This window comes from Scardinius erythrophthalmus (assembly GCF_964197995.2).
Source record: "Scardinius erythrophthalmus genome assembly, chromosome: 7".
Taxonomy (NCBI): Eukaryota; Metazoa; Chordata; class Actinopteri; order Cypriniformes; family Leuciscidae; genus Scardinius; species Scardinius erythrophthalmus.
In genome coordinates this window covers 34,286,847-34,358,935 of record NC_138227.1, presented here as the reverse complement: position 1 = coordinate 34,358,935, position 72,089 = coordinate 34,286,847, and the positions used below count along the sequence as shown (strand labels likewise).

The 72,089-nt window shown below is 40.6% G+C and overlaps 1 protein-coding gene and 1 pseudogene across 2 annotated transcripts; one reads left to right on the top strand and one right to left on the bottom strand.

Moving 5' to 3' along the window:
• Positions 1–41,673: 41,673 nt before the first annotated feature.
• Positions 41,674–42,462, bottom strand: LOC308693821 (annotated as a pseudogene). The gene is made up of 2 exons: positions 42,364–42,462; positions 41,674–42,274 (listed from the first exon to the last, which is right to left on the bottom strand). The product of its transcript is annotated as an uncharacterized misc_RNA (transcript).
• Positions 42,463–50,714: 8,252 nt separating this feature from the next.
• Positions 50,715–51,662, top strand: LOC308693820 (olfactory receptor 6N1-like; the record flags this gene model as incomplete). The annotated part of the gene is made up of 1 exon (XM_081370915.1): positions 50,715–51,662. The coding sequence occupies one exon, from the start codon at positions 50,715–50,717 to the stop codon at positions 51,660–51,662; it is 948 nt and encodes a 315-aa protein (XP_081227041.1).
• Positions 51,663–72,089: the final 20,427 nt, after the last annotated feature.

The window sequence follows — 72,089 nt, the reverse complement described above, 5'->3', positions numbered from 1 at the left end:
GGATATGTTCCTAAATCCCTCAATACACCGTTTAGGGCACAGGTGATCTCCCTGTCGGCCCTGCCCGTGTCCGAAGAGGAAGGGGACACAGGCTTCCTTTGCCCGGTCAGGGCGTTAAGAGCCTATGTGTCCTGCTCATCCGTTTTCAGACAGACGGAGCAGCTCTTTGTTTTGTTCAGCGGACGTTCTAAGGAACTAGTCGCATCAAAACAGAGTTTATCCAGATGGATAGTTGATGCTATAGCGCTAGCTTATACATCTAAGGGCCTGCAATGCCCGTTAGGTGTCAAAGCGCACTCCACGAGAGGCATGGCTTCGTCGTGGGCTTGGTCTAGTGGGATTGCCTTGCAAGATATCTGTATGGCGGCAGGCTGGGCCTCCCCGTCTACATTTATAATGTTTTATAACCTCGAGGTTCCCGCTTTACAAGCTAAGTTGCTCTCGGTCTAAATTTTCAGTATGGCCTGCCCGATGCTATCGGCCCAGGATGCTGAAATTACTAGAGCGTCGATCACTGATCGTCTGTATACTTCTGTGGGCAGTGTGTTGTCCCCCATGTTTATCAGTCCAGGCCGAGTTCGCCCTGGCTGTGTGGAACACTTGATATAATCTGCTCTTATTAGAGCTCTATATTACAGGAATGATGCTATTCTAGCCCCTCTTCCCGGATTCTCTGTGAGTCCCGTGTGATTAGGCACTGTATGAGCCCCGGGCACCTGACCTTGGGACTTTAGTGTTGTATCTCAAGCACGCACGGCGTTTTACACTGTGTTCCCCTAGCGTAAGATATTACGCAAGTACGAGAGAAACTCTCGTAAGAGAACGTACTCGGTTACTAACGTAACCTCGGTTCTCTCTAGAGAGGGAACGAGTACTTGCGTATCTTGCCGTGCATGCATCACACATCGGTTCGCATCGGCGATAAAAAACTGGTCAAACCAGCCCTTCGAGGCTATATTTATAGCTGAGCCCCACCCTCTTTTGGCGGGACATGACGTATTGGGCGCGAAGCGCCCTCATTGGTTCTGACGTCATGAGGGGCCTCTCTCGATAGGCTGGTGCAGTTGCCGCAGAGCAGCCAATGGGCGCGCGAGCTGTCTCGCCCATGTCTGCATGCTGCTGCAATGCGTTTTACATTATTGCAAAATTAAGGATAATTTTTTGGCTTCAGTATCTCGAGGAAAAGAGGTTTTCCCTTAGCGTAAGATATTACGCAAGTACTCGTTCCCTCTTTAGAGAGAACCGAGGTTACGTTAGTAACCGAGTACGATTCCCTCAAAACATTTTTTTTTTAATATTCACAGCTTAAAAGTTTTATGTCTTCCAGGTCTACAGATATTATGTACATTCCCAAACTGTCATTAATTGAGGAAATAATTGGAAAAAGAGGTGAAAAGGGCCAATTGTCAAAATATTATAATTTAATAATGTCTAACTCAAAAGAGTCTGCTGTGGACAAATTAAACGCATGGAGGAAAGACATTCAAGAAGAAATAGAGGAATTTGAATGGACTGAAGCATGTTTAAAGGCGCAAAAACAAACCATAAACACGCGGCTTAAATTATTACAGTATAAATGGTTGACAAGGGTTTATATAACACCTGAAAAACTCAATCATATGTCTAGCAATATTCCTGATATATGTACAAAATGCCAAAATTATAAAGGAACTCTAATTCACTGTCTATGGCAATGTTCTGATATACAGAAGTTCTGGAAGGATGTCATAAACTGTTTGTCAGAACTGTTTAATCTTAAAATACCACTTTGTGCCAAACTTTGTGTACTGGGAATATATCCTACAGGTTTCTCACAAACAAAGAAACACACTAGACTATTGGACTTTGGATTGTTACATGCCAGAAGAGCCATTGCTTTGAACTGTAAGCAGAGTACTCACACATCCTGTCAGCAATTTGGTCCCACTTTGCAGGATCAGATGGGTAGTTTGTTAATACCCTTTCTGGGTCTAGAGAGGCTCCTGCTGCAAAACGATACTGGGCTCACTTCTGGCTGGCTGCTGTTCTTCCATCAGTTTGTTCTTCTGTGACGGCGCTGATGTTGACGGCGCCACAGCGTCTTCCGCCGCATTTCCCGCCGCATCTTCCACCGCGTCTTCGGGCCGTGTCTCCGGGCCTGGCTCGGCCTCTGGCTCTGCTGACTCGAGCAGGTTCACAGCTGTCGGACGGCTGCCCGACAGAAACTTCTGTAAAGCCCCCCGCTGTCTCTTCTTTTGTTCCTCTTCATTTTTTTTATTTTTACGTTTTGCCGCACCCGAAAGCATCTTGAATGTTAGCCTACTCAAAAAACACCTGCCTGCTAGCTTTGTTGTCCCGCTCTGACCTCTGACCGCCGCTGACGTCCCCTCAGACTTAACTGGCTGGCGCCTCTATATATATACAGTCATGGGCTGGCGTTAATGTGACGTAATGTAACAGTCTATGGTTAAGATAAACATCGTCACTATTTTTAGTTAATTAATGAATATTGAAATAAATTGTAGATAGGACATTTGTACTTTTTTTTTTTTTTTTTTTGTCCCTCTGTCTGGGCCCCATCCCGCCAATCGGGCCCTAGGCACGTGCCTAGTTTGCCTTTGCGTTAATCTGGCTCTGTGCATATTACCGGTAACTTGCATTGTTCAGCCCATGGCTGTCACATCGTTTAAAAAAAAAAAAATATGCTGCCAATAATCTAAAGGGGGTCTCACACGTCTGTACAAGAAGCGCAGTGCCGCGTCGCGTCTATGACAACTCGAGGTATCGCACACCGGACGCACACTTTGTCAGTTTATGGCCAGTAATATTGTTATATTTAAGGATATTATGGAATTAAGATCATGTATGTAGTACTATGTTATGATTGTACTGTACAGTTAAATACAATTGTTGCTTAATCTGCAGCCTGAATTCACTTTACGTCAGAGCGTCCGTTAACTGAATGAATTATGAATATCACCTGAAAATCCGATAACATCAGCAATTTTCATTTAAGCACCTGATTTCTGTAAAAGAAAGTAAAACTGAATGTATATTGCAGCACAGGGTGAAGTCACTATATACATTAACGATGATTTGAGACAATGTACACTCACTTACATGCAGACAATTGCTCAGGACAAAGTAAAAACAATGCACTGGTTCAGTACCTTCTTTGGCGCGTTATAACAGGTAAGCATCAGAGGATCACTCTTTCATTCATGGTGATTGGTCATAGAAAGTTTGCTCCCGACTCCATGTTTGGTCTGTTAAAGCGCAAGTAAATGAATTCAAAGGTGTACTACTTGGCTGATATTGAGAATGTTGTGCGCCAGGCTTCTCCAAGTGGTGTGCTGATTTCCCAACTTTGTGGTGATGAGATGGGCAATGCTATTGTCCCCATGTATGGCTGGGATTCCTACATGTTACAGTTTTTCAGAAAGCTGCCATCAATCAAGCCACTCCATCACATTGAATGGAGACTGGATGGAAGTGTAATGTGCAAGATCCTTTCACAGTCAGAGCCAGTCACATACAAGCTGCTGAAGTGTGACCCAGATGATGTGCCTTGTGAGAAACCATCCAGTATGATACCAGAAGGACTTAGCAATGAGAGGAAAATGTACTTCTTCAATGAGATTCGGGAATTTGTGGCAGAAAGATGCAGAAAGATGTAGAAATCTGGTATGCCCTTATCCAACAATGCAGAACAAGGTTCAGAGTGATGAAAATAACAATGTTGTCCATGCAGAGGTGCTGACTCCTGCTCCACCCCACACCCGTGGTGTTGGAAGACCAAATAATATCCCACATGGTCTTGTCAAAAAGATTAAACTGGCTTAGCTTAATTGACTGTGTAGTCTGCTTGTACATATTAGGAGTGTAACGATATGCGTATTCGTATTGAACCGTTCGGTTCGTTGGACCATTTTTCCTGCCGACCAAAATTTTGTTATTTCAAATGTAGGCGCGTTGCGCGTGGCAAGCGCGATCATAATGTAAGAGACGCTGGCGCGACCACAACATTGCCCAACATCAAATGGCAAACGTAATGCAAGCAGAAACTGCTCGTTATTGTGTGGTTGAAGGACCATTTATCAGTTTGGACCAGTGCAGCGCGAGCCGATCGTGATCATACAACACTGTTACTACACAGCGCTAATAAGAGATCCAGTAAAGAAAGCATTTGAATTCGCCACACAAGTAATAACATTGCTGCGAGATCTAGTGAGAAACATTCACATTTCTCCGTTATTAACGGATCAAACAGCACGTGGAAACCTGGAAGAAACATTGTGCCATGAATGAACATTTACCATGGATTTACTGTAGTAACACTAACTGCAACCATGGAAGTTTGGCAGGAATAGTAGGCTATAATGCCTTCAAGTAACATTACGTCGGTTTTATTTTGACATTATGAATACAATTGCTGCCCTCAAATGTTAATCTGAACTAAAATAAACCTTTGTGTATAACTACTACAATATTACATTTCATTTTTTCCAAGGAGCTATTTTGTTTTATATGCTCCTAAGAAGAGTCAACTATAGCTCTAGACTTGCTCAAAGTAAAAAAAAAATTCTATAAGTACATGTCCTACAATGTGACAGACTGCTCAATTATAGTAAATATATAAACATATAGGCATGAGGAAAAGTGAAATAAACAAAAATTAATGAATAAAGTTACTTTGTTAATACAAAGTACTACTATATACATGCTTATATATAATTGTACATATATACACATATATTAAATAAAATATATATACTTACATAATTATGCATCAGTGAGCATAACCTACATTTACACACCCCGCATACATTACCTACTCCAACACATTAATACTTAAATATACCTGAATGGCATCACATATTACATACATTCAGTAACCTCAGATACCTTGCATATATATATATATATATATATATATATATATATACTGTATATATATGTGTGTGAATGGGAGAAATTGCAAATGACACCTAAATTCAAACTCTAAAGATGATTCTTGTTCCCTGAAACTTTAACACTAACCAGAACAAAAATAAATAATTAAACATAAAGGAAAGGACGGTAACCAATTTTATTCAACTGATTGTCGGAAGCACTATAGTTCCTTAATTGCTGAACGTATTATCTAAGACTAGTCGAAGCATGTAGAGCGCACACGTTCCTTGACCATAAAGCCCATATGAAGCTAAGAATTAAGATTAAGTAAAGATTTTATTGGGGTCCATATCTTTACAAATGTCTTGGGTCTATTTACTAATTTATATCTCAGCTCTTCGAGGGGTAACACATTACTCAAGTCTCTAAGCCAAGTCTCAAATATGGGTACCGACTCAGATTTCCACTTCTGTAAAATTGCTTTTTTTGCTAAGATCATGCATAATGAAACAGCCTGAGATACGTATTTATTTCCTATTCTTGAAGTATCTCCAAAGATGCACACTTTTGGCTCAGGTACCAAATCAATTGTATATGCTTCTGAGAGAAATTCAAATATATGCTGCCAAAAAGGCCAGATTTTCTGACATGACCAGAAAGCATGAGACAACGTACCCTCTGCGATTTTACATTTGTTACATGTAGAGGATACGTTTGAATAAATCTTATGCAACTTGGTCCTCGAATAGTGAGGGCCTGTGGACAACTTTAAATTGGATCACAGCATGTCTAGCATTAATAGAACATTCATGAATTTTATTAAGAAAACCCTCCCATGGATCACTAGACAATTCTATAGCAAGTTCCTTCTCCCATTCTTGCTTAATATGATTAGTGTTTGTGTTTACCCTATCTAGTAATATAGCATAAAAAAAAGAAACAGCACCTTGTTCCATTGGACTACGATTACTTACAATTTCAAGAATTTGGTGTATTGATATGTTTACAAAACCTATAAAATGTTTCCTTGTAAAATCTCTGATTTGTAAATATCGGAAAAATCTGTAGGTAACATTTTACTTTAAGTTGAGAAAATGAAGCAAATTTATTGTCAATATACAAGTCCCTTATGGCAATTAAACCTTTTTGCTTCCATTTGGAGAACACTTTATCATGTAAACCTGGAGTGAAGGCATGGTTATTACAAATTGGGCTGTCCAAATATATATGTGGAAGATCCAAAAATGATTTAATCCGTTTCCATATTTTAAGGGAATTGTTTATTATTTAATTTTCATTATAAGACCTTGATTCATCTTTTACTGGACTATTCAATAAAGCTTCTAAAGATGTCTTCCTACATGAAGTTCTTTCTAGCCAGACCCATTCTGGTATCTCCCCAATATTTTCTGGAGTTTGTCTCCACCAGGAAAGGAACTGTAAATTAGCGGCCCAATAGTAACATCTAAAGTCAGGAAGACTAAATCCTCCTTTTGCTTTTGGTTTACACAGATGTGTCTTGGATATTCTGACAGCTTTATAATTCCATAAATGAAATAATAAAAGACTCTAATTTTGAAAATAGTTTGACGGGTATCAGAATTGGAATGGAAGTAAATAAATATAAAAATCGAGGGAGAGTCACCATTTTGATTGCGTTGATCTTTCCTGCCATGGACATAGGTAAGGTCCTCCAAAATTTTATATTTTCTTTTAGCTGATTCATTTTTATATGCCAATTCACCTTGAGCAATGCATCCGCCCTCTTTGTAATCGTGATTCCCAAATGTTTAAATGAATTGTGAGCAATTTTAAATGGGATAGAGTTTAAAAAAAAGTTGTCGATATCTGAAGTTAAAGGCATTAATTCACTTTTATCCCAATTTATTGTGAAACCTGATAATTTATTAAATGAATTTAAAAGATTCAAGAGAGGAGGAATGGACACTTCAGGCTTTGATATATACAAAAGCACGTCATCTGCATATAAAGATATATATTGGGGTCTATCATTTATTAAAATGGGGGCGATTTCAACATTCCGTCTAACACTTTCTGCCAAGGGCTCCATCGCTATTGCAAATAAATACGGGAAAAGGGGACAGCCTTGACGTGTTCCTCTGTATAGCGAAAACGAGGCTGACAGTGTCAAATTTGTTAGTACCGAAGCTTCTGGTTTAGCATATAGAATTCCGATCCATTGAATAAATTTAGCCCCAAATCCAAATCTTTTTAGAGTAGTTAACATATAAGGCCATTCAATTTGGTCAAATGCTCTTTGTGCGTCTAAGGAGATCAAGCATGCTTTTGTCATATGCTTCGTATATATTATATTATAAAGGCGTCTCAGATTTGATTGTATGTGACGATTTGGCATAAATCCAGTCTGATCTTGATTTATGATTGAACATATATATCGTTTCAATCTGTTAGCTAATATCTTACTAATAATTTTTGCCTCTATTGGAATAAGAGAAACTGGGCGATATGAGGACATCTTCATTTTATCCCATCCGTGTTTAGGTATCAAAACTATGTTAGCCTTGTACAATGTGGGGGGGAGTTTCAACTGGGAGAGCGAATGGTTAATCATACGGAAAAATACCGGGGCAAGAATCCCCCAAAACTTTTTATAATATTCTGCACTAAACCCATCTGGGCCTGCACATTTATTATTAGAGAGATTATTAACCACTTCGCTGATTTCTTTTAAAGTAATTTCCTCATCTAACCTTTTAACAGCTTCTTCACTTAATCGGGGAAGATTAATCTTAGATAAGAAATGGTTGATATCATTAATATCCATATTTCCTTTGGATGTATATACTTCTTTATAAAACTCTGCAAAGTGTTCATTTATCCGCTTGGGATCGGTTAATATTTCTCCGCTCTCTGCTCGAATCTTATGAATGGTTCTTGATGCTTGGGATTGTTTAAGCTGTCGAGCTAGCTGTTTATGAGGTTTTTCACCTAGCTCAAAATGGCGTTGTTTAATCTGATTTAGTTGTTTAGAGATTTTTTTAGCAAGAATAGAGTTATATTCACTCCTTAATGCTACAATTCTTTTTAAAGTAGTAGAACACTTACTCTTATTTCTAATTAATGTTTTAATATTTATAAAAAATTTAATTAATATTCATTTTAGAGTTTTTAATGACAAAATTGAATACCTTTGTGAATAGAATCCATGAGATTATCAAGAATTTTGCATCTAGACAATTTTAGTATATGGACATTTTTTGAGACTGACCTGTTAAAGGGATAGTTCACCCAAAAATGCTTTACTCATACTCACCCTCATGTTATTCTAAACCTATATAAGTTCCATTCTTCTTTTTAACACAAAATAAGATATTTTAAAGAATGTTGGTTACCAGACAGTTGGCGGCACCCATTGATCCATTGTTACACTGTGGCCCAGTAAGAGAATGAGATTTTCTACTGATATGTTATATGTCCATGCCTGTTATGTACCACTAATAATAATAATAAATCCATAAATTGTGATCTAATAGTTTTAATATTTCAGCAAAATATAACAAAATGTTTGTAAAAAAAAAAAAAAAGATAAAGAACCCTTATTAAACTCACCAACTTGTATTTTTGCAGTATCTCTGAAGACGTTTATTTGCTTGCTCAGGTGTCTTTGATTAGAGATGTAACAAAACTATTTTGCAGTGGGCAGTGACCCTCCAGGGGCGGATTTGAGGAACCTTGGCCTTGATGCTCTGGCTCCCTGGTACAACAGGGCATTGTACAGTGGGTGGTGATGGGACAGACTGTCAAATGCAGAGGTCTTCAAACCACTGTCTTGCAATATTTAGCTACAACTTTAATCAAACAAACCTGAACCAGCTAATCAAGCTCTAAAGGGTCCCTTAAAATGTGTGCAGAAGCAGGTTGGATATAAACTTTGCAGGTCAGTGGGTCTCCAGGAGGTCCTAGGGCCTCATTTATAAACATTGCGTACGCACAAAAGAAGGTGTACGCCGCTCTCTACGCAATAATTGGTATTTATAAAAAGCAAACTTGACGGGAAAATGTGCAAGCTCTGACCCGGGCGTACGCACAAAAATGGGTGAAATGAGAAATGGCGACACCGTCAGCAGATGGAAGAAACACGTGAAAGTGTGTGAAACTGTAGACCGTTGTGTAAAAGAAATGGCAATACTGCCTCTCATAAATAACATCACAAACTTCACAAAGCAAGTCTTACAATTAACAGCCTACACGAACACCCGTTTGATCGATCTGCAGTGTAAAACAGACAAAATCAAACGAAAATTACAACAGAAATGCAAATTAACACATATTTGCAATAAGAAAAGTTCTGTAATAATATTGACATGTTATGCAATTCATTCTCATAAATAATATGGTAAACAGAACGAAATAATGTACAAAACTGATATTCTTGTCAATGTGTCCGTCTAAGAATCTCGAAGGCGAACCCAAGCGCAGACAGGAATGCTTGACAAACAATTTATTGAGACACAAAAACAGGAAAATAAACGCCCTCGTGGGGGCAAAACAGAGACAATACAAGGTATCCCACAAACTATACAAAATACTAGACGGGTAACTTAACGGGAAAACAAAACAGAGAAACAAAAACTCTTAACTAGATCTAGACAAAACTCACGACAGGAAACTCACTAGTACAAAACAAGGAATAGCCATGAAAAGCTGCTTCCAGCAATCAATAGTCATGCAGTGCAACAGTCTAACATAGAAAGTCACAACGTATAGTAATGAACCGCGCAGGACAGAAAGCCCAAGGGCATGATATAGGGAGACATAGATGATAACAACAGGTGACAAGGATGAGATAATTACCACAAACAAGGAAAACAAGAGAGACGCTGATGAACAAGACAGGTGACAAGGAAAATACAATAATCACTAACGAGGAGAACAAGAGGGAGAGGTGAGGTAACGAGGACAACACAAGCACATGGCCCGAAAAGCCACGCGCTTGCACACTTAACAAGAGTCTGTTATGATCCTACCCTAAGACAAGAGAAGTATTAAAGACACAAGGGCAGAATCATAACAGAACCCCCACCTTAAGGAGCGGCTACCAGACGCTCCTAAAAGGGAAACTAAGCACAAGACAAGACAGACTGAGACATGGCGAACATACATGAATAAACTATAACGGGGTTAGGATGAAACATCAAAAACAACATACAAGGCAGAGGGGGTGGAGGAAACACAGAGTTCGTAGGAGGTGTACCACAGTTCGTGAGGGAAGGTTCAGGGTGGGTCGACGTGCAAGGGATCCTTGGTCCATGGGATGAGGACTGGGGACGAGGACTCTGGGCAGGCTTGAAGGGAGACAGACGAGGAGAAGACCTAGAAGAAGTCCGGGGTCTTGCGGAGACAGGGACGAACGGGGAAACAGTCTGGGGACTAGTGGTGACAAGGGAGACCGGGAAAACAGACTGGAATACTGCATTAGTGGCAGCAGCAACAGACTCAGACACAGAGGAAACAGAGGAAGATGAAACAGGATAGTGTTGTCAAAAATATCGATATTTCGATAAATATCGATACTGAAATATCTGAACGGTACCAATACTAATGTCCCGAAGTATCGATACTCCCATACAAGCCGAGCTGTCCTTTCACTTCTCTCCAAAGGCGCGTTGACTAACACCACACGTGACCGCACTCGTCTCATTCGCTCTGGTTAAATAGCAAAAGCGAAGTGTATGGAAAGATGGCGAGTGCGCGGCTTTCGCGACCGGCTTTGGTTGATAAAGAACACCGCGAGCGGGCATGTCGGAGAATAGCGCGGATACGCGTTAAAAACACACCGCGAGTGGGCATGTCGGAGAATAGCGCGGACACGCGTTAAAAACACACCGCGAGTGGGCATGTCGGAGAATAGCGCGGACACGCGATAAAAACACACCGCGAGCGGGCATGTCGGAGAATAGCGCGGACACGCGTTAAAAACACCGCGAGTGGGCATGTCGGAGAATAGTGCGGACACGGAGACACGCGTTAAAAACACACCGCGAGCGGGCATGTCGGAGAATAGCGCGGACACACGCTTCACACTGCAAGCGGGCTGCGGGCACCCAAAAGATTGTTTGGCTATCAATATCCCATCACTCATTTTTTTAAATTCTGAAAACAGACTTAACGAACAAGCTCCAGGGGGACCATTTAGCAGCATGTAGCCTAACTGTATGCTACTCAGCATCAATGGGTCACCTCTTTCTGAATTCCCCTATAACTGTAACTGTAACTCCCCTGTAACTTCTCATTTTAACTTTTCTGAAACATTTACCAAGATGGCCTAGTATTGTTGTTATGAGTGTGTTGTCTTGTTTTTTCACTGTAATTCTTAAAGTTAATATAATCTGACTGAGGAATCTTAGAAGTAAATATTTTAACTGTGGTCAAATGTAAATTAACTTGTGCCTATTTAACTTTATTAAAAAAAATATGATTTTATTCTGCAATTTGCCTTCATTAGCGATTATCAATTTGATTACACAGATATAATTAAACTAAACTGAGCTAGACAATGACATCTCTGAATTCAATAATGAAATGCCTTTAATTGAAAATTGAATGTTTAATCTTATTATTATACATTACTGACTCTCTATCCTCCAATTTGATACTGTTAAGTGCTTTGACACAATCTTGTCAAGCACTATATAAATAAAGGTGACTTGACTTAGGTCATGTCGATCCAGTGAGCATTGTTTTTGCGTGTGATGCACGCATGTTTGTGTTTAAATCGGTTCATCAAATAACGTTAATGTATTAACCAGCATTTATGACCGATAAACAATGCATTTGTTACAGTATATTTTAATCTTTGATAACAGTAGGTAATAAAAATACAACGGCTCATGTTAGCTCTGGTCCAATGAAAAAATATTAACAGATAGAACTCAGGACATTTTTGTAAAATATACCTCATTGTCATGTTCTAGACTTGTTATATTCAGCTTTAAATAAAAAAAAATACCCCCTTAATATTGTGGCAGTTTTTTTCTCCGTGGTATTGAAAATGGTATCGAATATCGATATTTTTTAAGGTATCGTGTCGAAGTTAGAAATTCTAGTATCGTGACAACACTAAAACAGGACTCCTGACGGGGGACAAGGCAGGTGAAGGCGCAGGACGCAAGACAGGGGGTGAAACAGACGATAGTGGAGCTGGAACAGGGACAGAGATCTCGGAAGACGATCCGGAATCGACGCTTCTCACTTCAAATTCAGTTGAGGCGTCGAAGGCAGCAGACTGGGGATGTGAGCCTCTGGCAGCTGGCCTGGGATCAGCACTTACGGCAGCTGGCTTGGGGCCAGAGCTCACTGCAGTTGGACTGCGATCATGACTCTCTGCAGTAGACTTGAGATCGGTGCTCTCTGGAGCATTAGGAACAGGGACTGGGGATAAGACAGGACTGACTGGGACATCAATAATTCTGGCAAGACGGGATAAATATTCAGACAGGGTTCTGGCAGCGATGATGACTGGCATCTCCTGGCGAGCTGATACAGACTCTATCACAACCTTTGCAGCGGAATCGACCGCTGCTTTCTCCTCAGCAGACATGACTGAAGACTCAGAGACGACATTCACGGTACAAGTCTCTGGAATGGATCTCCCCAACGCCGACTGGGAAACAGCGCATTCTGCAGCAGGTTGTAGAACTATGTCTCCTGTTGCTAAGACCGGAACCACGCTTACAGCAGCGGGGCCAGGAACAGCGCTTTTGACTTCAGTGGCGGGTTGGAGAGCCATCGCGGACTCAAGAGGAGGTAGAGATGGAGAACCAGAAGCTCTCCTCCTCCTCTTCTTCTTCCTGGGTCGCGGAGCGGAGACGGTAGCCAGACTGGTGACCGGAGAGGGAGGTGAAGCAGGAACCGTTATAGGAACTGGGGAGCTCAGCGCAGGCGAGGAGGACTCCGGGCAGGAAGACTCCGATGCTGACTCCCACGACGGGTGCCTTCCACGCTTACCATGAAGATTGATGGACGTGGAAGGTGTCTCAGGAGTCGCGGCGGGACTGGGTTGGTCCCCATGTGTAGCGACGGCTAGCAGACGACCCTCAGGGATCACAGGAAGTGAAGCGGGAGAAGACAACCTTGCAGTACTCTGCAGCTCCCTCCGAGACAGACTCTCCACCATACTGTGAAACGGGCGGCTGACCAGCCCTTCTCGTTCGGAGAGAGGGGGAGGGACGTTGAGACCCGCGATGAGGTAGCTATTGACCGGGACGTCCGGCAATAAAAATCTCCTTTCTTCTACGACCTGGGCGTACTTCCTCAGGGTCAGCTTACCCTGAGGAGGGAAAGGAAGTTTGCCCTCCCGGGTGTCGGCAATGACTGACTGCCACCATCGTTCGGGGTCTGATGGCTGCAGAGTAGGGAAAACAGGCAAGTCAGCTGGGTTGCTTGTTCGGTGGTGCTCCGACTGACATGGAAACAGGGAAGACATTCTGTCTGCTGGGCTCCCTGAATGGTGGTTCATTCTGTTAAGAATCTCGAAGGCGAACCCAAGAGCAGACAGGAATGCTTGACAAACGATTTATTGAGACACAAAAACAGGAAAATAAACGCCCTCGTGGGGGCAAAACAGAGACAATACAAGGTATCCAACAAACTATACAAAATACTAGATGGGTAACTTAACGGGAAAACAAAACAGAGAAACAAAAACTCTTAACTAGATCTAGACAAAACTCACGACAGGAAACTCACAAGTACAAAACAAGGAATAGCCATGAAAAGCTGCTTCCAGCAATCAATAGCAGTGCAACAGTCTAACATAGAAAGCCACAACGTATAGTAATGAACCGCGCAGGACAGAAAGCCCAAGGGCATGATATAGGGAGACATAGATGATAACAACAGGTGACAAGGATAAGATAATTACCACAAACAAGGAAAACAAGAGAGACGCTGATGAACAAGACAGGTGACAAGGAAAATACAATAATCACTAACGAGGAGAACAAGAGGGAGGGGTGAGGTAACGAGGACAACACAAGCACATGGCCCGAAAAGCCACGTGCTTGCACACTTAACAAGAGTCTGTTATGATCCTACCCTAAGACAAGAGAAGTATTAAAGACACAAGGGCAGAATCATAACAAGATATAGATGCAATTAGATAGACAGATAGATAGATAATTAGGGAGATAGATAGATAGATAGATAGATAGATAGATAGATAGATAGATAGATAGATAGATAGATAGATAGATAGATGTATTAATTGTCCACTGGGGAAAGTTGTTTTCATAGAAAAAATTTCTTCATCAGCTACGGTATTCATGCAAATGCCTTTAGTTTGTTTTATTTTTGATAAAATAACGTATGACGTATGTCTCAACCATTCAGAAAGCTGCAAGAAATTAAATTTGCGCTGAACTATTTCCAATTTCCACGTAGATTATAACCGACATCTGTAGCTTGTCAGATGCAATTAAATGGATGGAAATAAAATGCCCCATCACAATGCGTAATGACGCACAATGGCTGATCTTGCGCTCTTAGAAGATGTGGCAAATGGAAGGATTCGGAGTGAACGAATCTTCAGACAGCAAGAAGACTTGCTGGCAAACGAGGACGAGTGGCTTATAAGCCGGTTCCGACTTACTTGAGCCGTCCTGTTGGACCTCTGCGGTCTTTTGGGCCCAGCGTTACAGAGGAGCACTCGGAGGAACCACGCCGTGCCAGTCCCACTTCAAGTCCTAACAACACTAGGATTCCTGGCAACTGGCACTTTTCAGAGGGAATTGGCTGACAGGTCAGGTATATCTCAGCCGACCCTTAGTCGGGTAATGCCAGACGTGTTAAAAGGCATAATAGCTTTGTCCCATGATTCCATAAAGTTTCCATACACGGCGGGTGAACAGGCAAACAAGAAAGCTCAATTTGCAGCTATGTACGGTTTCCCAAACGTAATCGGTGCTATTGACTGCACTCATGTTGCCATAAGGGCACCGAATGTTAATGAAAATGCTTTCATTAATCGGAAGCATTTCCATTCAATCAATGTCCAAATTATTTGTGATGCAGACATGTTGCTCACTAATGTAGTAGCTCGGTGGCCTGGGTCAACCCATGACTCATTCATTTTAAGACACAGCAGTGTTGGACGCAGACTCGAGGCTGGTGCTGTGCGTGATGGCTGGCTTCTAGGTACATTTGATTTATAGACATTTCACATTTTACTGTACTTACAATGTCTTAACCCTTTCACTATCCTTGCAGGGGACAGTGGATATCCCCTCAAACAGTGACTGCTTACGCCTTTCCTCAACCCACATAGTGCAGAGGAAAGGCACTACAACATGTGCCACAGCCGAGCTCGTGCTATAGTGGAGCGCACCATCGGCCTGTTTAAGGGCAGATGGCGCTGCCTCGACTGCACTGGAGGGAGGTTATTGTACACTCCTGAAAAGGTGTGCCAAATTGTGCTGGCATGTGCGGTGCTACACAATGTGGCACAGCTTAAAATCGTGCCTCTACCCTCTGACGCCGATTGCTGTGTTGGCCCCGACCCTGACCCCCATCCCCAGGCATTTGAGCCAAACGCTGCTGCTGTGCGCCAGCGTTTGGAAGTGATGCGTCGCTTGTAAAGAACAACAAAAGGTGTGGAAAAATATATATTATTTATTCAAGAATTCCTTCATTGTGCAGTTTATTTCAGTTAGGACAGTCTTGATTTCGCCCAACTCCTTGGCCACCTCTCTGATTGAATTAATGACTTTCCTCTGCATTTCGAGGACTGCATCGGTGAGGACACATCTGCTGCTGGAGGGTTGAGAGCCGCGTGCCGTGGAGACGCTGGGTCCAGACGGCTGCTCAGCTGCAGCATCGTAACCACTGGCCCCGCTGGAACACCCAGCGACTGAAATAAAGATTGTTCTAAATGAATAAACTGTAATCGTGTAGCTTATATACATGTGACTTGACTGCATTCATTTTACTTATTTTACTTACCTGTGTCATCCGGTGCATCTGGCGCGTCAGTGTCCGCCTCAGTCACCACTCCACTTAATAGGGATTCCCCAATAATTGCCGCCAGTCTCTCATCAAGAGGGGTCAGCTCCGGTGTCCCCTTTCCCCCACCCGTGGCAGACACACTCTGGCGATGGAGTGCTAGACGCTTCTTTGCCTCCGACCATTTCTTTTTTATTTCGGCCACGGTCCGAGGTTGTGATGCTACAGCATTTATGGCGTCTGCAACCTTTTGCCACTCAAGTGCCTTTTTGGCATTAGTAATGCCCACACTGTGCCCTCCAAACAACATTTTTCTCCTCTTTTCCACCTCGCCAACGATAACTTCTACTTCACATTGAGTGAAGTTACGTTTTTTTTATTTCCTCTCTGTGTTTGCCATGATTTCGCAATCGATGAATATTAACTTGGGGCAAATATGGGCGTGACATGAAGCCGCAAAAGCTGCGCTACATTTAGAATTGATTGTAATTTATTAAGGGAAAACTGCGTAGGATGTGCGTGCGCACGGTTTTATAAATCCGAATATTTCTGTGCGTACGCACGTCCTGTGTTTCATCCGTACGTCACTTCTGACGCAAATCCTATGCAAAGTTTTATAAATGAGGCCCCTGGTTGGTAGCACAGAAAGGAGGCACAGGCCCCTTCTACCAGGCGCCTTTATGCTCATAAGCGGAAAGTGCAAGAGTGGCGGCTGTGCACTAAAAATGTATGTGGCCGCTATAATGGTTTATGATCGTCAATTCGATAATCGCCTGGTTGGAAGGAATGACCTGGTGATTAAACTCCTGAAAGGTATGGGGTGGCTGAATCCTCCTCACTCTTCCACGTACCGACTTGGTAGTTCTGAGAGCCCTGACAGGTTGATTGCATGCACATAAATAGCAGGTTAAAGGGCATCTTGCAGATTAGACTACTGTAACGACTGCGAGTATGAACCAAACACAGACTAATCTTCTTCCAGAAAATTAATGCAAACTCTCCGCTTCTCGCAAATGAAGGGGGGAAGATTTGTTCAGAACGTCTCATGATCGTCATCAATCTTGCCATCGGGTCCGGCATCACCGGTCTGACTAATTAAAAGAGCCCCCAGCACTAACGAAATAACTGGTCAATGCTAGCTTTGTTGCCAAAACACTGACTGGTTAAGAGAAAGACAGAGACCAAGGTCCCACACAGAGTTCTCACATTCCAGGCTCAAATCACCAAGGCTCCAGAGAGTCTGCAACCAAAGACTTTTATTGGTTAACTTTAAGGAAGAACGTTGTCAACGTTTGATGGTTTTTAAAAGAATGATCGGTTCAGAGAATGGTACTGCTCAGGGCCCTAACCCTCTGAGGTCTGAGCTGTTTTCTGGGCCCTGGAGGTGTTCTGACATGCTCTGACATTTGTGGTTATTTCTGTTACTTGTGACATTTTCATGGCTAAAGTCTAATTACACTGTATTCAGCACAAACTCTGCTACAATAATATATCAGCAGCATGTATGTAAAAGTTTGTAGTTTTGAGATAATGACATTTATGCATGGTTTGTGAAAATACAAAAATAAATTCTCACTGAAATAAGGTCATGAAACCCATACTGATTATTTCTTCACAAGACTTTTGAAAATTGTATCACGTAGCCTAGAATATTTGCTCTAAAACTATGTGAGAATCACCCTGACTGCTCATTCAGAGAAGACAATATATTGATTTAAAAATTTTACGACGTGTTTTGTGTTAGAAAGCAATATGCGAAGGGGCGGATCACCTCATTAATATGAAAGCTTTCCACACCTGAGAAAGACAAAGAACCTCCCTAATGGCCCTATTAGGAGCTTATCAGGGCCCATCATTCTGACCAACCTTGCACAAAGAATGAGGAGATTTAAAAAAGAATGGCTTTTAAAATTGTTTGGATTTATTTACAACACAACATAATCCAAAGATACACAACAAAAAAGCACTTATTGAAGAAAGAGACCTTTGTGCCATTCCTAAAAACATTGTACATACCTTTCATTTTCTAAGGTGTTTGATTTTCACTTTACCATGTTCATGTACAGAGACATGTACTGTGAATGTTGAAGTCAGCAGGACTCAGTGGCATCTGGGCCCTGAAAAAAAAAAAAGTGAACATACTGATATCAAGAGAAAGGCCTGCACGATTTTGGGAATACATTTTAGATTTTTCTTGTTAAAATTGCTTTTTAAAATTCACAGAATACACACACACACTCACACAAATGTTTCCAACAATATATAATGAACACCAGGTTTGTTGTGCCTTGTAGGTATAGGCTATGCGCAGTGCTGCATAAAATAATAACAATATAGCAGCCTATATATATTTTCAAAAAGATTTCAGTAACAACTAAGCTAGAGAAAAATATATTGATTATCATGTTACTTCAAATGTTTCCATTCGTTATGATGATATGAAATGAGATAATAGTAAAAACATGAAGCCGTTTGGAGCGTTTTGCTTTTCCAAAATATGATACATTCAAACGCGATCGCGATCAAAAATATGATACATTAAAACGCGATCGCGATCAAAAATATGATACATTAAAACGCGATTGCGATCAAATATAAAACATTATGGTTAGGCCTACCATATACATAGCCTATCTACGTTTGAGCAGATATCCACAAACACAGTAACAGTAAACACGGGTCTAAATATTATATTCACCATATATCTAGCAACAGTTCAACTGCAATGTGAAATTTATGCAACAATAGGAAACTAATATGTAAGAATTACTTACCTTATCTTTCTTGTCTTCAAATATCGTTCTTCTTCTTCTGATGTAAATCCAATGTAAGCTCAGGCACGTCTTTCAAACTCGACGAAAAGTGAAGTGAAGTGTTTTGTTGTTGAAGTAATGAGGGCGATCGCGTTCCATGTGGAGATTTGCATGTGAATCTCTTTTGCGTGAGTGGGCGTGGCCGAATTAAAAATAATTAGGAAGCGTTTGAGAAGCTGGAAATCTTGTTGGTTTTATACAAATTACTTAAACAGAGAATATTTGTTTTCGTTTTGAATCCGATCATTTAAAAGTACACACTTAAATGTTTATAAAGGTGTATGGCTCATAAATGTGTGACAAGTATTCACTGAGTTTTGTTTCAGTTTATAGACGTGCTCAAGAAAAAAAAGTTCACCGCGACGGAGAGGCAGAACGCACACACTGTTTATTTTCTTTATTTTACAAAAGCACAATGTTTTGATTTGATTGTAAGTGGACACATACAAAAGTAGAAATATCACAGATTCTTTTTTTATATTTATTTTTTCTGTATGACCATAAATGACGGAGAAATTTAAGTTTATAGTGCTACAATGTGGAGAAAATCCAGCAAAACGCGCCGGCGCGTTTGTCGACCTCAGAGGGCTAACAAGAGGTCACATGACCCCTGCGACTAACAGACCCCGTCTTTCTTAAGGACCAAGGAGATGAACAAAACAGACGTCAGCAGGAACTATATATGACCTCAGATTGGAATGTCTAAACTTTCCACACCAAAAAGACTTTACATATCAAAATACATAAAACCATTCAAGAACAATTTTCAATGGACTCATGATCAAACAATCATGCAACTACCTAATCCTGTGTTGTTTCTACCACTTATATGCATATTTTAATAAGATACTATGTTTTGATCCCATATAATTCATGTAATTGTTATAACTATTAGATGCTTGAATGAAATTGTGTCGTGCATCCTGTCAGCATGACCGTATGCTCGTGATTCAAAAGAAGGCTTGATTGAAATCTGTGTAAAATGTTTCGCATTCTTATAATAGTAATGATGTCTAAACTGTGGCCTCTGTACTCTCTGCTAGAGCTTGGAAAGTAAGGAGATCCCAGATAACGCATGATTTACGATGAGACAAATAAAGCCAGTGTCTAATTGGTCCGATCTCTTCAGGAGGTGGGACAAACTTTTGAGTTTAAAATCTTAGACCCGAAACAAAGCTCTCTCTGTGCTGCTCTGTGCTCTCGCTCTCTGGGTTCACCCTCAAGAAACGCTCTGCTATCACTCTCAAGAGAGATGGGCAGAAAAAGATGAAGATCTCAATCAGACTAGCAATTTAGACCGCAGAGACAAAGAACCCAAATTAAGATCAGAAGAACGGGTTCAACAGCTTTATTCAAGCCATCTTACTACTCTCGTCTAAATTTTCTTTTCTTTTCTAAGTTGTCCTTTATTTTCCGTTGTGAGTCTCGGTTCTAAGTTAAGGTTTGCGACAAGATTTCGAGCCACGTTTCTTCTGCAAAGCCAGCTTCAAACAAAGACTTTCATTCCGCCAGCACACCACGTGACTGGCCGCCCCAGACATCAGGCACGAGGAGACCAGTCAACGAACCGACCGGGAAAACCCCCTTTTACGCAACGAAGGGAATTCCCAAAAAGGAACGCAAAGACAAGCAAGTACCTCCAGACTAAAAGCTGAACTGGTGTATTGATATAAATTTAATAACCTGTCTAAGAAACGATAGAAGGGTTAAATTAATGATTGATGGTTCGTTCCAGGTCATGTCTTATAAGTGCATATAGAAACTTGGGATTTCATCATCTCACTCTTAAACTCACTCTTAAAACTTAATCTTTCCTTACTCTTTTTCCTTCTGCAACTCGTATGAATGTGTGTGCGTGTGTTTGTGTTAGATATTAGCTTTATGTGTTAGTATAATCAAAAAAGTATTGTTTGTATTTGAAAAGAGAAGTATTACTTGTTATGTGCTTACGAATTTATTGTCTTGAACTTTGATTTAAGTTACCTATGCTTTTACCCTTGATTTACGTCGTAATTTACTGTTAGCTGGGGATTATCCTTTCTTGGCCAGGAAGATATTATATTTCCTAGAGTTAATAATTGTTTATGCTTTCTGTTCATTGGATGAACTGATAAAATAATCATACTATTGATTCTGCTACAGTAAATTCTGAAAATAATTAAGTTATTAATTATTGATCATAATTCGTTATGAATAATAATTAATGATATTTATACGGGCGTATAAACGCTACACTACCCAGTGAGTCAATGTATAGAAAAATAATGTAGGAACTAGATTTAAATATAAATATATACTTATAAAACGCTATTAAGGCTTCTAGAGTCGTTTTTGTGAGAAAATTTTACTTCCGCATCTGAAAACCGCCGGAAGTGACGTAACAGGATGTAGTGCGGTCAAAGTAAACAATAGGAAAGCAATGGATCGCAATGACAGTTCAGACGCTGAGGAAATTGTAAATGTTTACTCGTAACACGGACCTCAGCCATATAAGTTAATTATGAGCCTGCTATGCAGCCAAGAGAGCAGGACAGGCCAGGATTAGGTAGAACAAGAAATTGAGTTGTGGTGTGAGGAGACCAGGGCAGGTATCTTGATGAGAGACCAGCATTAGCTTATAGATATATTCATGTTAGCCGACGATATGTATAACAACACTATACTCTGATCACAATATTGTACAGATTATTATCATGTATCAGGCAATGGCAAAGTATTGGACCCTTAATATCTGCATGTGTTGTGTCAGCCATTAGGAGAAAGTTTCCAGAGAAAGAGGGACTTTATAAAGGCTTTGAATGGTCCCATTTTGGTGACAATGAATAAAAAAATAATCACAACTGTCTTACTGTATAAAAACTTTATAAGTAGAAACAGCCAACACAAACATATAAGTGGTTTTGTACAGATAGAAAATGAATTATAGAACTATTTATAATAATAATAAGTTTCGGCTGCAGACTAATAACAAACACATAAATGCATTACGTTACAAGTTTATGTAGGATATGTTCATGAATTAAATTAAGACAAGGCACATTTTGTAAAACAAATGTACAATGAGTGATCTCTGACGGATCCGTGAACATGATGTTTCCTACCGGCGCCTGAACCACATTCTGACGACGGACCGGGCGACCCGATGAAGATGCTGTGACAGTGTGCACATATCGCCGCCATCATATAACTCCATCATATCGCAGGGATTATAATCATCCAGTCTATAGTGAACGCTACACACTACCATGTTTTTCAAAGCAGATGCAGAAGTGAAGTCCCGTCTTTTCACCTGCACATAACGCAGCCAGGCATGGAAGATAGCACCATCCTGAATTGCAATCTTCCGGAAACCTGTGGACTCGAAGGCCTGACAGGCCATAATTCACAATAATTTACCACGACAATGATTAATTGAAATACAATAACCACCGAAAACACACTGAATCATGACCGCTCTCACTGAACACCCACCTACTCTGGATTAAGTGAACGCAGAGCCCGGCAAACGACTCCCTCTCATGACGTAATATGACGCGATGATGAAAAAACAGCTTTTTCAACACGGTCAAGGAAACTGTCACGTTTCTACTAAATGTGTGCCCTTATGTCTTGCAAAACTATTTTAAATCCTGCATTAACTTTTCATATGGTATTTTCATACAAGTTTATACTGTATATTAATTTTGAAAGAAAAAAAAAACCTGCAAGATGCCCTTTAATAAAGGCTTAAGTGAATCATTCATTTAAACTTTTACAATAAGCCATTATTCTGTAATAATCTTCCATTTTATGCAAGCTTCCCCTGTATATCCCTTTAGACAACATCATTTCAAAGATGAAGAAAAAACATATATTTAAATAAAAATGTTACAAAGCAGACTATGAGTCTCACAAGACAATAGCATTTTATTTGGAGTGTGGAATCATCACTGCTTAGGCTTCTTTTGCGTGAATTGACTTCCTGTTGACGAATGCGCATGCGTCGCGTCAGAACGCGTTGTTGTCTTTGGAGCTCCATCGATTTGATTTATAATTCTGGATTTTTCTATTTAAACTCACACAAATCAGTGATTAACGTTACTAACCCGCTGACTCCGACGTCGTCTACTCCGTGCGTTTCTCAGCATTGCGCCGAGCGCCGAGGTTGCAATCAGCCATGGTCTCGTTCACTCCGGCTCCAACATGCCACCACGAAGCCTGGATGGTTCCGCAGCGGAAGACGCGAGTCAGGTCTAGACCAAGACTCTCTCTCCGACCCTCCCGGTTTTCGAGATATCCACCCAAAACCGCTTCGCGAAACAGAACGTGATGCTGTGATCATCGGCGATTCCATCGTTCGGCACGTACACGTCACGTTAGGTAAAAGTAAGGTGCACAGTCACTGCTTTCCTGGTGCTCGCGTTTCTGAAATCGCTGCTCGCGTTCCCGAGATTCTGAACGGTGACGAGCAGGTCGGAACTGTGGTCCTGCACGCGGGAGTGAACGACATCAGGCTGCACCAGACGGAGGTTCTGAAGAAAGACTTCAGGAATCTGATCGATACGGTACGCAGCACATCGCCTGAAACAACGATCATTGTGTCAGGACCGCTTCCCACGTACCGACTAGGACATGAAAAGTTTAGTAGGTTATTCGCGCTAAATGAATGGTTAATGTCATGGTGCAATGAGCAGAAACTGCTCTTTGTAAATAATTGGAATCTGTTTTGGGAGCGTCCTAGGCTTTTCCGTGCTGATGGCTTACACCCAAGCAGATTTGGAGTGGATCTTCTGTCGGATAACATCTCCAAAATGTTAAATACCTTTTGACTAGTAACCAAAAGTCCAGATCAAAGTGAGATCAATTTATCAATCTATAGATTGATCAAGATCAGATCAAGATCAGATCAAATAATAAATCTACTGCAGGATCTAGGAAAAATCGAATTGTTATTAAAACAGAAAATGTTGCTAATAGTAAACAAAAACAATTTCTAAAGCTAGGTCTTCTAAACATTAGATCACTCACACCTAAGGCAGTTATTGTAAATGAAATAGTCACAGATAATAGCTTCGATGTACTTTGCCTTACTGAAACCTGGCTTAAACCAAATGATTATTTCGGTCTAAATGAGTCTACTCCATCAGGATACTCCTATAAACATGAGCCCCGTCTGATTGGTCGTGGCGGCGGTGTTGCAACAATCTATAGAGATATTCTCAATGTTACTCAGAAAACGGGTTATAAGTTTATTTACTTTGAAGTACTTGAAATGACATGACTTCATTTTCCAGCAGGATTTGCACCTGCCCACACTGCCAAAATAACCAAAACCTGGTTCAATGACCATGGTATCACTGTGTAATTACTGTGTGATTTCATGTAATATTCTAATTTTCTGGGATTTTGATTTTGTGGGTTTCATAAGATGTAAGCCATAATAATCAAAATTATAATAAATAAAGGCTTGAAATATCTCACTTTGCATGTAATGAGTCTATATAATATATTAGTTTCACCTGTTAAGTTGAATTCTTGAAATAAATCAACTTTTTGATGATATTCTAATTTTATGACCAGCACCTGTAAATTCGAGGCTTTTGGTCATACCTAGGATATCTAGGTCCACCAAAGGAGGGAGAGCATTTTCACATTTAGCTCCAAAACTCTGGAATAGTTTTCCTGATACTGTTCGTTGCTCAGACTCACTCTCCCAGTTTAAAACTAGATTAAAGACGCATCTCTTCGGCCAGGCATTCATAAAATACTTTTAATCTTACAGTTAAATCCGACCTCTAGTTTATAAACGCCAGAGGAGAACTGGCCCCCGACTGAGCCTGGGTTCTCCCAAGGTTTTTTTTTTTCTCCATATTTAATTTAATTAATCAATCAACAATACTATTGATCAGCATTACCAAACGTGGACGTTTTCCACTAGAAACAAACATTGATGTATTATTTTAATTTAATACTGTGAAGCTGCTTTAATTTAATACTGTGAAGCTGCTTTGATACAATCTGTATTGTGAATATGAAGTATTTATATAGCACATTTCCTATGTACTACTGTACACCTAAAGTGCTTTACAATCATGTTAAGTTTCTCCTTAACCACCACTAGTGTGCATGGGTATGCCATGCATATGCGACAGCAGCCATAGTACAACCCGCCAGTGAGCTATAGGTGGAGAGGAGAGAGAGTGATCGAGCCAATTCAGTTGATGGGGATTATAAGAAGGCCACGATTGATGAGGGCCTGTGAAAGAAATATGGCCAGGACATCGGGGTTACACTTCTAATCTTTATGAAAAGTGCCATGCGATTATTAATGACCACAGAGAGTCAGGACTTCATTTTAACGGCTCATCCGAAGGACGGTGCTTGTTACAGTATAGTGTCCCTGTCACTTTACTGTGGCATTTTAGGACCCACACAGACCACAGGGTGAGCACCCCCTGCTGGTCTTAATAGGGGCTTTCCCACCGGGTAGTTCTAGGAACTTAGTTCTAGGAACTAGCCACCAGGGTGTTTCCCAGATAACAAATTTTTCCCTTAAGAACATTTTCCTGGTTGCATTCACACCGCCAGTAGAACTCTGAAGTGACGTAAGCCACGCTTGTTATTGTGACTTTTATTTTGACGGCACGGCGGAGCTTTATTTTGACGGTGCTGAGAATGGCAGAGCCTGATCAAACAGTGCTCTCCTCCTCCGTGTTCATTAGTTTACGATCTGTCTAACAGTCCAGTCTAATACGTTTTTAGACAGAACTGTTATACATAGAAAGTAGACAGTATATGAAAGGGTATTAGTGTATGCCATGTGGTTGATGTCCAGTGTTGCTAGGTGAGAAAAAATACATAATCATATTTGGCTTGGTCCCCTCAAAGTTGTGTTGGATTTTCTCCTTAACGTAAAGGTTAAGAGGCCCATCTATCACTGTTTTCTATGTTTGTAGAGTTAGTTTCTGGAGTAAATAAATATATAAAGGCTATAATCTGTGTGTTAACACAGCTTTTAAAAAAATGGTGGGTGCTGGTGTTTCGCATGTGTTTGGCCAATCAGCGTACACTTGCGTCACTGGTAGTTTCTAAGGTGCTGGTTTAGACCCTACTCTGAAGTAAGAGCTAAATTAGTTCCTAAAAAAGGAGTTGCTAGAACTAGGAACTATGAAAAGGTTCCTATGCTGTGAAAGCCCCTAGTTCTTCCAACACCTCTTCCAACAGCAACCTCATTTCCCCAGGGAGGTCTCCCATTAAGGTACTGACCAGGCTCAACCCTGATTAGCTTCAGTTCAGCAACCAGTCTTGGGCTACAGCATGATATGGCTATGGCCCCATTATGTAAGTGGTAAGTCATAAATTCCTGTCCCATTGGGGTAGATATGCAGTGATACACAGGCCAAATTCTTATAGTCATCCATCACTATTGCAAAGCTCAAACAATACATCATTAGCTATGTTTACATGGACACAATCGGAATGAAATCAATACGATTGATGAATCCGAACAAGGTGTTTACATGAATGATAAATAAAGTAATCGGGTTGATGTGCGCGTTTATATGTCACAAGTTTCAAATCGGATCTGATGTTTTGACATGCACACACTGCACGAATATACGAAATTTCCCGCTTTTCGCGCATAAATATTCTCCTCTATTGGTTCTTTATTTGTTTTAAACAGCAGACGTAATATTATACGTCTCTGGTCATAATTTAGAGCATATTAACCGTTTTGCCGTGCTGCTTATTGATCACGCAGTAAAAATGCCCCTGCCCGCGGCCAAAACCAGATGTCTGTGGATGAGAATCCAAAACAAGGACTGGTGGGACGTTGTCCTGCTTCACTTCACAGTGTTTGCAGTACGCGCGAGTGAAATGAGAATTTTAGAATGATGGGAAACTTATTAATATGACACGTTATTCAACAGGAAGAACAGCTCGTTCCGCGCGTCATACGTCATTACGCTATTTAATGTCATTGCACATGCGCAGTCCTTTCAGTTTAGGTTTTCAATCCGATCAAGTGTTTACATGTTCTCTCGATCAGATTACAAAAGGGATAAACCACCCCTTTCAATCGGATCGAAATTTCATTCGGATCGAGCTCAATCGGATCGATTAGGTTTACATTAAGGTTTTTTAGTCCGATTGAGCTGTCAATCCGATTATAAGTGCCCATGTAAACGCAGCTATTGATGTACACAAATTCAGAAGATGGATTTTTTTACAAAAAGTGATTTTTTTTCTCTCCTTCCTCTGTATAGCATTTAGTTCTCTGCCTTGTGCTCGCAGCATCCCCTGTACAAATCCGGCTCGTGGCAGTCTTTTCGTGTAGGTGAAGACGACGTTGATGTCCTTTTTGCCAACTCAATATTTTAGCTCCACTCAATATCCTCTGCTGCTCACATCTGCATTGATGGGTTGGCCCCGGTGTCCTCTGTTGCCCACATCCAGAAAATAATACAGCATGTGATCCACAGGCAGGAGTAGTCGGGGCCGAGAGGTTAAGGCGACTCGAAATCCATTGGGGTCTCCCCCGTGCAAGTTCGAACCCTGCCGACTACATGGCTCCTTGTCACTTTGTCTGTTTGCGACAGGAATTGTGACATCCAGGAACTTTGTACGAGCTGCATTTTTTTCTCTCACACGGAAACTGGGCGACCCACATCTCTTTTCTCTTTTTCTGTTAAGTCTTCTTCGTCGGTTAGGAACCTGGGTGTGCTCTTTGATACCAATCTTTCATTTGAAAGTCACATGTCTAATATCTGTAAAACCGCATTTTTCCATCTTAAAAATATATAAAAATTACGCCATATGCTCTCATTGACAAATGCAGAACAATTAGTTCATGCGTTCATGACCTCAAGGCTAGATTATTGTAATGCTCTACTAGGTGGTTGCCCTGCACGCTTAATAAACAAACTACAGCTAGTTCAAAACGCAGCAGCTCGAGTTCTTACCAGAACCAGGAAGTATGAGCATATTAGCCCGGTTCTGTCAACACTGCACTTGCTCCCTATTAAACATCGCTTACATTTTTAAATATTGCTGATTACTTACAAAGCACTAAATGGTTTAGCTCCACAGTACTTGAGCGAGCTCTTAACACATTATAGTCCTTCACGTCTATTGCGATCTCAAAATTCCGGCCAGTTAATAATACCTAGAATATCAAAATCGACTGCTGGCGGTAGATCCTTTTCCTATTTAGCACCAAAACATTGGAACAGTCTTCCTAACATTGTCCGGGAAGCAAACACACTCTGTCAGCTTAAAGCTAGATTAAAGACACATCTCTTTGACCTAGCATTCACATTATAGACTTCTATAATTCAAAGTTAGGCTGCATAGATTAGGTCATCCGGGAACACTTCCCATAAATCCTGATGTACTCGTTACATCATAAGAAGAATGGCATCTACGCTAATTTTAGTGTCTTTGTTTATCCCGAGGTTTTCCCGCAGCCTGCCGGATCCAGGCTGTATCCAGATCTGACGAAGGACCTTCGCCTGGACCCGAAGACAACGCAGTACTGAAGTGCCAACTAGTCTCTCCCTATGGAGGATCCTTTTGCCACTCTACAGATAAAACGTTGTCGTGAAAATTCGTGACAAAATAAAATAAAATTCTGTATCAAATTTATAAGGAAAGACCAGTACTTTGTTTAGGCTTGGTTTGTAGGGAATTACAAACCTGCGCACATACATTCAAATGCACATAACTATAGAACAAATTCTTAATGCGCATGTGAACGCCATCAGCATTTATCACAGGTTCGCGTTTAAAGTCTGTGTAGAGAGAATGGTGTTGTCTTAGCGGCCCCTAATTTAATAACAAATGATCTTTGCGACGGAAGCGCAATCAATCAAAACTAAATTTAGCTGGAAAATAACTTTATTAAAGAACTGCTATAAAGCCAAAACAGTCTTTGTCACCGTAAATGATATGCTTATCTCTGTAAAGCTGCTGACTGTTTAACTTTATTTTACATTATTTTATCTATCCATTATGTTGAAGATACCTTTTTGAAGGATATATTGGTTTACTTATGCACTTTTTGAACACTTGAGCTTAAGTGAGACTTGAGTGTTTGTAGGCGTTTAAGAGGCTGTTGTGTTAACCTAGCCTAGAAATCTAGACGCACCCTAGCGGCAGCAACATTTATTTTGCAGCCAGGGTAGTCTAGCAACTCTCCGTTGACTTTCGAGCTGGAAAAATCAAACTCTAGTCAGGCCAATCAAATCAATGGTGAGTTGCCAGACCTAACATCTTGATGTAGGCCTGGCTTGCCAGGCTAGTGTTAACCATGATTTATTGCAATATTGAGGTGTTCAGTTTTATTTTGAGAAACATATGTTGCCTCTGACATCTGACTTATAGCTCAATGTAGGAAATACTACACACACTATCGGTCTATTATTTTTATTTTTTTATTGAGAATCTCTGACACAGTTTGGAGAAAGATATTGTAGTAAGTCACAAAAAAATATTTTCAGTCTTCATATTTTCCACCATGGGAAATTTCTCCTCTTAGGGTCACCACAGTCACAAGCCTCACTGGGACTGGTCTTGGCCTTTTGACCAAGGGACTTAATTAAAGTGTTTTATGTGTAATTAACATGAAGGACCATTTATCTTGGACCACTGGGAGACGGGGTTAACAGTATCCTTTCCTGGGATGGCCAAGGGACCATATTAGAAGTGATAACAACTTAACGACCTGTTAATACCAAGTCGTTAATTGAGTCTCTGTTGAGTTACATCATTTGGTGGTGTTTTATCAACATTTGGTCTCATTAACATCAAGTGATCTTTGACCTGCAGTGCCTTATGTTTGGACACAGAGATACATTCACAAACAAAATATCAAAACTAGCATATTATAGTAATTAAAATGTTACGTTAATGTTAATTTTTTATTTATTTATTTATCATTAATATAGTTTGAAATAAAATAATCTTTCTAAACATCCTGAACTGATATCTGTAGAAACTTATAGTATTGTACAACTTAAAATATGTTTTTTGTTATGTGATATAAGCATAATTCATTACTTCAATCTTTAAAAAATTTTCGAAGGAAGTTTGTTATCAAGAATTTTTTTTTATTATTATAATATGCTTCTTATTTTCAGTAGAATGTAATTCTAGCACAATAGCACCACCGGCTTGTTAACTTAAGCTAAGCACCACAAACACTCATGAAATTTAAATATTATAGATAGTGCCTTATTTTTTTTCGGAATTTGATTGTGTGATGAAATGGGTTCTCTGGTATCAATCAATCAATCTTTATCTTTTCATTATTTACTTAACATTTATACATCATATGAATTATAAATATAGCTAAAAATCAGCCTGTGTACGAGTTTTATTAATGTTCAGCAAGAAATTATTAATTTAACTGATATGAGCAATTACTTCTGACTAGTGCTGGGCGGTGTACCGGTTCATACCGAATACCGGTGTTTATTTTTGTTATGATATGAATTTTTAAAATACCGCAGTACCGGTGTATGTCGCTTTAATAGGGACTTTAAGCAACAGCCTCTGGTGGAACGGCAACGGCATTCTGGCGTTGTATTGCGCATGCGCGAATTTAACTGCTACTTTGCGACGGTCAACTGTAACGGTCTACTACGGGAGAACAGCTGATTTGCCGGAGTCGCTACCAGGGTCGGCGCCACGAGGGGGCCCCAGGGGGCCTGGCCCGGCCACCTAGGTTGCTGTGCCCCCTCACCTCTAGGCAGCACACCACTCTGTCTCGGAGCGCGATTTCAGCCGTTGAGACTCAGCAACAGGCACGGTGACGGTTCCACTGTGCCCTCTTATTCCTCACATATAATTAATTACATATATATATTTAAAATATATATATTTTTTGTAAATTAATTTAGTTTTACTAGAATAAAATCAGCTTTGCAACTTTGCATGAAAAACTCGCGACAGGCGATTAACTAAATTACGTCACTAGCTGCTTGTATGTAATTGGTTGAAATATGACTGTATACGTCATGACGTTAAGTATTCTTTTTTCAGTCAACTTCTACTCTTTATTCATAATAATCTGTATTCGTCTAAGACACCTAACGCGCTTGATCATTCAAGCAATCATGGATTTAAGGAAATGGTTTACCACTACCACCTCGACAACAGTGAAAACTGTCATGCCTAGCACTAGCACCACCATCAGTGATGTCGACAGGCCAGTGACAGAGGCCCATCCGAGCGACGGTAGGCGAGCTAGCGTAACTGCTTCCAGTGATAATGATGATGACACTTGCCCAGATGATTTGGGAAAAGATGAGCCTATGCAAATAAGACTGAATTCGTATCCCATACGCTTATTTGGCACAGGAAACAGATCATTTTTACACGCGTGGTTTCAGAAAAGAGATTGGCTCGAGTATTCGGTTAAAGCAGATGCGGCCTTCTGCTGCCCTTGCAGAAAATTTAGTGCTAGAAGTGCTACGCAGATCAAGAACGGGCAGCCGCAGAGCGGGACTAGGCTTGACCCAGCATTTACAACCAAAGGCTTCCATGACTGGAAACACGCTGTGGAAACAAAGGATTCAACAGACTTGAAATGTCCAAAGAACATTTGACTTGTTATAGTATGTGGAAAGAGAAAGTAAGCCAAATTGATAAAGGTAAAGAAATCTCGACGCTACTGTATGCAGAACAAATACAGAGAAATCGATAGTACATGTCTTCTCTTATTGATGTTGTGGAGTTTCTGGTGTCCAATCAATTACCCTTGAGGGGTAAAATTGAGGCCTTTGATCATATGGATGAAGGTGGGAGTGGACTGTTCATGTCATTACTGGAATTCAGCATCAGGAAGGACCCCCAGTTGGCTGAAATTGTGAAAACAATTCCAAAAAATGCCACTTACACAAGCCATGAAATTCAAAATAAACTCGTTGCTGTAATGAGCAGCATTGTGACTGACGCAACAGTGAAAGAAATCGGCGATTCGTGGTTTACTGTGAAAGTAGACGGAACCAGGGACCTTACTGGAATGGAAAACATTTCTATTGTAATTCGCTACTTCAATGAAAAAACACTGGAAATTACAGAATGACTGCTTGTGATGACCATCGCATATTCGGGTGATGCACAAACCATCACAAACATGATACTTTCAGAGCTGTCCAAGGCAGGCTTGAATGCGTCTAAGATTCTGAGTCAAGTGTACGATGGAGCCGCGGTGATGTCGGGGAAATATGGTGGAGTGCAGCGACTTCTGCAGGAAAAAGTTGGCCGGGGGATAACTTACGTACACTGTCTAAATCACCAGCTGCACTTAGTTGTTGTGCATGCGTTATCTGCTGAAAAAGCCATTTCAAGATTTTTTCAGCATATGCAACGCGCTTTATAACTTTTGCCGTAAACCCACGGTTGCTCTGCAATATAGAGGTGACAGACTGTTACGATCTGTGTTTTGTTTCTCCTTTGTTTTGTCCCTCCCTTGTTTGTCTTGGTGTTTTTCTGGGCATGTGCGTGCGCTCTTTATTTATTTGAGCGTGTGCGCGCGCTTTTTCTGTCTCCAGGTGGACGAACCTGTTTGGGATTTGCCTGTTGGAAGTGACTTGTATAAAACGCCAACGAGGAGGAGAAAGGAGTGCGTCTTCAGATCTTGTGGGCTAACCAGCAAACAATTTGTCTTTTAGTAGCTGTATATTTGTTAAAGGGTTAGTTCACCCAAAAATGAAAATTCTGTCAGTAATTACTCACCCTCATGTTGTTCCAACCACGTAAGACCTTCGTTCATCTTCGGAACACAAATTAAGATATTTTTGATGAAATCTGAGCCATGTCTCACTCCTCCATAGGCTGCTATGTGACCGAAACTTGCTGGCCCAGAAAAGTTATTAAAGAGATCGTTAATATAGTCCAAGTGACTCCAGTGGCTCAATCTTAAGTATATCAAGCGACGAGAATACTTTTTGTGCGCAAAAACAAACAAAAATAACGACTTTATTCCACTTTTCATTTCCTTCTCTCTGGGCCTCGTAGTGTTTTTGCGCTGCGCGTCTGTGTTGCACGTCATCACGCATCACACACATGACCCGCTTCGGCCAATTGTGAGCCTACGTGGTGACGTGTAACACAGACGCGCTGCGCAAAAACACTACGCGAACCAACTAGAGGTCCAGAGAGAAGGAAATGAATAGTGGAATAAAGTCGTTATTTTTGTTTGTTTTTGCGCACAAAAAGTATTCTCGTCGCTTGATATACTTAAGATTGAGCTACTGGAGTCACTTGGACTATATTAAAGATCTCTTTAATAACTTTTCTGGGCCAGCAAGTTTCGGTCACATAGCAGCCTATGGAGGAGTGAGACATGGCTCAAATTTCATCAAAAATATCTTAATTTGTGTTCCGAAGATGAACAACATGAGGGTGAGTAATTACTGACAGAATTTTCATTTTTGGGTGAACTAACCCTTTAACTGTTGTCCGTACTGTTTGATCCGTTTATCGGATGAAAATGTTCGTGGTTGTAACGTCCGTTGTGAGTGAGTAAATAAATCATTGCAGTGATTCAGCCGTTCCTTCGTTCTTCTTTATGTTACGAATCCTCTCTTCTATCAGAGCCAATATATTTGTGAGAGGTCGTAACACAGACTCAAACGTTTACTTGACCAGAGGTGGACAGGCCATCTGGCTACTGTTGCCGTCATCGTCAGTTCATTCGAGGATATTACATCAGTTCTTGAGCATGTCAGCTCTGCAAGGACTTATGGAGCTGAAGTTCGCATGGAGGCAGTTGGACTGTTAAGGGAAGTGACAGATGAAAGCTTCATTTTCATCTGCCATTTGATTCACAAGGTAGGCCTAAGACATTTAGGCTATTTTAATTGTGTGTGTGTGTGTGTGTGTGTGTGTGTGTGTGTGTGTGTGTGTGTGTGTGTAAATTATTTTATTTTATTAAATAACAAAATTCAACAAGTCAACTCAAAGTTTTCTTTAAAGGGATACTCCACTTTTTTCGGAAATTTACTCATTTTACAACTCCCCCAGAGTTAAACAGTTGAGTTTTACCGTTTTAGAATCCATTCAGCCGAACTCCGGTTCTGACGGTACCACTTTTAGCATAGCTTAGCATAGATCATTGATTCTGACGAGTCCAGTAGCATTTCTTTCAAAATGACCAAAGAGTTTCAATATTTTTCCTATTTAAAACTTGACTCCTCTGTAGTTAAACCGTGTACTAAGATCGACGGAAAATGAAAAGTTGCAATTTTCTAAGCCTATATGGCTAGGAACTACTCTCATTCCGGCGTAATAATCAAGGAACTGTGCGGCCGTACCATGGGTGCAGCAGGCATAATGATATGACGCAGCGCCTGAAAATAGTTCTAATAGGTTAGACAAACTTAGTCCCGGTCACGTTGGAAGAAGTTACCGAGCTGGGGACTATTTTCAGGCGCTGCGTCATATCATTACGCCTGCTGCACCCATGGTACGGCCGCACAGTTCCTGTTACTTACTAGTTGAAGAAACAACTGGAGCCAACATCACTGACTACGTTTACATGCAGCCAATAACCCGTTCAAAACCGGGATTTTAGCAATAACCCGGTCGCGCACGGCCATGTAAACACCGGCAAAAACCTGGATATGCTCATAACCCCCGGTTTTTAAAAACCCGGATATGATACCTGGGGTACCCCTTTTCTAACCCGAATATTTGGTCATGTAAACGCGTATCGGCATATCCCCATCAAAAGGAACATTGATTTGTGTTCTGCGCATGTTCTATTCGCAAGGAATCTTGGTCTTTTGAGTAGAGACGGCGCATACAAAAACCCGCGTGCAGTATACCGGAAGTAAACAAGAAGTAGATGTAAACATGGCGAGACGCAGCACAACACCACACTTTTGGAGCGAGGAGGAAAGCACAAACAAAAGCGATCGCTATCTGCCCCGAACTATTCATTATCCGCGTGCTGCTGCTGCTGTTGTTGTTTTTGGATACAGGAAGAAGAATCGGAAATGACGCATATTGCGTCTTAAGGTTGCCCGTACGTCCAGACGCTAACCGTGCGTCGCCGTTTACATCGGGACATATGACTGATTACAAATTCCATGTATACAGGAGTAACTCTCTCTGCTCACGCATGTAAACGGGTTATTCCAAATGTTTCAGAAACCCAAATAGTGACCCTAACCCGACCATAACCCGGATATTGGCTGCATGTAAACGTAGTCATTGATAAAGTGGAGCTACGCAGGCTGTACTTCAGTGCTTTGGATCATATTCTTGGTGAAATTGAGGTGCGTTTCAGTGAACGTAATTCGAAGTTTGCCGCAGCACTTGCCGCTCTTGACCCAGAAAATGAGACCTTTTTGGATGTAAAGTCCATAAAGGCCATCATGGATTTAACTAATTCTACCATTGTGGAAAGGAAACGGAGTGCATTGTTGCAAAGCAATATATCTCCAGAATCAAAGAGGAGGAAAGCCAGCAGATGATGACAACTAGAAGACTTCTCTCTGAACATCACAAAGTACTCGAAGCAATGCTTAGTGTTTTGTCCGCACTTAAACTCGCTGTCACATTCGGGGCCTCTACCGCTATGTGTGAGAACTCATTTTCTGTGCTCAAGAACGTTTTCACGGACAACAGACGAGCAATGAACCACACACGTAAGTCTCAGCTCGTGCAACTTGCGTTTGAGCAGGACCTTACAAAGAAAATGCGCAACGAATGGAAAGACCTCGTTCTGAGAAAGTTTAACTCTTCCACTCGTCGACTGCAGCTTTTCTAAAGGTAGGATGTGTTTTTGCTTTTTTGTCTTTGTTACTACATTGAGGTTAGGGTTAGTTGTTACTACATTGTCCGTGTTATTAATGAGAATGTTGTAGGCAGCGTTGCTCTGTATCGTTGCGTCTGGTAGCCTAAATGGTGACTTGATGGTTGTTGTTGTTTTAATTAAAAGTGGGTGTATTGTGGAGGTATGCCCCCCCAGTGAGACAACGAGGCCCCCTCGTTCCGTATGTCCTGGCGCCGACCCTGGTCGCTACAATGTAATAGTAAATCTATAGATTTTAGACTTATTTACATCATACAATAGTAAAAACTCCTCTTCTGACAAGAGATTGTCATTTAATGCCAAAAGCAATCCTTCTCTTGCTTTTTTAAATGACATTTTGTTTGTATCTCAATAAATGAATTAATGCCGCGTTGCCCTGTCCTGTTTACAGTTGCTTAGTGATTTTTACGTTCTTGGCTACGGCAGTGTGACAGCATACTTCCGGTCGCCGTAGCCGCTCCATTCGCAGCTGTTGCTTAAAGTCCCTAATAACGATCGGAATGCGGCGCGGCGTGACACTGTTTGAGAGGGTCCTTTTTCACTGTTGCACTGATGTATGTGTTACTAAGCGTGACTTTTAAGATGGATAGGTTTAACTATAATTGATAGCTGTCAAATTATATTATGTGTTTCCCATAGGCTACATTGGTTCACAATATCAACACAGCCTTTTGAAAAATCTATTTGTGGTTGGCATTGACATCGTTGAAAAACATGAGCACTGCACGTTTCAAAATCAAAACGCAGCATGGGTGTTTTTATATGATTGTATCTGAAGTGAACTGACGGTCTTTAGAATTGTTTCTTACGAGTGAATCTTTCTTTATCTTTCCTGATAAAGCATCGTTTATGAGCGTTGCTGCTTTGTGTACAGCAGTTACCGGGGAAACCGCTATTTCTGCCGCCCCTAAAGCGCCTCCTGCTGGCACCTCTTTGTAAACAGCCTTGCAAACCTGTAATAATGTGGATTTTTTTTCTACAATATTCACTCATGACAGTAAAATAGGGCATTCTAAGTCAATCGACTGCAGTATTTCCTCTCTCACTCAGTAAAAAATGTGTTTTACACCCAGTCATGCTTGGAAAAAAATAAAAAAATACCATATACCGTGAAACCGGTGTAATTTAGAAAAATACCGTGATGTGGATTTTTGGTCATACCACCCAGCACTACTTCTGACATGAATTTAAGTGTTGCGCTTAGCATTTTCTAAATAAATGAGCAAAAACCAAACTGTGTTATCCCTGCTGTTTTCTATAAAAATGTAGGGAAAATAAATGTGATCAAGGCAGCACTGAGTTCTGCTTAGTTTCTATTGCTGTTTGAGTGATATGTTCAGTTCACATCATATCTTTTGTCTAGATACCCAGAGCCATATAGAGATAACTTTTATATATAAGAGTTGCAACAACTTTTTACAGCAATGGCGGCTCGTGGAGCCTCTCAATAGTTCCCGGAAGTAGCAGCAAACACATGCCGCGCGGTAGAGATGCAGCAGAACAAACTGTTTGCAATGCACTTTTAAAAGGTGAGACGTTTAAAGAATAAGATTGTATATTATAAGTACATCTGAATAAAAATAACTTGTAAATTAAAACCTCCTAATTGATTATTACTCATTAAATATAGTGTTCAGTGTCAGTTCAGGCAGGCCACATAGTCAAGCTCAGCTATCAGCTGATACCCAGACCTATCAGCTGATCCGATTCCTAAGCACTCAATCGGTCCCTTTCAAACAGGGCGGCTTATTTAAATGCATTCTTAAGGCTTGTTCGACTTCACGCAGCTCTGCGCAGACCGATCGGCGGCTGACTTGAAGCAGTGCATGCCGGTTAGAAATTTTGTCCGACTTGATACAGCGCCGACGCCACATGACTGTGACATATGCCATCAAAGTACCGCGAGAGCGATTCGAGAGTAGCCGGAGAACTCAGCCAGCGCAGCTTCTGAAGAGCGACTGCACAGGTTCTGATGACGATACAACTGATCCGCGATTGGCTGGATTCACTGATGACACCGATGACGTGCGTTTCAAGTTTATTGCGACGATTTCAGTTTCAGAAATTCTCATATGGACTTTTAAAACAGTTCAATACGTTTTTATGTCGTCTTCATCTTATAAATCATATTTATTAAATATTGTTTTACTGTATTTACTTTATTGTTAATATAGAGTTTGTGTATGTTTATTTTGCATGACTTTCTTTTTTATACAGACCTTTTACAGTATTCAGCAGCATAACCTATTCAAATGAGCATTTTTAATAACTAAAATGTTAAAAACATACAATCTAATGTGGTCATAAATGTATGCTCTTATACAAATGATACATAATACATTATGTTCCTCCATTTGTTTGGTTTCTTCATATTTTCTAGTTTATTTTGCTGTGTTTATACTTCACCTGAATGTGGTTAGCAAACTGCTAACAACTTGCTGTAACTTCAACTTAACAACTGGACAACATTCTGTTCACTTTCAAAGAGTTGGTCTAAATCACAATATAAATCCAACAGAATTGTGCTTTTCTGTATATGAAAATGAATGGTGTTATGTTTAAAATGTTAAAAAGAGCTCAGCTGGAGGGTACTGTAAATCTTGTTGCTGAAACCTTCTTAAAAAACACATACCCACCAGGGAATTTTTTTATAGGTTACTTTTATCATTTTTTATTAGCAGAAACACCCATGTCATACTGCTAAAGTATATATCTAATGTGTTATCTTGTTTTGGAAGACACCCTTCCAAAACACCACTTATACACACATCTTAAAAATGTGTTAATACCATGGTTAATACATAAAGTTACTTAATCACTAAATCATGAAAACAATGGAAATCACTGATACAAATGTTGAGCCAAAACTGAAAGTGGACTTAAAATGGTAATTGCAATTGTTGCTAACTATTAGATATAATGAATGGAACAGGTGTTGGCTATGGTCCCATGGTTCCTTAGGATATATAAAGAACCTGCATTACCCTGTGTAACACACAACAAAATGGACAACGTAACCATTAATGTGTTAGACAGCAAAGGCAATGTTGTCATGCTAACGGTCTCCAAGGACATCGCTGAAAGGATGCAAAATGGTAAGTAAACCCCATGACTTTGAAATAATTAAGTCACCAATGATTTGTGCAAGTGTTTTATTTATAATTTATTCCCCCAGATCAAATGTTTCTTTCCTCTGTCATGGAGAAAGTATCAGCTGTTGAAACAAAAGGTACACATTTACTTAATGAACAAGAATATACAGGAAATAATTCTTGAGTGACACTGACCACATCTACAATCTTCTCTCCAAACAGCTCTCCTCAGTGGCCCAGCTTGTGCTGCAAAGCTCCTCCAACCTCCTATTCCATGTCCCACTACCTCTACTAGGTCGCCGGTACCCCTAAACCTCAGTTTTGTGAAACCACCATCCACCAGCCAGTGCCCCATTACTCTCCCTAGGCCCCCTGTACCACCTCCACCATCCACCAGCCAGTGCCCCATTACTACCACTAGGCCCCCTGTACTACTTACCTCCACTGTCAAGGACCCACCACCTGCCACTCTGCAACCTGGTGCAGTGTGTGGAAACCCTTCAGCATCCATTCAACCTTCATCCCCTTCCTTCCAGTCAGACAGGCATGAATCTCAAGGTATTGCATCAAATACTGTAAGGAAGATAAATGGTAATACTGTTGTTAAACAACATAATTTTCTTTGTTAATCTATTTCTCTTCTTATCCACTCCATTTTACAGAAATAACACATACAATGACACTATTTCTACTGGACCTTACAAAAACTCATCAGCACCTTTATTTTCGGAACAAAATGGCATTCTATAAAAAAATACAAAACGTATTCTCACAAAAGGGCTACAACTTGTCAAGTGAGAAAATTCGAAAAAAAAACTAGCAAACATGTTAACTACTTATAAGAGAGTGAAAGACAGGCGCTGTGCAACTGGGGAAGGGAAGATCACCTGGGAGTACTATACAGTAAGTTGAAGACTGCTTTACTTTGTTCCTGAAATAACATTGTCATGTGTTACAAGACTGAAACATTGGTCATTTTCATTTTCATTTTACATCCACCCCCACCACCTAATGGATGAGTTATTTGGGTCATCGGGGATCGGTACTGCACCACCTGGCACCATTCACTCCACACCTCTGGGTTTGGAAGAGACCTCTTCCACAAGCAGGCCCACAATGTCTTCTCTTCAAGACCAGCCAGTAGGTGCTAGTATGGATGAACAGCCAGGAACTGCTACCATACAAAATGCAAACATCACAAGAAGGCAAAGACGACCACAACCCTTACAATTCCTGGACGCTTATGAAGAGCATGCAGAGAGAAGGACTGCTGTGCTTGAGTCCCTGGTAAGGCCAGATCTGGAGAGATGGCGGCGACTTAAGGAGAGGCGGAGAAGGTCCTTCGAAAAAAAGATGGTGACCATCTTGGGAACAATTGTGGAGGAGCTAAAAAAAAAATGGGGAAAAGACAAGATCAAATTATGCATCTATTACAGAATCCACATGAACCCTAATAAAATTATAATCTAAAGATGTTATCTCTTTTGATTTACACCTTTCCCCAAAATGTCCTGGTTTTTTTTCCTAATTTCCCAAATAACAATTTCTAATGACAAACTAATTTTGTTCAATAAAACAAATTTCTTTATTTCAACACAAAATCTGTTTGTTTATTTTATCATTTGTTGAATATTTCTGAACATTCAAATCTTTACTTTTCATCTTTTGTTTTGTATGTTAAGTATACACATACAAGTTAGATCTGGCCACAAATCTGGGGCCTCATTTATAAAACTTTGTGTAGGATTTGCGTCAGAAGTGGCGTACGGATGAAACATAGGACGTGCGTACGCACAGAAATATTCGGATTTATAAAACCGTGCGCACGCACATCCTACGCAGTTTTCCCTTAATAAATCACAATCAATTCTAAATGTAGCACAGCTTTTGCGGCTTCATGTCACGCCCATAGTTGTCCATAAATAGTCCGTGAAACGCCCACAAGTTAATATTCATTGATTGCGAAATCATGGCAAACACAGAGAGAAAATAAAAAAAACGTAACTTCACTCAATGTGAAGTAGAAGTTATCATTGGCGAGGTGGAAAAGAGGAGTAAAATGTTGTTTGGAGGGCACAGTATGGGCATTGCTAATGCCAAAAAGGCACTTGAGTGGCAAAATGTTGCAGACGCCATTAATGCTGCAGCCTCACAACCTTGGACCATTGCCGAAATAAAAAAGAAATGGTCGGACATCAAAGTCGAGGCAAAAAGGCGTCTAGCGCTCCAGAGTTGAGACATACGTCATACGTTATTTTATCAAAAATTAAACAAACTAAAGGAATATCATGATTCCGTAGCTGATGAAGAAATGTTTTACTATGAAAACAACTTTCCCCAGTGGACAATTAATACATCTATCTATTTATCTATCTATCTATATATCTCCCTAGTTATCTATCTGTCTATAATTGCATCTATATCTGCTCCGCCAGACGGACACATAGACGAGAATATCAGTTTTGTACATTATTTCGTTCTGTTTACTATATTATTTATGAGGATGAATTGCACAACATGCCAATATTATTGCAGAACATATTTCACTTTTCTTTTTGCAAATATGTGTTAATGATCATTTCTGTTGAAATTTCGTTTGATTTTGTTTGTTACACTGCAGATCGATCAAACGGGTGTTCGTGTAGGCTGTTAATTGTAAGACTTGCTTTGTAAAGTCTTCATGTTATTTATGAGAGGCAGTATTGCCATTTCTTTTACACAACAGTCTACAGTTTCAAACACTTTCACGTGTTTCTTCCATCTGCCGACGGTGTCGCCATTTCTCATTTCACCCGTTTTTGTGCGTACGCCTGGGTCAGAGCTTGCGTGAAGGACCGCACATTTTCCCGTCAAGTTTGCTTTAAAAAAATACCAATTATTGCGTAGAGAGCGGCGTACGCCTTCTTTTGTGCGTACGCAACGTTTATAAATGAGGCCCCTGGTCTCTATAATGACATGCATTAGTGTTGTGGGGTTGCTGGGGGTATAGTTCACCATCAACACCATTATCTACCACAACAACTTGATCACTGGGCTCTAAACAAAGATTATGCCGAATGCATGCTCAATGACCACGCGAGCTGCATTGAGCTTTCCGTTAAAATATCTTTGCCTAGCAGACATTGTCATTGTCTCTATAAGGCCTCATAAGTTGAGGCAACAAAGGGTAGGCAGAATCCCCAATTATGTGCATTCCCTGTGGAACAAGTGAATGAGGATCTTCTTCAAGAACACGACAAACTTCTGTGAAGCGAAATGCTCTGGCATCATGCCAACTCCCAGGGTGACCCACACTAATGTGACAGAAGCGCCGCTGACTGTCACAAAACCCAGTTAAATTTACAGAATAAAACTATTTCCTATTCATGTATGCTAGGGGATTATCACAGTGGGGTCTCATTATAGGAATGTGACACCCATCTACTGCACATACAGTGTTGGGGAAACCTGCTTTGTCAAACCCTAACTTTGACATCTCCAGCCTTTGACCTCTGGGCCAGGATATGTGGTGGGCCATGTATGTGTTAATATTGTAACAAAACTCATGGAGATGCTTGGCAAGAGTGGATTTTGACATGTTAAATCTATCTGCCACCCCACGATATGACTCCTGATTCACCAATGTCCAAAGGCAGGCAAGAACACTGTTCGTGAGTGGCAGTTTGGTCTGTTGTAAATTCATATACACAGGACCAAGGTATAGTGATGACATCCTGCAAAGGTAGAAAAATAGGTTATCAAGACAACATGCTAACACTTGTAATAGTTCAATGAATTTTATATTAACCTGTCCAGTACAAACCTCCACATGTTCTTTGGAAAGCCTGAAATGACTTCTAAATTCTGAGGGACTGTAGAGAGGGACAACATCCTCCACAAAATTGTCTATTTTTGGAACCATTCTATATAAGAACAAGAGGAATTGTACTCACTATATACAGTACATGTAGCCTACCTGAACACACATGTAACATTAGTCAAACATTTATTATCAGTGCTTTATGTTGAATAGGGATTTTAATTAAATAATTAGTCTATACAGAAGTGTTAAAATTTGAGTAAAACTCAATTATTTATTTGTCAGAATGAGTCATTCTCTCTATTTAAACCAAAAAAAAAAAAACAATTATTGTTAAAAGGCAAGCAACAAGAGCTATTGATTACAAAAAACACCCATTACATCAGTAATATATTGCAAAGACTTTAGACTTTCGATACAGTATTTTTATTCAACATTATAATTTTCAGATTCTAGGTATAGGTCCAGTAACTTTAAAGCTAAATTGATAATGTGTCTATAATTTGTTTAAAAATATACTTTTTACATTTAACCTTTACTCACCTTCGTTGCTCATCGTGCTCAATGTATTGCAAAAATAATGGATTTTCTATTGCTTCCAGCTCGTCTGCGATCTAGTAAGCAAACGCCACGTGATCTGCCATGACTGACGTAATTGCAGAAAACTACGGGAGCCACAACGTGTCCGGCTTCATATCTCCGTTTGCAGCTCCTCCCCGCCTGCACGCGGCTACTCTCGCCGATCGGTTGCATCCAGCCGCAGCCGATGTCGAACACACCTTTAGTCTGCCTGCTTGGCTGCTTCCACTGCATTGCTTGCAAGAGCGCAGTTTCCTTCTCAGGCCCTGAAGAGAGCAGCCAGAAAAATGGAACGCAACTGGAAGAAAACATAACTTGATAACTATGCAACCGTCTACTACAGTATCGCATCAGGCAGTGCATTTTAGTGTCCCTGAGGAAAAATTTGATTCATTCGTTGCTATAGGAGAGGAAGAATTTACTAAACTCGTTAAATCATCTAAATCTACAACATGTATGTTAGACCCTATACCGACTAAGCTACTGAAAGAGATGCTTCCAGAGGTCATAGATCCTCTTCTTACTATCATTAATTCGTCTTTGTCTCTAGTATACGTACCAAAAACCTTTAAGCTGGCTATGATTAAACCGCTTATTAAAAAAATGCAACTTGATCCTACAGAATTAGTCAATTACAGGCCGATCTCGAATCTACCTTTTCTGTCAAAGATACTAGAAAAGGCAGTATCTTCACAACTGTGTTCCTTTCTTGAAAGAAATGATATCTGCGAGGATTTCCAGTCCGGATTTAGACCGTACCATAGTACCAAAACAGCTCTCGTTAGAGTCACAAATGATTTGCTCTTATCATCCGATCGTGGTTGTAACTCTCCATTAGTGTTACTCGATCTTAGTGCTGCATTTGACACCATTGACCACAACATTCTTTTAAATAGACTAGAAAACTATGTTGGCATTAGTGGAATTGCACTAGCATGGTTTAAATCATACTTATCTGACTGTTATCAGTTTGTAGCAGTAAATGAAGAGATGTCTTATCGATCACAAGTTCAGTATGGCGTACCACAAGGCTCAGTACTAGGACCGCTGCTGTTCACTCTGTACATGCTACCATTAGGAGATATCATTAGGAAATCATGGAATTAGCTTCCACTGGTATGCCGACGATACTCAGCTCTATATTTCTTCAAAACCTAACGAAACTTACCAATTCACTAAATTAACAGAATGCATAGCTGATATAAAAAATTGGATGACTTGTAATTTCCTACTTCTAAATTCTGAAAAAACAGAGATTCTAATTATTGGACAAAAAACTTCCTCACGTAACAACCTAGAATACTGTCTAACACTTGATGGCTGCTCTGTCAAGTCTTCGTCGTCGGTTAGGAACCTGGGTGTGCTCTTTCATACCAATCTTTCATTTGAAAGTCACGTGTCTAGTATCTATAAAACCGTTTTTTTCCATCTTAAAAATATATCTAAATTACGCCATATGCTCTCATTGACAAATGCGGAACAATTAGTTCATGCTTTCATGACCTCAAGGCTAGATTATTGTAATGCTCTACTGGGTGGTTGCCCTGCACGCTTAATAAACAAACTACAGCTAGTTCAAAATGCAGCAGCAACTGCTGGCGGTAGATCCTTTTCCTATTTAGCACCAAAACTTTGGAACAATCTTCCTTACATTGTCCGGGAAGCAGACACACTCTGTCAGTTCAAAGCTAGACTAAAAACACATCTCTTTGACCTAGCATTCACATAATACATTATAGACTTCTATAATTCAATGTTAGGCTGCATAGATTAGGTCGGCTGGGACCGGTAACACTTCCCATAAATCCTGATGTACTCGTTACATCATGAGAAGAATGGCATCTACGCTAATTTTAGTGTCTTTGTTTATCCCGAGGTTTTCCCGCAGCCTGCCGGATCCAGGCTGTATCCAGATCTGACGAAGGACCTTTGCCTGGACCCGATGTCAACGCAGTGCTGAAGTGCCAACTAGTCTCTCCCTATGGAGGATCCCTTTACCACTCTACGGATAAAGCGTCATCGGGAAAACTCAATTCGCGTATCTACCCCGAATTGATAAAATAAAATAAAATTCTGTATCAAAATGATAAGGAAACACCATTACCTGTTTAGGCTTGATTAACCTTGTCCCTCATGCTGGCCCTTACAATACCGGTAAGTAAACCAGCATCTAAGCTGCACTGTTCATGTCCAGATTTATAGTGGTTCTCTCCTCGATCTATGGTTTTTCTATCGTCTAAGAAAAAGGACATAAGATTGGAAATTGATACGGCCATAACGTTAGTGCTTCTGAGATGGTAAAAGCGCGTTTTTTTTTTTTCTGGCGAATTAGCAAATGGTATGCAAACATACAATCAAACATAATACAGTAAAAGATAATCTTTAAAGTTTATTTGGGGCACAATGATCAGGCATAATAATCTTAATCACAAAGAAAATAATATTAAGGTTTATATAAACTAACAAAATAATAAACGAATAAATAAAACATTAACAAAAGCTTAAAAAAATCTCAGAGAGGCACGCATAAACAAAATTAGTTTTTAACATTTTTGGAAAAAACGAATGGGCAATATTTCTCATGAAAAAGTGGATAAGTGTTCATACCATAGACTGTAAAAAATAGGTCCATACACAGCGCAGATCATAATGAGCGAGCGTGTTTTTTAAATAAAGTTTGAGGAAGCTAGATGATGACGTTGATCCGCGACCATGGTGTGCTGGTGTGCTGTAGTCCGTTTATAGCCTACCGTTAGCATTTTATATCTGACGGCTTTATTTAGGCTTCAAAATTTATAAATTTTGGATTAACTTGTAAAGATTATCTTGATAGACAAAACGTGTTAGGGTCACAACTCTTTGTTGAAAACAGATCTTATTTTTTGCGATTTTCCAAAAGTCTATGGGGAAAATGCATTGCTTTTCGATCGAGGGAACCCATGCGCCGCTAACTTCCGGGTTGTCCTACTACAAAATGACGTCATAACTTCGGCACTCTGTAATAAGATGAAAAGACGTCTGGGAAGAAGAAGTGCCACTCACGTGTCTGCAGTGTTACGAGGCAGACACGCCATGATCGCAGCACGAGAAGTCGACATTTTCTTCGCTGAAACTATAATGTTTAGACAGTGGTGCATGGTCAGATTAAGTTTTGTGTACAGTAACATTGTGGTGTGAGACTGGAGACATGATTGCTTCATCGGACAGAGAACGGTGTTGGAGACTGGCTGAGAGCACAAGAGAGAGTTGCTGGAGCCGTGAGTTTTGTGCGGAACACTGTTTTTTTTTTTACGTTATTCTGACTGTAAGAATTTTTGAGCGTCCTACTGTTTTTCTGAGTGATCCATAAACTGTGTTGGAGCGAGAGACATTGATTTTTTTTGGTGAATCATTTAAATTAAGTGCACTTGTTAGTGCGCGAGGATGCGTCTGTGAGCTGAACGATCGGTTTTGAAGGAGTGATAGCCTAGGCTACGTTTTATTTATTTATTTATTTTTTTAGAGACTGACGATCGTCCATGATCAAGATTTGTTTTTGAGAGACATTTTTGTGTGTGATTAAGATCATTCGATTTATGTGTGCCGCGTACGAGCTGGGCTGAGATGCGCCATTTTGTTCCAGAAAGTTCCTGAGTTTTTCCTGGGCCGCGCTGAAACTTTTCTGTGTTTTTTCTTGTTTATTACCCTGCCATCCTTTTGACATCTCACTGCCTTGTCTCAGCTGTTCATTAAGTCATCGCAAGTCATCACATCAAAGTTGTCGTTGCCACAGACTGGTACAACAGTTCGATATACACACACACACGAACACTTCACTGATATAGTGTGAACCGAACTGAGTGTTTGAACAAACTGAGGGTTTCAAATGTCAATTTGAACTGTGTTTGTGATAACTGAGTTGTTTGGAAACTGAATCATAAAATTGATTCATGAGAATCGTTTAAGTGATTTCAAGGTTATACATATTCGAATGAGTTATTTGAAGTGAGTCATTTGGGTGGAGTGAGTTTATGAAGTGAATAATTTAGATTGAACTATAAGAGTCATCTACATCCAGTGTTGTCTGTAAATAAGTTTGTGCCCTATACTGACATTCATTTTGGGAAACACTTTTTAGGTGTTAAAAGAGGTTTGTTTTGAAAGTGTTAACCATTTGATGGTCTTTCAAGAAAACAAGGAATTTAAAACTGTTTATTTTTATTTTTTTTTTGTTACTTTTTTTGTTATTTTATTCCATTGAAACAGATCCTTCCAGCAGAAATATAATTTACTTAGGGAAGGAGAAATAAATTACCAATTGATCAAATTAAGACATTTGACAGTAATTTTTGAACTTACCTTGGGGTAGGGGGCGTCTCAATTACACTATTAGGATTAGGTGGGTGGGGATGTGAATTTCAATTTATTTTTCTCCACATACACTTCAGGAAGCCACCGTGTCGACATACTCACCTGAGACATACCTATTCCTGTAGTATAATGTGTAAGATAAAACATATACATAACATATTGCATATTGAGGCTCAAAGCACTGGAGCAGGGACTAAGATCCTTTAGCTTTTAAGTCTCCCAGGGTAGTGTTCTAATTTTCTCCCTACGAGACGAGACTTATGGTGTGTTCACACCAAACGCGAAGTGTATATTCGCATCGCGTTACTCGCTCTAGATTAGCCTACTTGCGGGATGTTTTTCTTGTTTTTCGCGTATAAATAAAAACATCCCGCGAAAAGGAGTGTGTCATCATCACCAACAACAACACAATTTATTTCTGCCATAATTTTTCTGTCATGTCTGAAATAAATGATATTGCTGCTCTGTACTTGTTGTGGAAGTCCCAAATACGGAGGAAAGCCAAACGCCGACGTGTCTGGGTTCACAGCACCATCCAGAGGCGCACTCAACTCGGTGAATTTCACCGTCTTCACACGAATTTTCCACTCGAGTTGAAATTTTTCAACTTGCGCGGAAGACGCGATTGAGGCGATTATCGAGCTTTCGCGGCAAACGCGTTGCCCAATTCGCGTCTTTGCATTGACTTTGTATGTAATCTACTCGCGCAAATAATTAAATTTGCGTTTGGTGTGAACACGCCATTACAGTCCCGTTACACACGCATTATACTTAAATCAGGTAACAGTTCATGTTTTACTTTACTTACATATACGATTTAGTTTTCATCCAAATAACATCCAAATAAGTACTTTTATGAGTACGAGTATATGAGGACAGTATCGGCCCGATCCCCGTTGCCAGTATTGGTATCAGGACATCCCTAGTATTTAGCGAACAATAGCATGCATGTATGTGCTAATGTACTTAACAAGGAGATTGTCACTGCATCAGTAACTACTCAGTTACTGCTTTTAAATAAAGCAAACATGCAGCATAACATCAGTATTCCTCTGCTCATCTTAGACTGAAGCACTGGCTCTATTCTCCAGCAAAATGGTGACCCATAAAACTTATTAATTAAATTACAGTTTTTCTCGATTGCTTAAACACATTTCTTGAAACTATGCCTCGTATTCTCAAAACTATAAACACAAATCCATAACGTCTCACCCAATTCAAAATGAAGCTCTACACTCAAAACCATTCACTCTTGCTGAAAAACCAAACTTTGCCCTCAGACATCACACACAAGCCCTCAAAATCACACACACTACAACATAGTCTAAGACACTGGTGCAATAAATTCAAAACAACATTTCCAAAACCATCACATCACATTTCCCCCATCACAAACCTTTTCACATGATGAACACAAAAGACACAACCAATGGATACATTGGCACATTTTTATTCATACACAGAAAACACACACACACACACAAATATATATTTTTTTCCTGTTTTACTCTCTTTTTTTTCTCTTTTTTTTACTCTCTCCTCTAATTTTTTTTTTTTAATATTTATTTACAGTAAGATGTGTGTGACCACCATATGACAGTAAAAGAGCACACACAAACCATATTCTAATATGGAATTCGAATTGTATTGGAATGGTAAAGAGTGTTGGTCGTGACAGGAGGGTCTCCACTCAAGGAACAATATGATGGATACGTCTAAGAATGTTCCACATATGGTTGAAATACCATCATTTGCCTAGAAAGATAACATTCTGGGAGTCAAGACTATAAAGGAGAAAGGATGCCCTCCCTTCACTGTCACACTCTGCAGACACTCTGTGTGACTGTACGACTGCTGGCCTTTTCTTGCAAGAAAATAAACCTCATCAAAGACTATTGGAAATGTTTGTCTCTTATTCAGTGATAGAATTTTGTTTGCCACCACACCTCCCTGAAGGTTCTCGAGGCGACAGTAAAGTGACTCAAATTTGGCCTTACTCGTAGCCCAGCCTTCCTCATAGTCATACCATTGACAAAGACATGGGCAACTAGAGTGGCAATCTGAGACTGCTTGTCTTCTTGTCCTTGCCCTTCCTCCTCCTCATTCTTATCCCTCTTCCTTCATGTCTTTCTGGATCCATTGTTCCAAAACGCAATAAACTGATTTGGGCCCTTTTATATATCTATTGAAGGTTCTGATTGATGTGTGTTAAATTTTGACTCTTAGTGTTTCCACCTGGGTAATTGTGTGCTAACGGAGCTGAATCTGTGCTGACTTGAGTGAACAATTTTGAATGCTAGTGCTTTCTAAATGACAACATGGTCTTAGCAATGAGAAATGAAGGGATTTGTGTGTAGAGTTTTGCAGTGACAGTTCAACAAATCTGACTCATGTGTCAAAACAGGGAACAGTGTTTATAGTTTAGTGAAATGGGTGTGCTTTTTGATAAATGGCGTTATGGTTTTGAAATTTTAGTTCAAAAGCCTGGTTATAGTGTTTAAGCAATCGAGAAAAACTGTAACAGATCTCTCCTATATCATCTTTTGTAAAAACATATAAAACACTTCAGTTTAATATTTACTCTCCTTATCAGTTATTGACTTTGCATAACTTTTTTCTATGAACTTTTACTAATACTTCTTTCATTTAATAAATCTGACTGTTACATTTTACAGTATATTATTGTTTTTCCTTGATTTTACGGTATCTACTGGCAGCTGGGTTGCCAGTAAATTTCTGTTTTACTACAGTTTATTAGTGAACTAATGTAGGGAATAGGGTGTGATTTGGAACACAGCCTCTGAGTGTTGACTTTGAGCGTTGCTAATTGACAGTATATTCCTGTAGGCTACTTTCTCGAAAACAGCAAATATTACCCAGAATGCATTTTTAAATTGCTGTTTTAATGGAAAACAGCATGTTACAGTGAAAATGTGGCTGTTTTTTTACAGCATTTTTTTACAGTGTGGGTTTTAAGATTTGGGGATTTTTATTTCCAATAATTAATAATACAATGTGATACAATTTTAAAAAATGAAGTGCTCATTTGCATATTACTTTAATGACATGATTAGTATAGACTGACATATATACAGTATATATATAAGTGTTCACAAACCAGGCAATCAGCATGAGAATAGTCTCTCTCTATATATATATCACCAGATCAACCTTTTACAACACTGTCAAACTAACAAAAAGAGATTGTGGTAAGATTTTAATTATTTATTTGCTTGCGTCTTTGAAGAACCAGCATATGCTACCTTTAGAGTACTGAATATTTCCGTTTATATAACAGGACTAAATAGCTGACTATCTGAATGATTATTTTTTTAAATTATCTAACTTTTAATTTCAAATCAACTAATTTTTATTATGATGTTCATAATGATATCACTATAATAAAACTCTGCCTATTATTCCAGATGCAGCCACCACTAGAGAATGAATCCATTGCCTTATTTTTTACACTCTCTGGACTAAATGAAATGATGGGGAAAAAAATTGTGTTTTTTTCATTGACTGCATTGTATTATCCATTAATTGTGTTGTGTAATGTAACCATAATTTACACTGTCATTTCGCATAAGAAGCTTCATGAGCCGATGTATGTCTTTATATGTAATTTGTGTGTAAATGGACTTTTTGGCACTGGTGGATTTTACCCTAAATTCATGTATGATTTATTATCCCAGTATCATGTGATTTCTTATGCTGGATGTTTGATTCAGACATTTGTCATTTATTCATCTGTTCTGTGTGACATTTCAACATTAACAGTGATGGCGTATGACAGGTATGTGGCAATATGTAGACCACTTGAGTATCATTCAGTAATGACCGATCAGAGGGTTCTTGAATGTATCCTTTTCTGCTGGCTGGCTCCATTTTTTTGCATGTGTGTTGCAGTTATATTAACATCAAGACTAACATTATGTGGCTCTAGTATTGAAAAGCTATATTGTGAAAATTGGTCAGTTGTTAAACTTTCCTGTTTTTCTACAACAGTAAATAATGTGATTGGGTATGTAATCATTTTTATATATTTTGGACATGCAATATTGATATTTTGCTCATACATTTACTTGGTTGAAAAATGCATAAAGTCAATTGAGGGCAGGCACAAATTCATACAAACATGTGTACCACATCTTCTTGCATTGCTCAATGTGACTGTTGCTTTGCTGTTTGATGTGCTGTACACTCGTTATGGTTCAAAGAGTTTGCCACAAGATTTGCGTAATTTCATGGCCATGGAATTCTTACTCATACCACCCATTTTAAACCCCCTCATTTATGGACTAAATCTGACAAGACTACGGAAGGAAGTCGTGAGGCTGCTTTTCAAAAAAGAAGTGGAAATATCGTATTGAATATTGGTCACAAGCAAAAAAATTATTATCCTAGACATTCTAACACTATGGAAATTGTTTTATTGAAATGGACAGCATAACAATTGTGATAGCTTGGTTTATCTTTTCATATATATATATATATATATATATATATATATATATATATATATATATATATATATATATATATATATATATATATATATAATGTTGTTGTTGTTGTTTTTTTGGTAATTTTTAAATGTTAAAGATTTGTATGTTCCTTTGATGTAATTTAACTGTCATACACTGATTGTGCTTGAATGGAGCTATCAAAGCAGCACACGTCTTAATTTTGTCCATCCATAACAGGTAGAGTCCCATATTCATCAAAAACAAACACACATTTCTAAAGAGGAGTTAAAAATGGACAAGGGAACATGTAAACCCATTTAAAACTCTGATGTCTATCACTGTTTGTTATGGCCATCAACTTTCTCTTTATTCTATCTACAAATGCTACCCCCTACCTTCAGAGCAATGCACTTTCACACCTTATTTCTTTCCCAGGCAGGGACTTCTGAAACTAGCACATGACTGACATTAACTGTCATTGCAATCCTGTAAATTAACACCCCACTGAAACTGGTTTAACTGAAATATTTAATAACACTTTATTTTACAGTGGATTTATTACATTACATGTATTTATTATACCAGTAACATTAAATTATGCTTAATTTTATGCAACTAATCCTAAACCAAACACTAATTCCAAGTAACCATATAGTAAGTAGCCTAAATCTTGTGAATCTGTACTTATACTTAGCCTAATTGTATTAAGGACAGATTTTAAAAAAGTGTTAACAAATATTTATATGTGCTATGTGTGTGTCTTGGACATACAAATGCAATATGAATATACTGAAATATAAATATATAAACATATTGCTTTGTCCGAATCAAATTACAATTTAACCCCCTTCCTGGTCCCAGGTGGTATTGTTTCGAAGGCATAAAGCAGTTAATATCTTATTTAATTTAATTCTAAATATATTGTATTGTTGTCAGAGAAAACATATTAAAAATAAAATCTGAAAAGTATAAATTTTCTCTGTGTCATCATCCATTATAATGACGCAATATTTTTCATCTAAAACATCAGTCATAAGCCTTATTTGGACAGGTTTTTTTGACCAAAGGGATTTAATTGTTGTTGGAATGTCTAATTAAACCTGAAAGTCCATTTATCTCAGCCCACTGGGAGATGTGCTGGTCAAGATGATGTCCTGGAATGGTCATATGGTCATGCTAATGTGACAGATGTTAATATTCATAAGTAGATATTCACAATGCAAATTAATGTATTTCACTAATGATCCTTCCTGTCAATTTTTATTTATTTAACTTATACTAATTTGTTTAAGAAAAGGGTATCATTTGGTTTTGAACATCATTAGTGTTCATTTGAAAAGGGAGTTCTCTTACGAGAGTACTCTTGTGTTGCGTAAGTTTAGCTTACGCTACGGGAAAACTCCTTTTCTCGAGAATACTGAAGCAAGAAAATGATCCTTAATTTTCCAAAATGTAAAACGCATTTGCTGCAGCAGGCAGACATAGGCGAGACAGCTTGCGTGCCCATTGGCTGCTCTGCGGCAACTGCTGCAACCTATCAGTGCGTCTTGGCATGACTCCAGCGCCAATGGGAAGCCTTCCCGCGCTACGTCATGATCCGCCAAAATGGGTGTGGCCTAAGCCTATATATACCCATCGCCCAGGTTGCACAATGATTTTGTCTCCTTCAGCGAGTAACTACACTTCGCTGGATCTCTGAGAAAAGAAGCTGCATCGCCGAAAGGCACTTTCAGCGGGATGAGCTCGAGTTTCGAGGACACTGGCTGGATTTTCGCTGCCTTCACTCGCTGTACCTGCTGTGCTATCCGGCACTTATATCCTTCAACTACTTCATGTGTGTTCGCCGCTGCGACACTCACGTTTTTCCTCTAAAAGAGCAAAGGTTATGTTCTGCGGCTCGTGCAGAGCCGTTCTCAGCGACGGGGACCGCCACGGGCTGTGCGCTTCCTGCCTGGGAAAAGATCACGCGGACCACGCGCTCGCTGATGGCGGCTACCAGGAATGCTTGTCACTGCCTCTCTCGACCCTGTGGGCTCGACAGGCTTTGTTCGCCATCAAATCCACTTCTCCCATGCCTTCTGTTGGGTCGTGCCGTAAGAACTCGGCCAGACTGAGATCCTCTGTCTCTTCGACGCTCTTCGCGGTCGACGGCGCTAAAGACAGGGGATATCTCTCTGTTCCTCCGGTAGAGGAAGCAGTAGCAACGCACTTGTGTCCGCCCTCTGCGGGATGGCGGGCCAAGTCGGTGCTGCCTACTAAAGCCTGCCGGACCACTTCAGCCTTGATCGGTCGCGCTTACGCTGCCGCCGGTCAAGCTGCATCTCCACTGCACACCATGGCTGTTCTGCAGATTCACCAGGCCAACCTCCTCCGTTCTCTGGACGAGGCTTGACCTACGAAGGAGTGTGTGACGGACTTAAGGAGCGCGACGGACTTGGTTCTCAGAGCTACAAAAGCCGCCGCCCAGGCCATCAGCCTCAACATGGCCTCCCTCACCGTCACAGGGCGCCACCTGTGGTTAACCCCCTGAGGTCGGCTATCGCGCCGGCGCGATAGGCTCGTTTTTTTTCCGTATGAGTGCAAATTTTTTTTTTTTTTTTAAATATTAATTTTTATCTTATATGCTTGTGTTATACATCAATCGATCCTGTTTAGTGTGTATTTTTTTGTGTATGCTCATAATAAAAACAAAGTGTTGTGCTTTTCGCCAAATAAAGAAAAATAAACATGATGCAAGTTCTGCCTACTCTCAGTCAGTGAAGTCAATTCTGAAACGCGTCCGAAAATGAACTGTAACTCAGCGAATACTCAGTCAAACAGGCATACAGTCACACAGGCATGAAGCTTGAATTCTCTTCTTTAAAATTAAGTAATTTTTATAAAAAACAAATATTCACAGTTTATGTAATATGCATGCAAAGAGAGAGATGTCAGTCGTTCTCATCTCAGCTATTAAGTTTTAATGTGCTCCGCCCACGGAGAGCGCGCGCTATTCAAACGCAAATGTGAGGCGATCCAAACAAACCTGTGAAACGCCCACATCAGCTGGATAACACACACCGCGAGTTCACTTTCAGACTTATGTACTTTACGATGCTGTGAGGAATAATACTATCTTGATAATAATCCTGCAAAAATTTACCTCAGAAGTTCTGGAAGTTCGAGGTTCTAATCTGAATGAATGAACGCAAATGCGTGCTGTTGTGGAGCTACTACAGCTGGCAAAAATACTGTTTAAATATTGATCGCGTTTCTGTGTATGAATGAATGAAGGAACGAACGCACAGATGCGCGCTGTTGTGGAGCTACTACAGCTGGCAAAAATACTGTTTAAATATGAATCGCGTTTCTATGAATGAATGAAACAGCGCACAGATGCGCGCTGTTGTGGAGCTACTACAGCTGGCAAAAATACTGTTTTAATATGAATCGCGAATACAAAGAAAGATTACACTGGAAATATTGTTACAATTTTAAATGTTGTTGTAATTGTATAACCTTAAAAAAACAAAAAACAAAAAAAAAAACACACACACACACACACACACATATATATATATATATATATATATATATATATATATATATATATGTGTGTGTGGTTTTTTTTTTTGTTTTTCGAATGTTGCGCTTGTTCAATTTAATAAAACTTTAATTGTGATCATTAAAATAATTGAATATTAAATATTTAGTGGCCAAGTTTTGCGCAGCTCCCCCTGTCAATGATCTAGCACCCCTCAACACATGAGTTAAAAATTCTCTGGCGCCGCCCCAGCAGAGAATATTTTTTATATTTTTTTGTTCCGTTACCTCCAACCCCCGTATGGTTTTGAGTCGCCGGATCCCTGTGCTCCGGGACCTCCCACTTTACAAATTAAGCACTGTCACAAAACCAGTTGAGAAACATTGTATCAGAATTATGGACTGAGTATAGAGTTATGGATGTTATCCTGTTTTTTTCTCCGTTCAAAGCACTACAGGTGAATACGACGATGAACCCCCCTATTCTGTTGCTGCTATTTTACATGCAGGCTAAAACTAAACCACTGGAAAAAAATTTTTTTGGTATTTTTAATGGGTCACAGTCACTTGTTCATTCTAATTTAATTTAATTTTAATTTAACATAATCTTGTCGGTTAATGAATGGAAGATCGCGTCGGTTGAAGGTGGCAGGGAAAAAAAAACCCCGAAATGAATCCAGCTTGTTGATAAAAACATTTCTCATTTCCGTTTAGTTTAAGTGTTTCAACTAATAGTTATATTTTCCTTTATTTCAGGTTTATTTCGATTAGCATTTAAATGTATTTAATAGTTTTAGTTTTACTTAACTAACCCTGCCTGGGCAAAACATCAACAGAAGTTGAACTGTCAATTTTCCAACTCTGTCAAGCCACGAATTTTTACAAATATTCACGAATTATTTAATGCCGGTCTGGGACACAATATTAGGCCAATCACACTCATCCAGGCCAATTAACCTACAGCTATTGTTGCAAGCATAATTTACATTTCTTTTAAGAATAATGACGGAAAGAAATAACTAGGCTATGTTATTTTTTTATTTTTTTATTGTTTTATTTTTTTATTGTCATTTGCTGAGTTTGCTCCCCTTGCACCTTATGTTTTATCTCTTAAAATGACGGAAATTATTTCAAAATTCGTATTTTAAAAACGGCTTTGTACTCACTGAACTTCTATACCCACAAACGGTTGACTTTTTTCCCCAAGTCGTTTATTTCACTATGAATTGGACGATCGAAAGGGCAAAATATTTGAATCTTCATTTTACAAAAATATATTGGATATAACGAAATGTAACAATGTTATTTAATGAATATATAATCAATGTAATATGAAAAAAACACGAATTTAATTAGCCTACAAAAATCGGAACACTATTTAATTCTGGAAGGAGAAGCTTATAGACCTACCAACAAACCTGCCACATTTTTTAGAAATAGCAAAAAATACATTCGTCTTATTTTTTTTTATTTTTTTTTCAAATAGGCCTATTTAAAACACACAAATTCATATGCATTCTATGGGTTATATCAATATTGTGTGTTATTCAGCACTTAGATGGAAATGTGCTGAGTTAAGACAATATGACCTGGATTATTTTCCTTGTTTAATAACTCCTCATATATGAGAATAAGAATTGGATTAAATGATCCGTGCTGAATTTGTCTGGTCTGACTCAGTTCATCATTGATTGGGAGAGAACAGTTCAAACTTACTGGCTGTGGAAATCAGTGGGCGTGTCTCATTATACTATAAGCAAAACGCCGTAAAATAGCGCGCGCTCTGTGCAACCAAAACGGCGTTTTTTACGGCGTCATATGGCGAGATGAACGGCGTAAAACGCGGCGCTTTCCATGCACACTAAAACGCCGTCAAATACGGCGTCATTGGCGTATTTCGCGCGTCTTTTACGGCGTTTGTAATTACAGCGGCGTATTTTACGGCGTCCAATACGGTTTAAAACGCCGTATTTGACGGCGTTTGGCTTTAAACGCGATTAATCTATGGCGTATTTCTGAGCCTCTTGGCTTGCCATACGCGCGCAGTCTGCGGAGACTCGCGCTGCGGAGCCGGGCGAAAGTATAAACAAGGGAGGCTTAAGGCTAAAGACACTCGGCCGAGCGCTCGGTTTTAACGCGGCCCGATTGCGGAAACCCGAGTGAGAGGACGTAAGCTCGCCTCCAATCCCGTTCCTTATTTGGGCTTATTTGAACTTTGAACTATGATTTCCATTCATATCAGGTTAATACTAAAATTGCTTCTTAGCAGCTGTTATTTATGCAAGATAAACAAAGTAAAACAGCACACAAGGAAGACAGGTTTCATGTTTAATGCATTTTTTATTGGACCACACTACAAAAATAGGATAAACACACTTTTTAATAACAGATTTGAATAGAATAGAAATAATATCACAGCATTAATGTAAAATCAAGGAGTTCAAATACAACTTTCCAATATCAACATTTTTAACTTTGAAACATTTAATTCTGGCCCACTGCGTTTTTGAGTCGTCTACGCACACACACTTTTTAATAACAGATTTGAATTGAAAAGAATATAATAGAAATAATATCACAGCATTAATGTAGAATCAAGGAGTTCAAATACCATTTTCCAATATCAACGTTTTTAACTTTGAAACATTTAATTCTGGCCCACTGCGTTTGAGTTGTCTACGCACACACACTTTTTAATAACAGATTTGAATTGAAAAGAATATAATAGAAATAATATCACAGCATTAATGTAGAATCAAGGAGTTCAAATACCATTTTCCAATATCAACGTTTTTAACTTTGAAACATTTAATTCTGGCCCACTGCGTTTGAGTTGTCTACGCACACACACTTTTTAATAACAGATTTGAATTGAAAAGAATATAATAGAAATAATATCACAGCATTAATGTAGAATCAAGGAGTTCAAATACCATTTTCCAATATCAACGTTTTTAACTTTGAAACATTTAATTCTGGCCCACTGCGTTTGAGTTGTCTACGCACACACACTTTTTAATAACAGATTTGAATTGAAAAGAATATAATATAAATAATATCACAGCATTAATGTAGAATCAAGGAGTTCAAATACCATTTTCCAATATCAACGTTTTTAACTTTGAAACATTTAATTCTGGCCCACTGCGTTTGAGTTGTCTACGCACACACACTTTTTAATAACAGATTTGAATTGAAAAGAATAGAATAGAACAAAATAGAATAGAAATAATATCACAGCATTAATGTAGAATCAAGGAGTTTGTGGTTCATGCAACGCGTATTGATTATATTCACTGCACATAACGTTTGCCTATTTATAAATATATATATATATATATATATATATATATATATATATATATATATATATATATATATACATAAAACACAAACCTGCCTCTTTTCGTTTTAAATATAATATAAAAACATTAAACATTTTAATATGGCCCAGGCAATATGTGCATTTGTACTAAACAACAGATTTTGCAGTAAACAACATTACAGTTTTTAAATTTTTAAATACAATTATTACAATTTAAAATGACAAAACTCAACCCAGTCTCTTTTTGTTAAATTTCAGTTTTATCAATATTAGCCATTATAAAAGTATAAGTAAAAGGTATAAGAAGCTATAGGCTACAAATAAAGCAAACAATTCAGTCAAACATACAAAGTCAGCGCTAGTCTAACCATACAACGATGACCGGGCGCTCGGCGCTCATGTACCCCGCCTGGAACAGCCTTTCCTCGGCTATAGTCGTTCTGACGTTCGCCGCTTTCGCTGGCGTCTCTGTAGTGGTTAAACATGAGATATAATTCGTCTTGTGTATATCTAACGGGCGATTTTTGGTCTCGTGAATCTATAATTTATTCCCTGGCCAATCGTTTTGGCTGAGGGGAAGTTTCATAACTTTATAAGCTATTTAACATTACCTTTGTATGGTTTTATAGAGCGCTGACTTTGTGTGTTTGACTGAATTGTTTAGTCCAGTTGGGTAGTGCACATATTAAATAATACCGTTACCGAGGTGAAGCACCAAATTTTACATGAAGATTCTTTAGGACCTCCTGAATGATTTCAGCCTAGGAGCCCAGCTGAAATATTGAAATTTAGTGTCAAATCACTTAAAAAACAATTGATGAGAATCTTGCGCTGGCCAGTGTTACACTCACTTACTGACACCTACTGGCGTGCGTCTGTGCAGCATTTCGCAAAAATAAAGGTTTACAGTAACGGACGCGACTGTTAATACGTTATTCGTAGTGACCAGTGTTGTGCCTGAACGCGTTCACTGAACGATAGTTCATGAACTCGTTCATATTTTGGGCGAACGTGAACTGATTTGAACCTACTGTATTACTGCCTGATGAACGTTACTGTGAACTCGTTCATTCTGGTGTCTGTGAACGCCACGCTTTCAGTTTAACTTCGTTCAGTTAGAGTGCCAGATTTCTATAGAGCCTTCCAGGCCTAAAACACACCGTAAACTGGCCTAATATGTAGCGGAAAAAACACCCAATCTGGCAACCAGCCACCAGTGACTCTCTTGTTCGATCTCGTTCATCAAAATGAACAAATCTTTTTTCGAGTCATTTCGTTCATTTAAGGGACTTTAAATGTCACTATTAACTGGCAAATTCCCAGAACACATCCACCTACGCAATCTTGATCATATTCTGAATTAAGAAATCATTATAATGCAGTCAAAAATCGTTTACAGGGAACATAAATAACTTAACCTTCCGAGTCTTTCGTTCATTTGTCACGTGACAGACGGACTTAGTGAATGGATCGTTCATGAACGACTGATGACACAAATCAAAACAAAAAGCAGCAAGGAGGCGTCGTATGATCATTTAAACGAGTTTTATGACAAGTTCGGTGAGGGTGGGAAAAATCTGACGCATAGCTTCAGTGTTAAAACTGATAAAGTAATTGTCTGTGGTTCTATATGGGCTGTGACAATCATTTTGAAAAATAATATCTCGCAGCAAAATGGAAAAAAAAGAACTACAGTATGAACTAGTTCATTTTTGGAACTGTGAACTTAGTTCAAAATTTTGAGTATGAACTATGAAATGAACTAGCTTATTTTAAAATGTATGAACTGAACTTTGAACTAGTTCATGTAGAAAGTGAACTTTCCCAACACTGGTAGTGACCCATGATAGATTTGTTTCGTATCTTTCCTAGAATGGGCAGTTTGTGACTTTGCGAGATAAACAACATAAAGTAGCTCTGGTATTACAAAACATTCAGTGGCACATGCCAATCAAATACAGGCGTGACACAAAACACGTTTGAAAAAATATTAATGCACTTTAATTCGTTTAATTTATATTTTAAATATCACAAAATTAGGCTATTTATTTAGGATTTTGTGCCACAATTACGTCAGTAGGCTATGAGGTGTTCGATTAATCTGTCAGTCACTACTGGAGGTGTCGCAACACGGTGACATGTTCCGCGACTCGGTGTCAGTCAGGTGTCATGTCAGTGTGTGTCGTGATGTCAGTGACACATGCCACTATCCACCACTGGCACATGCCAAGAATGTCAGTGACACATGCCACTATCCACTGGCACATGCCCAGAATGTCAGTGACACATGCCACTATCCACTGGCACATGCCAAGAATGTCAGTGACACATGCCTCACTATCCACTGGCACATGCCAATGAAGACCGGATGTGCCACCGGATGTGCCAATACGCATAGTGACATGTGCCATTGGCTTCTGTGCGTCAGATGCCATGTCACTTAATGTTAAAACTGCTACTGAGAAAATTGCATCATTGTCCACCCTAATTAGGCAGATCAATAATATTGTTGAATATTAAATGTCCCCAACTAAGCAAGCCAAAGCCAAGGCAACAGTGGCAAGGAACCAAAACTCCATCAGTGACAGAATGGAGAAAAAAACCTTGGGAGAACCCAGGCTCAGTCGGGGGCCAGTTCTCCTCTGGCCAACGAGCGAACAGAGTATGATTATGATCCAGGCAGCATTACAGATCAGAAGTCAGATTGGTCGCGTCGATGAGGCCGGCACTTCAGGGATGCGTCATGGTTGGGTCCACGTGCAGGTCCACCATCTAGTCTGGATACGGCCGGAGTCCACCTCACTTCAGAAACGGAGAGACTGGTTGACAATTCAGTACTGCGTTGTTGTTGCGTCCAGGTTCAGGTCCTTCATCTGATCTGGATATGGCCTGGATCTGGCGGACTGCGGTAAACCTCGGTATAAGCAGAGAGACTAATATTAACGTAGACGCCATTCTTCTTATGATGGAACGAGAACATCAGGATTTATGGGAAGTGTTCCCGGTTCCGGCTGGCCTAATCTATGCAGCCTAATATGGAATTATATAAGTCTATAATGTGTTATGTGAATGCTAGGTCAAAGAGATGTGTTTTTAGTCTAGCTTTGAACTGACTGAGTGTGTCTGCTTCCCGGACAATGGTAGGAAGACTGTTCCAGAGTTTTGGTGCTAAATAGGAGAAGGATCTACCGCCAGCAGTCGATTTTAATATTCTAGGTATTATCAACTGGCCGGAAATTTTGAGATCGCAATAGACGTGAAGGACTATAATGCGTTAAGAGCTCGCTCAAGTACTGGGGAGCTAAACCATTTAGTGCTTTGTAAGTAATCAGCAATATTTTAAAATTTGTGCAGTGCAGTGTTGACAGAACCGGGCTAATATGGTCATACTTCCTGGTTCTGGTAAGAACTCGAGCTGCTGCGTTTTGGACCAGCTGTAGTTTGAAGGAACTCTGCAAAAACACACAAACAACACGTCACATGCAACTGAACACTTGCAGCCTTTACAGCTGTGGAACATCACTCACTGTTTTTGCTTTGATATGCAAGCCCAAAGGTGCAACGCAGCAGCAGACGCAGCTAGCCCGTTGAACCTGAGGTGTCATGGATGGACTGACTTGAGAGAGCTCTGCAAAAACACACAAACAACACGTCACGTGCAACTGTACACTTGCACAGTCTTTAGTGCTGTTGAACACCACTCACTGTTTTTGCTTTGATATGCAAGCCCAAAGGTGCAACGCAGCCAACGGTTAGCCCGTTGAACCTGAGGTGTCATGGATGGACTGACTTTTGAGGGAACTCTGCAAAAACACACAAACAACACATCACGTGCAACTGAACACTTGCACAGTCTTTAGTGCTGTGGAACATCACTCACTGTTTTTGCTTTGATATGCAAGCCCAAAGGTGCAACGCAGCAGCAGACGCAGCTAGCCCGTTGAACCTGAGGTGTCATGGATGGACTGACTTGAGAGAGCTCTGCAAAAACACACAAACAACACGTCACGTGCAACTGTACACTTGCACAGTCTTTAGTGCTGTTGAACACCACTCACTGTTTTTGCTTTGATATGCAAGCCCAAAGGTGCAACGCAGCAGCAGACGCAGCTAGCCCGTTGAACCTGAGGTGTCATGGATGGACTGACTTGAAGGAACTCTGCAAAAACACACAAACAACACGTCACGTGCAACTGAACACTTGCAGTCTTTACAGCTGTGGAACACCACTCACTGTTTTTGCTTTGATATGCAAGCCCAAAGGTGCAACGCAGCTGCAGACGCAGCTAGTCCGTTGAACCTGAGGTGTCATGGATGGACTGACTTGAGAGAGCTCTGCAAAAACACACAAATAACATGTCACGTGCAACTGTACACTTGCACAGTCTTTAGTGCTGTTGAACACCACTCACTGTTTTTGCTTTTGGTTTCACGAGTTCACACTTACAAATAAGTCAGATAGAATAAATGCGTATTTGGCGTGCTGTCCGAGGAGAGGGCTCCGGGCTCGGTATTCGGCCCGAACCCAGAGTACTCCCCCCGTATTCCTGGCTGTGAAAGAACAAGCCAAGAGTGAGGAGTCGGGGTGGTGGAGGGATGCTGAAAACTGTCAAGGAAGTTAGATGAGTTGACAGTGAATATATATGCTTCCTCTCATGCTGATAGGGTAGACATGGTAATTGTTTGATGAGTTGATTGATTACTTGATTATTTGAACGTGCTCCTCCCGAACTTTGTTAATAAAACATCATTTCACGAGTTCACACTTACAAATAAGTCAGATAGAATAAATGCGTATTTGGCGTGCTGTCCGAGGAGAGGGCTCCGGGCTCGGTATTCGGCCCGAACCCAGAGTACTCCCCCCAAAAGCTGCAAATAAATGCCGGACAGCCACCAGAATGATGTTGATGACCCCCCAAAAACTTGCAGAGTGCAAAGCTTAAGGTATCAGAAGTGGGAAAGGGTTAGTCGCTGGAAGGCTTCTTGTAACATCGGATGGGAGTTGGTTGTCATGACGTTGGATGGTTGTGCCTCTCCAGTAGTAGGCTAGGGATGGTACGTAATGTACTTTGCGGAAGAGAATGGTATAACCGCTGCAGTGTGATGAAGCAAGTGTGATGAGAATTAGTTCCTGCAGGAGCGGAGGAGGTGACACTGCTGCGGCAGTGGATCAAACTTGATTTCGACTTGCTTTCCAATTATCTGATGCAGAAGGATGGAGAATTGAGTACTTGTGGGAACGGAAGAGGAAACACTGCTGCGGCAGTAAAAGCGAGTTGGATGGAGAAACGGAGCTCCTGTGGGAGCGGAGGAGATGACACTGCTGCGGCAATGTACCAAACTTGCTTTTCAACTTGCTTTTAAATATCGAAAACAATTTGGACATAGAACTGAGCTCCTGCGGGAGTGGAGTAGATGACACTGCTGTGGCAGTGGAGCAAGTTTGGACGGAGTAACGGAACTCCTGCAGGTGCGGAGTGGATGACACTGCTGCGGCAGTGGACCAAACTTGCTTTCAATTTGCTTTTAAATATCCAAACTATTTTGGACGGAGTAAAGGAGGTCCTGCGGGAGCGGAGTAGATGAAGACTTCTGCGGCAGTGGACAAGTATGGATGGAGTAACGGAGCTCCTGAGGGAGTGGAGTAGCTGACACTGCTGCAGCAGTTGACCAAACTTGCTTTCAATTTGCTTTTAAATATCCAAACTATTTTGGACGGAGTAACGGAGGTCCTGCGGGAGCGGGGTAGATGATACTGCTGCGGCAGTGGACAAGTTTGGATGGAGTAACGGAGCTCCTGCGGGAGCGAAGTGGATGACACTGCTGCGGCAGTGGACAAGTTTGGACAGAGTAACGGAGCTCCTGCGGGAACGGAGGCGATGACACTGCTGCGGCAGTGGACAAGTTTGGACGGAGCAACAGAGCTCCTGCGGGAGCAGAGTAGAAGACACTGCTGCGGCAGTGGACCAAACTTGCTTTCAACTTGCTTTTAAATATCCAAAACAATTTGGGAAATAGAATTGAGCTCCTGCGGGAGTGGTGTAGATGACACTGCTGGGGCCGTAGAGCAAGTTTGGATGGAGTAACGGAGCTCCTGCGGGAGCGGAGTAGCGGAGCGGAGTAGATGACACTGCTGTGGTAGTGGACCAAAGCTAGCTTTTAAATATCCAAAACAATTTTGGATATAGAACTGAGCCCCTGCGGGAGCGGAGTAGATGACACTGCTGCGGCAGTGGAGCAAGTTTGGATGGAGTAACGGAGCTCCTGCGGGAGCGGAGTAGCTGACACTGCTGCGGCAGTGGACCAAAGCTTGCTTTTAAATATCCAAAACAATTTTGGATATAGAACTGAGCTCCTGCGGGAGCGGAGTAGATGACACTGCTGCGGCAGTGGAGCAAGTTTGGACGGAGTAACGAAGTTCCAGAGGGAGCGGAGTAGCTGACACTGCTGCGGCAGTGGACCAAACTTGCTTTCTTAAATATCCAAACTATTTGGACGGAGTAACGGAGCTGCCTGTGGGAGCGGAGTAGAAGACACTACTGCGGAAGTGGAATAAGTTTGGACGGAGTGACGGAACTTCTGCGGGGGTGGAGTAGGTTAGCTGTAGTAGACTTGGTTGACTTGCTTTTAACTGTCTGATGAGCCAGTTGGGTGGAGAATGGGCTCCTGTTGGAAGAAGAGATGATGCTGCTGTTGTGGTGTTGGAAACAACTTGCTTTCAAACTGTGATCCGAAAGGTGAGTGGGACAGAGATCTGAGCTCCTGCTGGAGCGGAAAATAGCACTGATGTGGCAGTAAAGCGATTTAGGATGGGGAACGTGGCTCCTGCAGGAGTGGTGGTCTGTAGGGTTGGGTGTATGAGAAGTTGTCAAAAGAATTTATGAGGGTTCGTTGGGCTTCTTTGATATGGAAGCGATTTGAGCAGATGTAACTCGAAAGCCTCCGCTGACCAGCGGCCAAGTGCTTGGATCTGCTGCTGAGAGAGGCCTTTTTTTGGGCAGCTGTTGCTGCGCCTATGCAAAATGAATGGCTGGAAAAGTGGTCTGCTGGGATGCCTGAATGGAGCAAAATTTGATCTGTCTTACTTTGCTTTATGAAGTAGGAGATGGTTTCATTGTCTAGCACTGATAGATCTGTGATTGTGGGGTGGACTTTTGGGTTAAAGCTGGAAGTGATGGTGAGTTCTGAGCATCTGAGGAAACTGAAAAAAGCCACTATGAACATTGCGTCCAGTGTGCGGGCAGTGTTGGTGGAGTGGTAGCCTTGCCGGAGGGTGGAGATGCATATAGTAAGTATGTCTAACGTTATTGGTTGTCTGGCATCTGGGCGAGTAGGTTGGATTATGAGGTTAATTGCTCATGGAAGAGATGGGTTTTCATTTGTCTTTGAATGTTGCCAGGGATTCTGCATTCCGGATGAGGGTGGGGAGAGCATTCCACCAGCATGGAACTGTGAATGATAATGTACTGGAAAGTGATTTTGTGTCTCTCTGTGATGGAGCCACGAGACGTCCCTCGTTGATCGACCGTAGGCTTCTGGTAGGGATGTAGGCTTGTAGGAGTGAGTAAAAGTAGGAGGGAGCTGAGCCTGTGATAGATCTGTGAGCAAGCGTCAATGCCTTGAACTTGATGCGAGAGGTAGCCAGTGCAGAGAGATGAACAGAGGAGTGACGTGGGCCCTTTGGGCTCGTTGAAGACAAGACGAGCTGCAGCGTTCTGAATCCTTTGTAGATGTTTAGTTGCACATGATGGAGGTCCAGCTAGAAGAGCATTGCAGTTCTTGATGCTGTTGAGATAGGATATGAATGAAGTGATGGCGAGCAGAGAAATTGGGAAAAGGTAGGTTGTATGGGAAGTGGAAAGACTTATAAAGCTTCCATGCGGTTAAGTAGGATTGTAGGGTGCTGGGTGAAACGGCTTGAAGAATTGAATTAAGAGAGGTGTCAAGAAGTGGTTTCAATGGGTGGTTAATGTGGATATCAGCTCTGAAGTGAGGTACTGAGGTTGGGAATGGGTCCGTGTCTGGTGCCAGCAACCTGAATTTCTGGAAAGCAAAACGTGACCCGGGAACATGTTTTGCAGTTATGAAGAACTGATCGCAGGCTGCAATCCAAATGAGGCATCTTAGGAGAGGCATTACTGCAGGGGAAATTTGAGCGGCCTTGTTGATGCAATGCACGGATGCTTCGTTGTTGCAGTGTACTATGATGCTGTTAGAGGACCATTCTTTACCCCACAGGAAAGCTGCTTCCTCTAAAGGATACAACTCGAACAGCGCTGAGGATGTTAATGACTGCGGTGAGTCTAACAGCTGGGCGGGCCATGTAAACTTGAACCAACGGCCTTGGTAGAATCCCCCGAAACCGATAGAGGGAGCTGCGTCGGTGTACAGTTGGATATCCACAGGGAGAGAAATCAGATTTTTTATAGAAAAGGACAGGCCATTCAATTATTTAAGGAAGGTTAGACAGAAACTAAGCTCCTGCGGGAGCCAATGGTCACATCACTGCTGCGGCAGTGGAGAACATTAGCTAGAGAAACTGAGCTCCTGCAGGAGCGTGGGGAGACATCACTGCTGCGGCAGTGAAGTCAATGTTAGCCAGAGAAACTGGACTCCAGTGGGAGCAGAATGGACTGCTGTGACAGTGAAGAAGTTTAACCAGAGGAACGGCAGAGACGGAGCTGCTGTGGGAGCGGAGGAGATGACACTGCTGTGGCAATGTGAGAAGCAAATGGGATCCTACGGGAACGGTGGGGAAAGGTGGATATGTTGAGCTTTTAGGTTTAGAGTTTAGAGAGCAGCCTTGCAGGATTATGCACATCTGAAGTTTAAGTGGCCGAGCGAAGATAGTAGTTCGCGTTTAGGACAGCTTAAAATGTCTGAGAAGGTGGATGAAACCAGAAATATCCTTTGCAGTGCAGTGCAGTGCAGCCTGGAAATTAATTGTATCCAAGTTAATGCCCAGAATTCAATGGATGTGGCTAGACCCATGGTTTATCCTGGGTGACTGGAATCCAAAGCTCACCAGAACCGTGTGGGGCTGAGAGATCGATTGCTAAATTATTTTTATTTTATTTATTTTGAATGAATACATTAGAAGCCTAAATGGTTTATAACCTGATTTGATAACGCATCGATTTGATACTGTAGTTGTTTGATCATCAAACAGCAAAGTACAATCTGATTTAGATGATCGTTTGTTCCTTTATCGGTTGCTGGTTCATTTATTTAGCCAAGTTCAAAATAGACTCACTTACGGTAAAAGACAAAGCTTCATAGAATTTTGCGCCTTGAATTTATCCAATTGTGTTTTAAAATCACTAAGGACTTCAAACTTTGCCGTGGAAACACACTGCTTGTGTGTATTTAATCTAAAATTTCTCTTCATTTCTATGGGTCACATTACCTGCCGATTTTGTTCGTTCTGAATTTAATTTAATTTATTTATTTATTTATTTTTTTTGCTATAACGAAGTTTCGAAGCGATTTTGTAGATAAATTGCAAAACAACGTTAACGATAGGTTCTTAATGATTCTGTGTGCGTGCAATCCAATGTGCGAGCTACTGTTTGTACGTGAGAGTTTAAGCCACAAGGAAGCAGCGCGTTAATGACGTCAAATAATTTGAACAGAAACCGTTTAAAACGTGTATTCCCCCGATCAAAATTAATATCCAGATGGCATAACTGTGCTTGAGACTCGACTGAAGCGATGCGAAATTTAACCAGGGACAAAAATGAGAAGGTTTTGAGCTGAGCACTCACGGAGTAGAGCCAGCGGGTCTAGAGTGTGAGCTGGCCGGCCGGGACTGAATCTGAATCGCGGCTTACTGAGGGCCTGCTGCGGCGGCCTGGTCTTGGAGAAAGACCCGTTTGTTCGTGTGAAGAGGGCGGCATTGCCCGAGACGCGAGCGTGGTGCTCGGCGGGCCTTATAGTCCATTTCTCTATTGCAGGAATTATTGAATGGTCCGGTTTAGAGCAATGCGCGGAAGGAGATCGCGGATGTTTCGCCCGTGGTGATGAGGACCCGTTTGTTTGGCCTGACGCCCGCGTGATAACACCAGAGATTTGCACCAAAGATTCCTGAAGGACGAAAGATTCTTCATTGGACGGGAGAGCTCATTTCGGGAATGATAGGAAGGTAGGGCGAGGCCAAATGCTGAAAACTGTCAAGGAAGTTAGATGAGTTGACAGTGAATATATATGCTTCCTCTCATGCTGATAGGGTAGACATGGTAATTGTTTGATGAGTTGATTGATTACTTGATTATTTGAACGTGCTCCTCCCGAACTTTGTTAATAAAACATCATATGTCGATCGGGGCAGGCCCAGGGGTCACCGTGCCAAATTTGGGGCCCCTGGGACTTTTGTATAAAACTCCCACCTACCCATTAAATGAATGCGTTTGCCACAGTGGTTTCATGGACACCACTTAGAAAGGGCCGATCGACTAGGGGGCGCCATTTTCCATCTCGCCACGGCCCCCTGGAGCGGGCGGAAAAGTTTGGTGTTTAAAAGTTTCATTCTCGTTAATTAAACCACCCCTACTGTACTAAGCACACTCGACTGAACACATCACACTCATTTTCAAGTCATTTTAGTGCTTGATTTTCATTAAAATGCAGTGTCCATGAAACCATTATTTTGCATCCTCTGATTGGATCTGGGACATTTATGTGTTTAAGTATATTATATATATATATATATATATATATTTATATAAGGATAGATGTAAACAAAATCTTAAAAGGTTATTATAAGCCTTCTCTTTAAATAATTTTATTATGCTTTATTAGTGACACATTTGGGAAGAGAATATATTCCAAATCTGAAAATACAGTATGAGAACAATTAACTGCACAATTACTAGAAATGTTTACCTTGGATATTGTACAATTTGCAAGCAAAATTTGTGAAAAAAAACAACAAACCAGTTATACATTGTCCTTGCATTCTTGTGGCTCAGTCACACACCTGAATGAAAGGCTCATTACGTATGCAGCCTCATTATGCGGGCCCCATTGACTCTGCAGGTGTGAATCACGCCCACCCGCATATGGCCTTTCCAAACAAAAAGTGTTTTACAAGATTTAAATCAATGTATTGTGTTATGTGAATGATTAGGCAGGATGATTTTCACATAATTTTGAAGAAAAAATTCTAGGCAACGTCATCCATTAGTCAGAAGTCTTATTTACATATATTTAGAATATGGCCTTATTTATGAAAATTTAGTTTTTTGTTTTTGAAAAAACCATGCATAAACATTATTCTATCAAAAATACAAACATGTGCAAGATGTTCACATATTATGGTAGCCCTGTTTGTGCTAAATAGAGTGAATTTACACCTTTGCCATTAATACGTTTATAAGCAACTGAAAAAAGCACAAATGTCAGGGCATGTCAGAACATCTCAAGGACCCCAAAAACCCCTCAGACCCCAGAGGGTTAACGCTGTCCGACATGTCGGAGTCTGACCGTACCACCTTTCTGGACGCTCCCGTTTCTCCGGCCGGTCTCTTCGGTTCCTCTGTGAAAGGCTTTGCGGAGCGATTCTCAGAGGTGCAGAAAATGTCTCAAGCTATGAGACACTTTTTGCTGCGGCGCTCCAGTTCCGCAGCAGGCCGCGCTATGCAGCAGCCGCCTGCTCGAAGAACAGCGCCCCCACCGCCTCCTCCACCCGCCCTGCAACAGCGCCAGGCCCAGAATGCACGCCAGCGCTCACGCTCTACGAGCCGCCGCAGACCGCCGCCTGCCCGGGGACCCAGGCCCAGGCTCGCGCCCAACTTCGAGCCTCCTAAAACTTCCTAGCCCCCCTAGGATATATATGTTTATAAGGTCAAAAACAATAGGGGAGAGTGGGGTGATTTGTGCCAGGGGGGGAAGTAGTTCCACCCCTTGTTCTGGAAAACCATAGAATAATTTGGTCATGTGACCACATAATTTTGAAAAGCAATCAATTTTACTCATCCTCCAAAGAAGAGAGATACATGGCATGAGAGTTAAGCACATTTTAGTGCAAAAAAACTGTTTTTTCCCTTTCAAAGTAAATTTTCTATGATTAAGGTTTTTTGATTGTAGTGTCTGAACAATTATAGACAAGTTTGAAAACATTTCACACGTTTTAGTGCTTTAGTAGGCTACACAATGAGTCTATACAGTTAGCATGATGTTAGCTCTTAACTGCTGGATCATGCTAATTATTCAAACTTGTGGGTCTGGGGTGATTTGTGCCAAAGGGCATGGGGTAAGTTGTGCCAGATCCAGACCACCTAGAGACCTACATACTCACAGGGGATAATCTTGAGAAGTGAGGAGATGGGCATGCCTCATCATTGTTGGACTTAGGCCTACCTGCTATTTGTTTAATTTAGCTAACACTGATTTCAGTTTTGAGTTTGCACTATGTTAATAAAGAGAAGTTTTATTCAGTTTTTAAGTGGCCTAAGTCACAATAGGATGTTTAGAAATTAGCCTAGTAACTTTATTCTTATGTTACATAATTGACAGACAGCGTTCTGTCAACAGGCATCTATTGCCAAAGCCTTTTTTGCCTGAAATGAATCACAAATATCATATATTGTGTTGCTATGGTGCTCTAAATGGTTGCTAGGGCGTAGCTTGATAGCTTCACAATGATCCTGAGAGACTGATTGGTCGTCTGAGTAAAATGAGCCCGCCCCCTTGTCTCTGTGACACTGTGATCCAGAGTTGTGTTCAATACAAAATCCCCTTCCAATTGACCATAGTAGGAAAAACGCATGCTATGGTATTGGGGGGGACAATATCTAAATAAACCTTAAATTAGTCATTTTGTATTGAATTTGTCTTGCTTTCATATAGCATACGGTTCATAACAGTAAAATGTTCTGTTTTACTTCAGAAAGCACTGGCACAATTTACCCCAACATATTTCCCCAAAAGGCACAACTTACCCCGCACCAGGGGCAAGTTGTGCCATGAGACCACTTTTTTCCCAAAAGCTATATTTCTGAAACTATTTATTTCAGATCCAAAGTTATTATTCTCAGGGATGCACAACATCCTGAAATACATGTACATCCTTAAGTTGAAGGCATTACTGTCATGGCCTCACTTTAAAGTCACTTTGAGTAAAAACTGGCACAACTCACCCCACTCTCCCCTAAAGCTGGCTCAGGCCGCTCGACCGCTAAGTGTAGGAAAAGTGCCCACTACCCAGCGCCCCCACCGCCTCCTCCACCCGCCCTGCAACAGCGCCAGGCCCAGGATGCACGCCAGCGCTCGCGCTCTACGAGCCGCCGCAGACCGCCGCCTGCCCGGGGACCCAGGCCCAGGCTCGCGCCCAACTTCGAGCCTCCTAAAACTTCCTAGCCCCCCTAGGAAAGCGCCGATGGTTAAGTCCTGATGCGGCCGGACCGCCATCGAAATCAGCGCGAACCGCTTTCTCAGTCCCCTCAATAGAGGCGATTCGAAGAGTGTATTCAGCAGCCAATGAGCCA